A 67,004-nucleotide genomic window follows, 5' to 3' on the forward strand; every position below is an offset into this window, starting at 1 on the left:
TGCAGGCGGACCCGTGGATTCTTGTGCAACCGAGCGCCCAATGTAAAGCCCAGGTGCACTCTGGGTGCACTTCCGCATTTGGACACCAAAATTTGGTGTCCAAATGCGGAAGTGAAATGCTGAATCAGCGAAATAGACGGTACTTCCGGCAGCCTTCCGGGTGCTTCAAAACGCCACTGAGCAACTTCCACTGACATGAATAGCGGAGGGGGCGGAGCTTCGCGCTAGTTTAGTCTCTATCCTTTTAATACTCTATGGGGCAGACGGCCTGTTACAGCCAGATTTGGGAGAGCAGCGCAGCTTTGTTGTTGCAAGGAAAGCGGTAAAATTAGACTTTCGTGGTCTCAGATTTTGTCCGACGGAGCGTCACAGTATAACTCCATAGGGGCACAAAAGCGACACAAAAGTAGGACCCGGAAGTATCTCAGGAGGGGGCGCACACGTCACAGCTAAAATACTGAATAGGGGGAATTGGTTATGAACCTCAATGCAGCATGAAACAGGGGGTCGAGTCCTATAGGGGGAATTGAAACATGAAACAGGGGGTCGAGTTTGCTCAGAGTTGAGGAACTAGCAAAGCGGTAGACAGTATTGCCATAATCAAGCTGCGACAGGAAGAGGCCTACCAGCTTTTTGCTATAAGCATTAGAAAAGCAGGACTTAATTCTGTAGATGAGGATGAGTGTGTGTGTGTGTGTGTGTGTGTGTGTGTGTGTGTGTGTTTGTGTGTGTGTGTGTGTGTGTGTGTGTGTGTGTGTGTGTGTGTGTGTGTGCGTGCGTGCGAATGTGCGGTCGGTCTGTGACAGCGCTGTGCTCGCCACAAAGCTCGAGAAGCACACACCACACACACACACACACACACACACAACCATACAATACATGCTTCCAATCTTCTGACCAAACACAGGGTGTGTGTGTGTGTGTGTGTGTGTGTATGCAATGTCACAATATGACCTTTAGGAGTGCATTGACGCATGCAGAGCATACACAGCCAACATTATAGACATTTTGTCATGAACAGGTATCCACCAACACCTTTAGGACCTGGTCCTGTCTAGTGTTGTCGAAAATATCGATATATCGATAAATATCGATTCTGAAAAATTTAAACGGTTCGATATGACTTTTCCATAGTATCGATACTATCGATACTGTCCCGCTCCGTGCTCTCGTTGGTTGAGATCATGCTCCCCAGCGCACACAAATATTACAGCCCCCTCCAAACTGAGCCTTGAGGGAGCGGAGGGGCCATCACCGACGAGTCACCGTCACGGCCAAGCTACACCAGGCTTTTCTCGCTCGTTTACACTAAACGCGCGGACCGTGCGTGCGTAAGCCAAATGCCCTGGCTACATCAATCTGTCAGACGTGCGGCAGGTTTGTGCGGGACCTTCCGGGAGGATATATAGATATGCGCGCATGGGGGCATACGTAGCCCAACATTTTTGATTCTCGTAGAGGTTTTTTTTCGATTCTAACGAATCTCTCTACGAGAGTCTAAACGTTAACCCCGCCCCTAACGTCGAGAAAGCAACCTTGGTGCCTTTAAATAACTCTTACCTTGTACAAATACAAAATCTAAGCTGCTTTTATTTTTGCCCCACTTGTTTGTGACGTCTGCGGAACCATATTAAACCCTGCTTATGCTTATTTTTCCAATAAAAAAGGTATTTTAATCAACTCTGTCTCGGAATCTGGCGGCCATCTTGCTTTTCTCTCCATTGTAAATGCGCAAGAGAACCCTGGCCGCTAGGGGCGCGGGCAATATTCTGTTGCGCCGTTTACCGCATTTACAATACCCTTTTTATTGAAAAATAAGCATTGACAGGGTTTAATATGGTTCCGTAGACGTCACAAACAAGTGGGGCAAAATTTAAAGCAGCTTAGATTTTGCATTTGTACAAGGTAAGAGTGATTTAAAGGCACCAAGGTTGCTTTCTCGACGTTAGGGGCAGGGTTAACTTTTAGACTCTCGTAGAGAGATTCGTCAGAATTGAAAAAAACCTCTACGAGAATAAAACATTTTGGGCTAGGGGCATACGCACGTAAAAAAATAGAACCGATCCTATTTTTAGAGAACGCGTAGGATGGCCCGCGGTATCCGTGCGTCTGGTGTAGCATATCATTGACATATATTGGTCCTATCCAAATGCACTGTACGCGCGAAATTGCCTGGTGTAGCTTGGCCGTGAGTCCTGAATCCTCCTCCTCAGACAGAGCACAGCGCAAATGAGCGCAGCAGCACTCACAGACACTACTACACTGTGTCGTTCTCTCTCCACGCTGTGTTAACTTCTTTAACGCTCGTATTTCTTTATGTAAGATAAAGAATCCGATGTACACGGAGAGCTAAAGAGGACAGTTACTTGTTGCTGTCATAGCGATAAGCTAACTAGCTAAAGCTATCAACAGTCAACACAATATAGCTACTAGCTAGCAAGCTAACGTTGCAATCGGTTGCTGTGTGTGTGTGTGTGTGTGTGTGTGTGTGTGTGTGTGTGTGTGTGTGTGTGTGTGCGTGCGTGCGTGCGTGCGTGCGTGCGAGATTCTGGATATTAATAATTCTACTAATAAAAAAAATAATAGTTTGAGTAGGCTGGCCTTAGACAGGATGCATTGAATAATATCTGAATAGATTATCAAACTTTATTTATTTTGATTTATTTTTTATAATTATAAATTATAAAGATTATAAATAAGTATAGTTATAAATAAGGAATAGAAACCAAGATGATGTGGTTGACTGGTCAGAAATAAATTAAATGCTGTTGTGCTTCACAACTTTACTTTTATGTGTAGGCCTATACTGGTTTATAATCCATAGTTATTTATAATAATATTAATAATAATTATTATTATAGGCCTAATAATACAATTAAAAAAAAATATGAAAGTGCATAAGACTGCACAGCTTTTATTTGTAATAAATGTTAAACCCTCAGAAATCGCCGTGGTTGCGTGGTATCGAAAATGGTATCGAAATATCAATACTTTTCCAAATATCGTATCGAAGTTGAAAATCCAGTATCGTGACAACACTATAGTCCTGTCTGCTAACTGTCTGTCCATGTGGACACATAGTGGACTTAATGGCTTTACAATGACAAACGCTACATAACAGATCTGTCTGTCCCTGTGGACACTAGTGGACTTAACCCTGCAAGACCTGGATATATTTCTACTTGCAAAAAAGAGATTTCAACCTTACTACTACTTTCTACTACTAGGACTTTGCAGAGGACATTATGTAAAAAAGGAAAAAAAAGTTTAGTGCAAATGTTATGCACATTTATAATGACAAACGCTACATGGCAGATTCACTAAGTCTGTCCATGTGGACACATACTGTAGATAGATACTTTACAATGACAAACGCTACTGTACATGGCAGATTCAAACTCCTAGAACTTCAACCCCTGTAGCAACCAGACACCTCTCTTTGTCTCATTGTCAAATGCAGACTTACGATCACAATAAAGCTGGATGTAATACTAATCAGTTTGTTGATTATCCTTCTTGCAGATTTGGACCTGACTAAACAGAGAGACCAGTGGAAGACCAGTTTTGATGAGTTCCAGACCAGACATGACAACCTGTCTGAACAGAGAGGCCAGTTACTGACCAGACTTAACGCCAGGACTGACCAGAGAGACAAGTTGCAGACCAGTTTTGATGAGTTACAGAGCAGAGATGACAACCTGACCGAACTGAAGAGGATTATTTGTGGTCAGTGAGACGTCACTGTGTTTATACTGTACATTATTATATCATGTTGTTCATCATTTTGTCATTAATCACATAAAAAACAGTGTCTAACATTATATTTTGTTGTTAGAATCACATGGATTTACATTTGGTGATGGTGTGTGTTACTACACCTCTACTGAGATGAAGACATGGGAGGACAGCAAAGCATTCTGTACAGCCAGACAATCTGACCTGATGACCATAAAGAGCAGCAGAGCATTCTGTACAGCCAGACAATCTGACCTGATGACCATAAAGAGCAGCAGAGCATTCTGTACAGCCAGACAATCTGACCTGATGACCATAAAGAGCAGAGAGAAGCAGGTGCAGTGTGTGTGTGTGTGTGTGTGTGTGTGTGTGTGTGCGCGCGCGCACGTGCTTGCATTAGTTCATGCTGTAACCTACTCCATCTAGTTGAGACACACATCTAGGCCCTCATTTATCAACCGTGCATACGCCAAAATATGGGTGCACGCCGAAATCACCGTCATTTTCCACCAAAGCTTGAAATTGAACTTGAGTAGGACAAAAAGTCACGTCTGGTCGGGAGCTGTCGTACGCTTTGTCCTCGGCTGTTTTTCTGTCGTACACAAGCGGAGCAGCATTGTCTGTACTGCTGACACGCTGTCACAGGCATCTAAGCATATGTTTTCACCCCTAAAATGTTAATATAAAGCTATGTATATACATGTCAAAAAAAAGAAAAAGAAAAAGAGAGTAATTAAATTTGCGCAATTAAAAACAATATAACATGTTTACGATGTATTAGTTTGTGCTTAATCTAACAGTGCTTTACTGGCCTTGTTATGCGAGCGCACTTGTGCACGCCTTTATTTCCAAGTGACAATGACAAGCATACATGCTTGCCTATTTGCAATTGTAGCAGGCTATAGGCAATCATTCACCATTTAAATAAGTGCTTTGACAGTTCAGATAAAAGCGAGATCATTTTAGGGGGTCGGGAGGACGGGACCGCGGCGTGCGTCGGCGTCGCCAACACATACCAGCACACATGCAAGCGGCAAGCCTTCATCCATATGTTTATGATTCGTTCATCAATGATCAAATCAGTACAACGTTGATTATGACTGCCTTGACGACATGATAGCCTATCTCTCATGCAAGCTTCACTCACCCACAGGACTTATCACAGCAGTGCGCAGTCTCACGCCTTCGCCGTGCACTGCGCACGAATGGGTCAAATTTATATTAGGACAGCCTACAAACGTATTCCATAAACATTCAGATCAAATCCTTGTTGTGAAGGTATTGTAATGTATTAATGTTTCTACTTTTACAGGTACTGGTCGCCTGGTCAGCCTGACGGTGGTGAAGGATCAGACTGTGTTGTGTTTTATAATAGAGGTAGAGATAGAGGAGGTAGCAGATGGTACGACCGACCATGTGGGTCAAGACGCTATTGCATTTGTGAAATAGTTTTCTAGAGTTATGCATTAACTAGTAACAGTTATGTGTATGTGCAGCACCTGATTAACCCTTTGTGGTGCCTGGGGGGGGGGTCTTTTTTCTGAGTACACCAAATAGACAATGAGCTTGTAGATCTGCTATTTTGAGAAATATTCCCCCCATACGAGTAAGACGCGCGAACGCGGGAAGCGAACGCAGATCATATGTCACCATGACTCACAAATCACTCAGCTCCATATATGGGCACAAAAGGGGCCAGGTCCACAACAAACAAATCACTGGCCCCTTTTGTGCCCATATATGGAGCTGAGTGATTGCTGATGCAACACACTCCATATTTGGATAGCGGGACAGACAGACAGACAGACACACAGACACACACACAGACAGACATGATCTGCTAGGTCTCATAGTAAGTGTTCACTGCATTCGCAAATAGTCATGCTGGGGTTCAAGAGGATAATTCATATTTCCATTATTCATATGTAATGCAACATGTAATCAATGAATAACAGCCATCTGTTTCATTTTAACACCACAGACAGATAGATCAATAAAGTGTTTGTGAGGAAACTGGGTTTGGTCCAAATCAGTTTGTTTAAAGGACCACTTCACCACTTTGCAACCTATCTTCATATAATATGTCCTCACTAATAATTCTCAAAGATTCTCAAAGATATGTTTGCCTTGTTTATTGGTTTCGTTAAATTTACAATAAAATATAGTATGTTTACTTTATTGTGCTTCTGTTTTCCTGTTTGTTTTAACTTGTTGATTGTTCTGTGCTCAGCACCTCGTAACTTTATTTTGAAAGGTGCTTACTTACATACTTATACCGTATACTTACTTAGTCATTTAAAGTGGCCAGAAATGTGTTTCCGTCAGTGTTGTTTTTTACAGAAAATTTTGATTTTAGTTTTAGTCATAGTCTCTTGAATAGTTTTCATTTAGTTTTAGTCACATTTTAGTCACCCGGAATGTTTTATTGTTAGTCTAGGATTATTCGACTAAATATCATAAGATTTTAGTCGACTAAATCTACAGTTGATTTAGTCGAACAAAATGTATTTTGGTGGGCGTTGATGCCGTCGTAATGACAGTTTTTTTTCACTTATAGCTGATCTACAAGCCAACAAGTAAGCTTGTAGATCGTCTATTTTCAGCATGCAACTAATTGTAAAATGACTTATACTGGATCTTTAGTCCGCTAGTCCCTTCCTAACATTTTATTCTAGTTTTTATTTGTTGACAAAATTGTCAGTATATTTAGTCTTAGTTTTAGTCATCATAGCTTAGTTTTTATTTAGTTTTCGTCGGTGGATAAATGTAGTCGATGAAATTTTTTTGTCTTATTTTTAGTCGACGAAAATCAACACTGGTTTGCGTGTGGATTTAATTTAATAATGGTGACGTGTATTAGTTAAGTACAGCACCTGATTAACCCTTTGTGGTGCCTGGTGTTACGACCTGGGGGGGTTGGGGGGGGGGTGCTGTTGCTTCGCCATATGCGGGTGCTCACCGATTCAAAATTGATTCGCTTTTTGTTGTTGCTTGTAGATCTGCTATTATTGGCAAATGCCCCCGCCTGCATGACTGATAGGCATGCTGGGGTTAAAGAGGATATTTTATGTTGACATTTTTATTATAGAGGGTCATTATGTGCATGACATCATCATACCCAGAAGTTATGCGGGAACGCCTACTGAGTGGCAAAAGGACTACTGTTAATGTTAAACTCACTTTATGAATGCGCATACCCTTTATTCATGTAACTAGAATTTCGCAGCCTTCGGCCCGCTCATCCTAGCGCCATGCGATGCGTCGCAAATGGGAAGAAGGCAATAGCGGGAGGACGATGCAAGATATTTTGTCATAGGCACTTTTATTTTAGGAATTAAGAGGTATAATAGTAGTGATTTACATGAAATGACAGCAATGACAGTATTGAGTAACAGTGAGGTAGTATAAAAATGTCTTCAAGAGTGAATGAATATCTTCAAGAATGAAGGGGAAGTAGTCCTTACGTATACAGGCAGTATAGGTAGGCAACACTTACAAACAATGAGACACAGTTTCAAGTGTTTGTATAGCAGTCTACCAAAACCAATAGTGAAAACCAATATGTAAGCAAGAGGGCAGTGTGTTTCTGCAGGCAAATACGGCAACACAATAAATGTATAATATTGGTTTATGTAAACACAGGGCAAAGTGACATACTATACACGTAGAAATGTGTGCAACATCAACAATAATAAAATAATTATATGAAGTGTAAAGTGTTTGTATAGCAGCAGTGAAAGTGTGTGGAACATGTTCTGTTATTGTCAAAAGAAGAATAGGCAGTCTGAAGTGTGATTTATAGATAATTAAAGGAGTTCAGTGTAAACAATGTTGTCAGTTTTGCCCTCATCATTATTGTCTATTAAAACTTTGACAGCACTGGCTAGAGAAGGCTGTGTACAGTTGGCCATGTGCGAACACAGGCTGAGGCAAGTAGATGCCAACTCTGTCATTTTCCTGGCCCTGACCTTTATTTATGGTAACGGCGAAAGCTAACCTGACAGGGAATTGTCATCTGATGAAGGTGAAGGGAAACTCCTCACCTCTGTCATAGTGCGGGATCCTTGGGAGGAAGATTCTTTCACCTCTGTTTGTCCCTAGTGCAATTTCACACTCAAGTACTTTGTCCATCATCTGCACCAGCACCATTCTGGTGCCGTTCTTGAGAGTGCGGTCGCGACCTGATTGCAAGTTTCTTAGCAGCATGACAGGAGCTCCTAGTTTGAGCTTCAGGTTATTGTCAGGGATTCCAGAGGGTGTTAGTGAGTTGAGGAATTCTATAGGCAGAGAATCCTTGTAGTTGTCCTCTTTAACTGAGTCAGCTGAAAAGTAGATTTTCTCTTCTCCAGGGAACTCAGCTAAGCACCTGTTGTTGATTTCGCGTATGTCCTTGTTTAATGGAGTGTATACAATGCCTTTAAGAAGGTTGTCTTTGTGGACACAGCCATTGTGCAGGTCAGGAAAGGTGTATGAAATGAGAGTATCCATATCCTTTACCAAGTGCTGTGGTGGAATGTGGACCTGAATGGCAGTATCTCCATGTGTTATTTTGTCTTCCCCCAAGTCCAGGAGGTAGTTGGCGAACTCCCTCTCAGCTATGTCAGTCCTCATGTTGAAGTGTAGTTTGTGTGCTTTCATGAGAGGATAGATTGGAGACATTTGGATGCAAGCTCTAACAATTTGGGCTCTGCTTGCTCTCTTGATAACGGGGAGTGTCTGCCTAAGGTCTCCACCTAACAGGACAATTTTGCCACCCCAAGGTTGGTCAGAATGCATCAGGTCCCTCAGTGTTCTTTCCACGGGACCGTACCTATGTTCCCTCAGCCCTATGTTCCCTCGGGTCCGCGTCAATATGCCGACAGTCCGATCGACAACCTACCTCAAACCCTCACCCTAACCCTAACATCCCCCGGGGCAGACACCTAAACCTAACCACCCACCCTCTCCCGACCCCCAGCGCACCTCAGACCAATGCTCCTTCTGAGGGAACATATATAGGGCTGAGGGAACATAGGGCTGAGGGAACATAGGTATGACCCCCTTTCGACGCACTCTACATTGAAGCGGTTAACACTGAAGATCTCGTCCCAAATGATTATGCTGCTTTCTTTGATTAGCTTAGCCAGGGAGGACTCAGCTTTTATGGCACAGACGTCACAGACAGAGTCTTCAAAGATAGGGATTGGTATTTTAAATCTTGAATGAGCTGTCCTGCCACCCTCAAGGTTCTGAGCAGCTAAGCCTGTGCTGCCAACACACAGCACAATGCCATTCTGTGCTCTAATGTTGGCTGCAATGACCTTAAATTTAAAGGTTTTGCCATAGCCTGCTGGGGAGTTGAGAATGAATTGTCTTGTGATGGTGTCCTCTTTTGGTGCATTCACTGCTTGATAAACCGCCTGGCAGAGTGCCATCTGTTCCACATTCAGTAGAGGACTAAGCAGCTGTACAATTTCTTCTTGTTCTGTGTTGTTGAATCTTTCTGATCTGAAAATTTGTGTCAGCTTTTCCTGCTCAGTTAGTGGTGTTGGCTGTGGCATGTCCGTGTAGTTGGATAGACGACTTCCCATTTGTGAGAGCTCATCATCCATTGCAAGAAGTACCTGATTGTGGATAAATGCCTTGTCTACTGCATCTGTAGGGCACTTCTGTGCAGTGGCTTCTGCATGGAGAAAGTCATCACTGAGCTTTTCAAAGAATTCTTCAAAGAGGTGTTTGGGCTGTGATGGGTGACAGTATTGGAGGATGATAGCAAAGGTTTCTCTGAGTTTTCTTGAGGATGCATAACTTGAGACTTCATGCATGGCAGTGATCCATTCTCCATCGTCCTCCAGCAAGCCCATGGCTCGTGCTGTGTCTTTGAAAGTTGTGTAGTGGTTGCCCTCATACACTTTAAGGTCGTCATAGCTTGTTGGTCCCCTGATATGAGCCAGGAGCATTTTTAAGTAGAATCTCTCTCCCTGGAGTACTGTTACATTGGACATCCTTCCTATTGTCGTTGGAATGTGCGTGTGCTTGGATGTTGGAGATCTTTCCTTCCACATGTGGCTGTCTGAATTCCAAGTGTAGTGTTCTGGGATGTCCATGTACAGATATTGCCTTGCGTGATGGTCACTGACATTTAGCTGGAAGAAGGCCAGTAATGTAGTGGGTTTGGCTGCTGTCAGGGCCTCCTGTGCATGGCCTTCTGTGAAGATGACATTTTGCTGGCCTTCTGTGTGGATAGCGAGACTGAAGACAGCAGGGACTCTGTCCTGGATTTTGTACTCCATTGTTCTCCAGTGTGCGTCATGAGCATTAATTGTCCTGGCATTGATGAATCTGGAAATCTCATCCTTATCTTCAATGGTGACAGTGCCAACATCAACTCCCTTATGGATGTACTTGTAGAGGTACTTGATGGTGTGAAAGGAGCCGACAAATTCAACATTAATGTGGCACTTCGGAAGGACCCAGGGGTTGTAAGGCACGACCCATCTGCTGTCGAAGGTAAAGCCGTGCTTGCTAACAGTGTGACCGTTGATGGGTCTTCTGTACTACCATGGCCATTGTGAGGTAGGCGAGTTTCGTCACAGTATGCTTTAGGGAATTTCTTGGTACAGATGCCATTGACCATGCAGGGGCTGTTGGGGTTGACTGTTCCACAGGGTCCATGCAGCATTGTTTGAGACACCAGCTCATACAGCTGTGGCTCTGTCTGTGGGTTGGGTATGTCTGCCCTAATGATGTGATCGATGTCATCAACACTCAAGGTCTCATGTAGGAGTAGGAGGATGTGAGCGTGTTTCAGTCCTCTCAACTGTCCCTCAATGGTGTGTACTCTAGCCTTCATGTTCCCAAAGACACCCAACTCAATGTCTTTGAGGAGGTTATCCAAGAACCATTTGAAAACTTTGTTAGCAATGTCTGGTCTGTCATTGGGCTGCTGTCCTGGAAAGAGGTTTTGCAGAACACCGTCACTCCGTGGGTTTGCAGTCATGGTGATGAATAAGTCAAAGTTCTTGTATCTGGCTGATATTGCAAGGGCATCAAGATAGTGCTTGTACAGGTATCTGGGGCTCCCAGTGTGGCTAGCTGGAAGAATGATGCGTTGACCAATGTGGGCAGCCTCAGTCTGTCCTGGCTGGGTTTGCTGAGTAGCCAGGATGTCAGACAGACCTGAATACTGATGTACCCTGTATTTGTCTTGCAGTTCCTTCCTCCTGTAGAAGATCATCCGGCAGCTTTCTATCTTGCTGTACTGATCGCAAAAGTACTCTTGGCCAAGTCTCCCCGACCTCAGTAGAGTGTTGAAGGAGGTAGTTCTGGGATGTATGTGGAATCGGAAGAATTCTTGAAGGCTAACTTTTTGTGTGGTTGAAGTTGCATGAACTTTCATAATGTGATTATCAATGCTGTAGCCGGCATCTCCATGTGGCAAGATTATGGGATAGGCGGTTGGATCATACATAGGATGGAGTGCATTGATTTGTGTCGTTTGTCTCTGATGAGGTGCATTAGCTGCAGTTCTGTAGAGTACAACATCCCTCGGCTGTGTTTGTTCCCCCGGTGCCAGAATAACCACATTAGTCACATCTGGATTAAGATGACGTTTGTGTGCTCCCTGTGAGCTTTTGGCCTTGAACACAATGGTGAAGTCCTCACTTGGGTTGAGGTTGAACATTTCCGCTCTGCTCTTAAAGGACCTGACTAAAGGATTAACTGTTTTCAGGGCATCCTGAATCAAGGTCAAAGTGTCTTCCCTAACTCCATCTCCCCTTGCGTGATGAAGGCGATTCTTAATTTCATTGTCTTGGTCATAGACACAGATTTGTGAGTATTTGGGTTTGTGTGTGTTGTCAGGAAAGACTGCTGAGGGAATGAGGTGGTACATCTGGCCACTCATCTTGAATGGTTGTGGGCCACGTCCTCTGGAGTTCATTTTTGTGCCAGACACAGACTTAAAAGCCATAGAAACCAAGCCATTGTACTGTCTGATGTTGTCAAAGAACAACGTGGTGACGTTCTGGCAAACAGAGATATTAGTGCAGGAGGTGGGTCCATGAATGGTTTGAGTTGAATTTGGCCATAACGGCAACAGGCACTGAAGGTTTTTTTTCCAACAGGACCTTTTGACGTCTCCCAGGGGAACATGATAGCATGGCATGAAATGCAGACCGAGTCCATCCTATAGGCGTAATGGATTGCTGTGTGTAAGTTGTTGAGGAAGTGTCCAGGCTTTTCTGAAGTGTGTTGTCTTTTGTCTGGTCATGTGTGATTGTGGTTCTGTGAAGGTAGATAGGAGAGCATTAATGAGTTATTAGAAGTGATGGGAGTTGTGAAATGTGTGCATGTTAGTGTTAATGTGTGTGGTCAGCAAAAGTGCAGTACAGGGGTAATGGGAGAAGGTGAGTAGTTAGTTACCTGTGGCCGGGGGCGTTTCCAATGAGCGGGTGTGTGTCCTTGTGTGTGTCACGGTAGCAGAATGTCTGAACCCAGAATGCAGAGCCACAAGCAAAGTATAGTTTCAAGAACTGTTTTATTAAGGCCGAAAAGGCAGATTAGTTTACAATCAAAAAATAGGACAGCAATAATCTACTCAGGAAAGCCCAAAGTCCAAACATTTCCAAAGTACAAACAAAAATCCAAAAAGGCAAAACTAAACAAGGCACAAGGCAAAAAACATAGGAAGTCCAGAAATGCAAAAACCTTACTGAAGGAGAACAAGGAATTCCAGGGACCGAGGAACACCAAGAGGAGCACCGGACAATGGTTTTATGTACTGACAGTTTGTGTGTGCAAAGAGTCCAGTATTTATAGGCAGCAGGATAATGGCAAAGGGTTCACAGGTGTGTAATGGGAAGCACTGCAGGGCTGATGAGAGTTGGGGACAGGTGTGCAGTGTGAGGGAATGGAATGAGGGAGTGGCCAGGGAGGAGACATGGTCTGTGGAGTGACAGACCATGACAGTGTGGTGGCTGGCCTCATGGTGCTGAGCTGTGAAGGTAGTGGTGAAATGTGAATATTGTGTTGTTAGAAGTAATGCTAAACTTAGTGTTATTTAATGATGGTGTTGTTTCATTAAAGTGCAAGTGACACACACACACACACACACACACACACACACACACACACACACACACACACACACACACACACACACACACAGGCGTGAAAACTATTAAACACAGACAGAAGTTGTCAGAAGCACACACATGCAACATGTTATGAACTTATGATTACCTGTTTCTGGTTCTGTTGCGCGAGTGGAACGCTTCCGTGTGGCGTCGCGTGTATCTGCTGAAAGTGATGTGCGTTTTCTTCGTGGTCTGATGTGTGTTTCTGGGGGTGATGTGGTAGTTGTCCTGTCCTCATGGCTGGAAGCTGAGATGGTAGTGGAGAAATGTAAATTGTATGTTGTTATGAGGGCTAATGTTAACATCTGTGGTGCAATAGTTATGTAATAATGCTGCTGTTGCATTAATGCAGTCAATTTAAATATTTGTGAAGTTGGTACTACCATGTGGGTAATGATATTAGTGTGTAGTTACCTGTGGCCAGAGGCGTTTCCAATGAACAGGTATGTGTCCGTGTTTGGTGCCTGTCATCATGGTGCTGTGCTGAGATGGTAGAGGAAAAATGTAGATATTGGGTTATGAGAATGATAATAATTAATGATAAACTGTATGTCAGTAATGCATCCAGTTGTTGCATATGTGGGCCAAAGTTAATGTGTTATTGCTATTGGTACAGAAATTATGTGCAATTACATGTAAATGTAGTAGATACAATATGACTGGTAGAAGAAGAGTATAGTTACATGTGGCTAGAGAAGTGAGAATTGACCGGGTTATTCTCATTCTGTGCCGCATGTCCTCCAGGCGCGCAGCTGAGAAGTGGAGATTGGTGTGATTTAGGTTTATGGTAGGCGTTGTATTCTGTGCAGATAGTGGTGTACAATGTGTATGCAGTGTGGGTAGTTGTTTGTGTGGCAAAGTGATATTTGTATTGAGGCATGGAAGTACAGTCTGTGTCATGGACACAATGCTGTAGGGGTGATGATCAGATAACATGCATACTGTAGGTACCTGTGGCCAGAGGCTGCTCCATGGACCTGGTGTGACTGTGTCTGTGGCGATCTTGGGCATGGCGGCTCTGCACAGCTGAGAAGTGAGAAGGCTGTGTTAGTGGTCTGGGTTGTGTGGTTGGTGTGTGTGTGTATGTATTGTTTTGCTGTGTGTGTTACTATGACAGCAGAATATCAGTAGTGCATACATAATGTAACATAGATGTGTGTTTGCGCATGCATGCACACACACACACACACACACACACACACACACACACACACACACACACGCACGCACACACACACACACACACACACACACACACACACACTGTGAGCAGGGGGGAGGTGTTACTCTCTGTGTGTCACACGCACACACCGAGCAATGCAATGGGCTGTATAGGAATGAGAAAGCATACATTGACAAAGCTGAAGGTGCAACAATGGCATCCTCATCAAATGTCTGTTCTGTAGAAATTCTGAATGTCCATGTAATCTGTGTTTATGTGGTAAGGCTGCTCCAATTAAATTTGGAGTTGCCGAGTGATTGGCAACTAATGTAGTGATAGAGTAATTTAATGTGCCTGAATAGATCTGTGTAGGCTGCAACAATTATTTCATAGATGATAGAGCGTAGTTGAGGTGAATGTTTAAATAGTTTTGAACAGGCAACTAATGTAGTGATAGATTAATTATTATTATTATTATTATTAATTGAATGGGCCTGAATAGATCTGTGTAGGCTGCAACAATTGGCGTGCTTTGTGTAAATGGCCGTCGTGAGGTTCAAAGACTCAGTAACTCCATAACCACACTGAGTCAACTCACTGGTGAAACCCACAGATGAGACCTTATCTTGGGCAGGCAGATCGAGCGTGGCCCACTGGAACAGCCTGCTCGTGAGTCAAGAAAAACACGCCCCCAAGCCAAGCATTGTACAAAAGCTTATTAAAAAGCTTATTTACAAAAATCACACCCGTGTGAACTGAGTGTTGCAACTCCCCCCCCCACTTTCCCTCTCTCTCTCTCTCTCTCTCTCTCATTAGCAGGCAACAGTGCAGCACTCTCTCTCTCTCTCTGTTTCTGGCACAACAGCGCCCCTACTGGTACTAATAGTCATACTCGTGCTCATTAACACAGGTGGACACAGTTATTTAAGCTATTTACTTTCTGTATTATAAACAAAATTTATGAAATTCCAAAGGGCTTTTACAATGTGTTCCTGGGATAACGCAGTGTAGAATAGCTGTTTTGGGTCTGCCCTCTCCGGTGCGGTGGGAGGGAATTTTCTTAGTGTCCAGTCTGCTCCAACTCTTTTCTGAAATGGGACTCTGAACCCTACCACACCCGGTCAAGTAGGGAACAGAGCGGCATTCCCCAAATTCAAGGTACCAAAAGTTAACTCTGAACTTGGTAGATCTGCTTTTAGCTTCTGTGGCCCTAATACATGGAATAACCTGCAAACGACATTAAAATGGACCACATTGGTACCCCAATTGAGTCGTTTTAAGACCTTGGTGAGCATACCCCACAATATGTAATTGTTTTTTAGATCGTTTTGAAATGTGTCTTAGCTTTTTATTTCTCTAGGTCGTCCTCAGACGAGCCCTCCATCGTCGTTTCCAGTCATCCCGGTTCTCCATACATCTGACCAGTTCGTTGGTACTTTGCGCTCCTGCGTCGTTCTTGAGTACATCCACGTATGTTAGCGTTGGACGTCCTCGTGACCGGTGCCCGTGCGTTGGTTCCCACAGCACTAGTTTACTGGCTGGCAGCTCTTGGTGTCTTTGGCAGTGTCCTGCTAGTCTCATTCTCCTGGCTGCTATTTTCTGGGTCACCCTTGGCATTCCATCATACAGAGTAGTGTTTGTAACATGTGTGCTCTTATTGATGTTGAGTACTGCCCGCAACATTCTGGTGTAGCACCCATCGAGAGACTTCTGCAGGGTTGGCTTCAAGGTCCAGCATTCACTGCCATATAGGAGAACGGACTCTACCGTTGCGTAGAAGAAGCTTAGTTTGGTTTGACGGGAGAGGTTGGAGTTCCATACGCTGGCCATGCCGTTTAGGGCCCTCCATGCAAGGGCCTTCCTCACTTTCAGGTCTTGTTCGGTGGAGTTGACCCATGAGCCCAGGTACTTGAAGTCATTGACTTCCTTCAAAGCAGTGCCTTCTGTTGTTGTTAGAGGTGGATGCTCTGATGGGATGTTATAAGTGATAACTTGAGTTTTCTTGGCATTCAGCCGGAGGCCAACCTTGGCACATTCTGACTCCACTCTGGTCAGGAGCTCCTGCGCTTGTTCCACGTGGTCAGAGAGCAGGCTGATGTCGTCCGCGTAGTCCAAGTCTGTCAGGACTACTGTTGGGTGTCGCCTCGACCTCCTTGGTGTTATGGTGAGGCCAAGGTCCTGCTCTCGTCCATTGATGGCCTTCCTCAACGCGTAGTCCAGGACTATGACGAAGAGGAAGGGGGCTAGGGTGTCTCCTTGCAGTACTCCAGCCACGATGTTGAACTCCTCACTGTTGCCATCTGGAGTCAACACCTTGGCCCTTGTTCCTGCGTACATGGTTTCTATTGCCCGGAGTAAGTTGGGAGGGACACCGTAGGCCTTAAGGATCTTCATCATCGTTCCTCTGTGTATTGAGTCAAATGCTTTTTTGAAGTCGATAAAACACAACACGGCAGTCAGGTTGTTCCTTTTGACCTCCTCAATTATTCTCCTTAGGGCCAAGATCTGGGCCACGGTAGTTCTCCCTTCTCGAAAACCGTTTTGGTTCTCCCTCAGATGAGGGTCGATGGCATGCCTTATCCGGTTCAGGATCATACGGTTGTAGACCTTTGCGGTGATGCATGTCAGGCTGATGCCTCGGTAGTTGTCTGGCTTCGAGAGGTCCCCGGCCTTAGGCACAGGGATGATGTTGGACAGAGACCAAATGTCAGGCTGCTTGCCGTTTAGCAAGGCAAGGTTACAGAACTGTAGGATGACGTTGTCAAACCCGCAGTTCTTTACCACTTCTGGCGGTATGCCGTCCGGCCCAGCACTTTTGCCCACTCTCAGTGTGGCTTTCGCCCTGGCTAATTCACTGACCGTGAAGGGGCCATCGTTGATGTCGAGGTTCTGGAGTAATGGTGGTATGTCTTCCTCCTCTCCCTCAACTGTTGTTCCCAGCAACCTTTGGAAATGGTTGAACCAGGTGTTCACCCTTTCCTCAGGGCTGAGCCCCTCCACCTGTCCCTCCTTGGTCCTCTTCCGTCCAGTCATTTCGTTAATGACCTTCCAGGCCTCACCGTACTGCCTCTCACCTTGCGCTTCCTGGACTCTATGCACCCTCTCCATGAGTTCCTCCCCTTTGATGTTATCGTAGGTTCTGAATAGAAGCTGTTTGGCTTCATTCAGTCGCCCACGTCTCTCCGCAGTTGGCTCTCGCGCAAAGCCAAGCCGTGCTTCCTCCACCCTTCCTCGTGCCACCACAACCTCCGGGTGCCTGGACTGCAGGGTGGTTCTGGATTTATCCAGAACGGGCACACACAGCCTGGTTGCCTCCTCATTTGCTACAACGAAGCGCCTGTATTCATTGTTGGGCTCCTCACCCTCATCCAGCAGCTGAAAGCGCCTTGTGACCTCCTCTGTGTACCTGGCTTGCAGGCCAGGGTCTGTTGAGAATGCCTTCCAGTCATATCGGATTTTAGGGCATGGCTTGGGGACCCTGAGGCTCAGTCGCACCCTCATGGAGACCACGCGGTGGTCAGAGCCCACAGAGCTGAACGTGCTGTATGACTCAGCATTCAGGATGGAATTCCTCCACTTTTGCCTCACAAGTATATAGTCCAGTTGGCGTAGCATACCTGAGGCTCGGTCTTGGAACGTCCATCTCTTGCCTGTTCTCTTCCTGAATATGGTGTTCGCTGCCAGTAGCTGGTGTTCCATGAGGAGGGAGGCAAGGTGTGCACCATTGCGGTTGGTAGAGTCATGATATGGGAAGGGCGCGTCCTCTGGTCCGAGCCTTGCGTTGAAGTCCCCCAGGATTGCCAGAAAGTTGTGCGCTGGGACGTCTTGAACCGCTGTTGAAAGGTCCTCGTAGAACTTCTCCACCTCCTCAGGTGGTGCCACGTTGGTGGGCGAGTACACAACTATGACTGTTGTTACTGGGTTGCCTGAGAACTCTGCGATAAGGATCCTGTCGGTGTGATGGTAAGCCCGACGGAGAGCCTTACGTGCCCGAGAACCCAGCAGTAGCCCTACACCCCCTGTTGCAGCCTGGGCCTCGTTTCGCCACGCGGATGAAGTGATGAACGTGCATCTCTCCACTCTGCGGTACACGATCCGGTCTTCAGTGTGCACTCTCCTGTGTTCCTGGATCCCCAGGATCTCCACTCCCCTTTCCTCAGCACAGTGTGCTAGCTCCACCAGTCTAGCATCTTCTCTTACTGTACATGCGTTGAAGGTTCCCATAAGAAATGGTCTCCGACAACGCAAGAGTGCATTGGACGAAGTGCTGTGATCGGACAGGGCCCTCCCTCGCGGGTTTAAGGTCCTATCGTCATGATGTCCTCCGGGAGGAGGACCAACACCACCGTCCGCTGCGATGTTCCTGCAGACTCCCGCTGCTGGAAGTATAGGATTTGGGATGACTTTGTACTCCATGGTTGGCTTTACAATGCTAATTAAGGACTGTGGGGCGCAACTCCTCGCAGTCCTGGTTTTACTTCAGAGTGTCCTTCTCCTAGATGGGTTGCCTTGCCTTCCACGGCTATGAGCCCCACTAGCTAGCCGGCGGCAGTAGCTGAAAGCAGAGTAGCAAGCAGAAGCAACATGCACAACATGCACTAACTACAAGCACTACTGCAGTCCTACTGCACTACGCATCACACAGCCCTGCATGCATGCACGCACACACACGAAATTTGCAAACAATTTGCAATTTGCAAACAATTTGCAAACAATTCACACGTACCTTTCTGATTTGCTGATGCATTGTGATGTTTTTCTATATGATTTTGTATTAGCCTACTCGACGACACTGTAAATTAATTGAATTACTACGTTTGAGAATAAATAAAACATGCATGAATTCACACAGCATTGAACAGGATGTATAGAGCCTTATAGTTGCATTTGCAAATATTATCACAGCTTTGTCATAATTAAACTGCAACAAAGTGGATGCCAGCGATACTCTTTAAGCTGATATTTAACAGTGCCCTGCTGGAAGCTTATTCCTACAGTCACCACTAGAGTGCAGCATTACCACATGGATAGGATATGGATAGATGGAGGGCGGCGGGTTGAAACATTTTCTCTTTGACGCAATTGGTCAGAGCTACTGTCAGTCAAAGGTCTCAAGCATTGAAAGTCACTGTACCAAAGCCCGCCCATATTGCATACAGTGTCGCGATTGGCCGCCCCATTTATCTGGTGTAGGAAATGGGCGTACAATTGAGCCTCTCCAGACCGTAATCCGCCGGCAGGCTTTTTTTTTTTTTTGCCAACGGCTGATTCGGTCTGGTTTATTAACCAGGCTACCACTCTCCCACATAATTAAGGACACTTTCTTGTGCCGGTATATCCTTGGGTGCTTGGAATTACACATGCATGCAGCACTGCTGGTCATTATGATTGGTAATTGGTGGTTTTGTTAAGTATTCGTTCACGAAATACTTCACTCTATTACTCTATGGGAGGCTTTTCCATGGCAAGCTGAGGTAAGCCTCCCATAAAGTGAAGTATTTCGCTCACTTACTTACAAAACCGTGGTTTCTAAAGAAACCTTTTCGTTTTTTTTTATTATTATTTTTATATCCCACGATTTTGTAACCCATTTTTCACCCCTGTACGTGTCAATCATCTAATGTGATCCTGGGCTCTACACACCCTCCGAGTGTCCAAGTTGCTCCTTTACACCTGACAGGGATTGTTTCCCTGGTTGGACGGAGCGCGTGGAAGGAACACGTTATTCCAACCAGTTCCTTTCCCCTCCATCAGGCACCCCGGCTGGCCAGGGGGAGGCAGTTTAGTGCAAAACCTTTTCGTTTTGTTAAGTAGGCTATTCGTTCACAAAATACGTCACTCTATGGGATGGCTTTCCTTCCATAGAGTGATAGAGTGAAGTATTTAGCTCACTTTACTTACAAAATTGTGGTTTCTAAAGAAACCTTTTCGTTACTGGTGTTTGCAAAATTTGATTTCAGGCCTCCAAAGCAGACGTTTGCAAAGACCTAGAAACATGTCTTCAGAAAATGGTAATACAGTCGATCAATCCATCCATGACAAGGTGTCATGAGTCTTTTGAAAAATGCCTCGATGAAGGAGTTTCACAGTCAGTAAAGAAGTGTGATGAAGTCTTGAAGCGTGCCACAGAAAACAAGGCTGCGGACGTCATACGGAGTCTTTAGTTCTGAACAACGGCAACAAATGTGGTCTTCAGACCGCAGGGATGGGTAACTTTGAATTATGGAGAGGGCCACTATAGTTCCACACTCACTCCAGAGGGCCACATTGCATATACTGTCATAGCAAACATAGCTGATCTACAAGCTCAAAACGTGTGGCAGTGTTTTGAGCTTGTAGCTATTTTTAATTGAATTTGAATTGAATTGAAGTCCAGATTTATTTTTTGTATTTTTTATATATTTTTTTTTATAACTTTAAATTTTTATCCCACGATTTTGTAACCCAGTTTTCTTTTCACCCAGTGCCAATTATCTAATGTAATCCTGGGCGCTACACTTCCTCTGCCAACCTGGGGGGGCAGCGGACTGACCTCATGCCTCCTTCTATGCATGAGGAGTCCAAGCTGCTTCTTTTCACCTGACAGAGGGGAATTTCCCCGGCCGGACGTAGCGCATGGAAGGGACACGTTATTCCGACCAGTTCCTTTCCCCTCCATCAGGCGCCCCGGCTGGCCAGGGGGAGGTAGTTTTAGAGACCAGGATTACTGCATGTTTTTGTGAGGGTATCTACCCTAGGGGACACAGGGAGAACATGCAAACTCCACACAGAAAGGCCCTTTCGCCAACCCCCGCCTCGAACCCAGGACCTTCTAGCTGTGAGGCGACAGCACTACCAACTGTGCCACCGTGCCCCCTATTTTTTATATATTTAATATTGGAATCCTGAAAAGTTATAACATTTTTATTTAATTTCCAGTTGCCCATGCATGATGATCTCGTTCAGTCCAATCCAGGTACCAGCTGCTCATCGTTCTGGATCAGGGCCAGAACACCCACGCACGCACGCACGCACGCACGCACGCACGCACGCACACACACACACACACACACACACACATTTGAATTATTTTATTTGGATCTGCACAAGAGGCGTATACAGAATAGACCCAAACACTGGTCAGAATAAGGTTATACATTACATGGTCCAACCAAGCTGCTGCACATGCGCTTAACACACAGAGGGAAAAGAAGAGAAAGTATATATTAAAAAAAATATATATATATATATATATATATACACATTGTTGACATACTATATACTTGATACTACTAGACAGGATGTTTGTTTTGGGTTTTTTAAGCCACCTAGGGATAAATGAAACAACGCCTTCTCCAGACAGACAGACTGCCCATAGTAGCTGAGACAGAACAGTATTTAGCCAGCTTTTTTGCATTTGTTTTTAGCAATCCACCCAATTGCAAACCCCTGAGCACAAGTTTATGGACATGGCCCAGACTTCCAAATACAAGGACAATAAGTTGACAGTTATATCCCAAGGCCATAATACGTTCCACCAGAAGCTGATATTTCATAAGTTTGGATGTAAAACAAGTGTCCATATACAAATCAAATGGGCAGCCTATTTCAAATATAGTGACAGTTTTTCTAATTTCATTGATGAACACAATATCTGGGGTATTTGGAATATTTTGTAGTGAATTGACATGCGTGTCATTGTGATCAAACCAGTCTATTTTTACAGTGCTGTGTTTATACATTCTTGTTGTCCTGTCCTGTACTCCTCTGATCTTGTCTGAGACCAGGTCCACCAGACGGTCATGTCTGGCAATGTACAGTCCTTTATAGTGGCTGCAACCATTTAAGATGTGTGCGACTGTTTCTTTGTCATGTGGTACTGGATGTAGGATGCAGTGTGGGTCGTGTGCTGATGGGTACCAGGTTGCCAAGTTGAACTTGGTCGGCAACACCTGTAAACGGGCTTTAATAGTGAAAATGAGAATGTCCTCACCTATGGTGTTATTTGACAGTATAGAGTGTGATAATGAGTGGTTTGCAAAGGGAAGAAGAGCCAGTTTTCCCTGCAGCCTCAGACTGGTCCAGTGTTGTGCACTTTCTGATCGCTTCATTCCTAGAATGGTGGCTCTTGCGGTCGCGGATTTGATTGACAGTTCATGGTGCGCACCGTCTTGCTCGTAGGTCGCACATGCACGGACACGCGGATCTATGATGATGCTGTTGTTGAGCGCAGCAATTGTTGTATCAGGCGCCACCCACTTTAACTGTAATCCTGATCGCTGGCATAGATCATTAAGATCCATCCAGTCGGACCGCACACCGAATCCAGCGGCTTTAATGTCCAATTTACCATTCGCCTTAGTCTTGAATCCAAGGAACTGCGTCTCATTCTCCAGCGCGGGTGGTACTTCTGTAAGGGTGTTCTGTGGCAAATGGATGTTCGAGAATAGATGTTGAATTTTGGCGAGTGCCAATTCTCTGATTGCCTCAAATTTCATTCGGATAGGGAGGAGTCGATCAAATCCAGTCTGACAGAGTAGTCATCATACAGTTCTCTGACTTGCTCTTCCCAGTCGCCTGCAACATTAAATTAAACACACACACACACACACACACACACACACACACACACACACACACACACACACACACATTCATTTAGATAATTTGTTAATATGTTAATATAAACTGTTATAGGCTACATGCTAATAGAAATACAAAGAAAAATAATTTGCGTTACATATTTTCGTTTAAATACTTAAATGTGCAAATTAATCGTTTCTGTTTGCTTTAGCGGGTACTTTTATTCTGAAGAGCTCGGCCACCGGAAGTCTTATCCTAGCTAGCTTATCGTAGGTAGCATGATAGCTACGGTGTTGTTGTTGAACAAGGAGGCTGGACGCTGGAGCTTGTCGTGCCTCTCGGGGATTGTTGATGTTCGTGCCTTTACACATTCTTTACTCCAGTAGGAACAGCAAGCTTGGTGGAAATGTCTCATAAAGGAGATCAAAAGCGTCAAATGGAGTCTGTTCGGCGGAAGATACATGAATAGCTGAACGCGGTGGGAGAGAAGATATTGTGTGTTTTGGAGAAACAGCAGCAGAGTGGTGGTGCTGGTGTTTGTTGTGTGAAGCTTAATTTCAGAATGTTTGTGTTGGAGCGCCTCAGTGCGGCCTCTTCCAGAGAGCAACCCGGCCGCACCCAAAGAGGTTGATATAACACGGATTGGCACATATGCCACTCCGTGTATAGTGTACTATTCCTCCCGTGAAACCGTGGATACGATACTGATTTCCCCCCCATCCACTTCCATACGTTGTACATTGCGTGGATACCATACTAAATCTCCCCCCATCCACTTCTACGTCAGTGACGCCACGGTGCTAATAAAATACAATAAAAACATAATTTGACTGTGTACGTTTGTGAGAACGCCTACACAAATGTTCAGATTACAAAAATAAAGTACCCATGTGTGTATTCATAAATTATAACATTATAATGCGTTTTTATCTTCCTTCAGTGCATGCATTTATATGATTTGTTTATGTAGGCTATATTTTTATTTATTTTGTGCCTACCGAAATGTCATGACCATCGTGTTTAATTATTATTATTATTAGTAGTAGTAGTAGTAGTAGTAGTAGTAGTATTAATAATAATAATAATAATTATTATTATTATATTGATAGGGTTTACGTTGGCTTACGGAAGTGACGTTGCTAGGTGTACTAAAACAGTGCAAAGCAGCTACAGCTAACAGCTCGTCATTTAGTGCAGTGGAACTGGAACATTTCAGGTAAGAGGGATTAATACCTTTCTTTGCTATGTGTTGTGCGTGAATTAATGAATTGGTGTAGGCTAGCCTGGCTATTTGGCTCGTCGTGAGGTGATGAAGTGATTTACTATGACAGAAACTTTGTGTTGGATCTACTATTCTACTTATAGGCGAGCAGGTAGTGAGGTAGACCAGCATGGCTGTGTTGTGTTATGGTAAAGTTATTGACCTGCCAAAATATGTGACCATCTTGTGGACTTAACGTAACTTAATTGGAGGTCTTTAAATATACATTGCCTAAATACCGCTAGATTGAACTCTAAAACATAATAATGAACAAACCGGGAATGATTTTCGTTGGGACGTAGTCAAGTCACATATTTCAGCAGGTCACCAATTTCACTGTAACACCACCACCATGCTGGAGTGACCGTGTGCGAGTGGTCGAGATTGGGGCAAGTAAACGAGGGTCACACGGGCATATGTAAAAGATGCAATCTAGTAGTAGGCCTACTATTCATTGTCAATAGAAGCCAGCGACACGACGTTGCAAAGACGGAGCGATGCATGTAGCTGCTCCATGTGTGAGCGCACCATTAGGTTAGATAGAGTCTGATAGGCAGATACCTAAGTAGGTAGGTTCTTGGTTTACCTATATGGTATGAATCTAGATTATTATTTCTATGTATGTGGTGTATTACTGTATTTTTGTATAAGTAAATAATAATAAAGATGACAATACTAACTTGAAGAGTATTTAGGAATACTGTATAATATGGTGTAGTTGTGAATGTTAATTATCTCTCTCTCTCATCCACAGACTACATTCAAATTTCTATCTGATTTTAGTGCACAGTAGGTTATATTAACACATACTTTACTATACAGATTGGAGACATTTACATTTTATTCATTAAAAAGGCTACATAGTACGCTTTAAATAATTGTTTCCCCCCTTTCCCCTAAAAAAATGTAGAAATGCCATCCAACAGCCGAACGTGCCACCGCTGCAAGGCCAAAATGCCATGTGGTCTCCAGACGTGCAAAAAGGTAGGTAATATATACAGTACAGTAGGCCTTTAGCATACTGCCATGATTAACAGTCAATGGCCAGAGTCATTAAGTTCAAGTTAAAAAGAACTTGATTGACATTAAATAAGCAACACAGTGATGAGAGTTTAGTTTTGTTACACTAGGCAGTGTGTATGTATTTTCGAAACATTTCTGAACTGATGGATTGACCTGTTGAAATAGAATTTGACTAAGTTTTTATAAATCACATCCTATTATAGCTAAAAGTGGATATTGAGTCCGTTAAACTCTGGTCAGTCAAGCAGGTGTTTAGGAACTCAAGAAGATGGCAACACTATAGCATTGCAATAATGACAGCTTATGGCATTGTGTGATAATGGACATTGACATTTTCCTTGTGGTGTATTAACTCAACAGCATACCTTTTTCCCTATTAAACAGGATAACCGCTAAGAGAACCCATTTGTATCTTAATTATTCTCTCTCTCTCTCTCTCTCTCTCTCTCTCTCTCTCTCTCTCTCTCTCTCTCTCTCTCTCTCTCTCTCACTCACACACACACACACACACACACAGTGTGGGGTTCTGTTGGCCCGTAAGGAGAGGCACAACCAATGCCTTAAGAAATTTCGAGCCATTTTGAGCCAATGGGCAAAGAAAACAAAGAAGACAGGAAATGGTTCCAAAACTGTGGACCGTACTGTGGTGATGGTAATACATATTTGTGTCTTTCTATTTTTGTATTTTATTCTAGTATTTTTGTACTATTGTATTTATTTTGTAGTTACTATGGACGTTTTTGTATTATTTACAGACTTGGGTGCATTGACTTGTGTTGTTATTCATCATCAGAATGCTTGTTCCATTCAAAATAATTTCTGAGAAATGAAACCATGTATAATCTGTACAGTCTAGGGTTCAGATATAGCTCACTGTGCAATAGACCAATTATCTGTTTACAAACATTGAGACTGGTCTCATGGGTGAGTGTTTCATGTAATCAATTCCCAAACGTGTGGTTTTTGGGGCCGCTGGTTTCAGTTCATTCAACCTCCTCTTGTGTGTTGGCAGTGAGGTGCACCCTATAGGAGACATTTATACTTAATTGCGCAACAGGGAACCTCTGATATACAACTGTTGTGACCTTAGAGGTCTGCTAGTCTGGGCTGTTCTCTGCGCGCGTGACATCTTCGCGGGCCAGAGCATAAACATATGCATAATGGTACCAGAGACTGTTTGGATGGGTTGTAAAGATCACCAAGTATGCTTTTTATTTTAATTATTGTGCAAATTCGGGCCTGTCTATCGTTGGACGATGCAAAACCTCTGATCCACGCCTTTGTTTTCTCTTGGCTTGGTTACTGCAATGCACTTTTTTCAACTGACAGATTACAACTAGTTAAACATGTGGGAGCCAGAGACTAAAACTACCTGTAAGATGAGAGAACAAATTACTCTTGTTTTAGTTGACTATATTGGCTCCTGGTTGTTTTTAGGATAGTTTTCAAAATTAGTTTACAGTTGTTTATAAAGCTCTCATTGGCCAGGCACCTTACTACCTCTATGACTTCCTGGCTAGATGTCTCAAACATGTCTCTGCTTGACTGCTTCTCTTTAAAGCACTTTGAGCTACATGTCATGAAATGTGCTATAATAATAAAGTTTTATTGTTATATTAGTCTGGCCATGCCTAGGCTAATGCATACAGGGCATGTTGATCAGCTTTTTTCAGTGAACGGCACCAGCTGAAATAGATGTTCATTGGGCTTTGTAACCCTGCCATTTACAATGTCTCTTAAGTTTGCTTTTAACTGCCTAAGAGGGGAAAGGCTGGTGGCTGGAAGGCCGATGTACTGTTCCCCTTTGAACTCCCTGCAGAGGGAGAAGTTTTGCTCGGTAGGCTCCTTGGCCTGTTTGACGGCTTACTGCAAGGTGAGTTAGAGCACAATATCTATATCCATGACAATGGTCCTGTATTATGTCCAGATGGAGCCAATTTAAATGTCTTAACTATACCTTTTTTGTTTTTGTTCTTTCAAAGCATGCAATTTTTCAGAGGGGAAAGACACCCAGGACATGGGAGAAGGAGAGGAGAGGGAGATGGGGGAACAGTTTGCAGAGGAGGTGGGGGGTGAGGATGGAGTCGATGGACAAGGCCTGGAGGAAGAGTATATCCTCTTGCAGAGGGTGGATGTAGAGGGTGGTGCAGAGGTGGAAGAAGATGTGGGGGGTGAGGATGGACAAGGCCTGGAGAAAGAGGATATATCCTCTTCCTCTAGGCCTTGTCCTTCCTCAGAGGGAGGGTGGTGCCGAGGTGGATGAGGATGGACAACAGGAGGGCAGAGAGATGCTAAAGGAGCAGGAAGAGATGGTGGAGGAGCCCAAAAAGAAGAGGAAGAAGGGACCTACTAAAAGGTAAGTGACAATAGAGCGTCGCAGTCCCTCCCCCTTTCAGAACGAGTGGCCCAGGAAATGAATCGCAATGCATTTTGACCATAGGCAGCCAAGCCAACTCTTGTCATGACAAATCATGACAACACACACAATATTTTGGACCAAACAAATAATTACAAAGAAGAAAAACAACAAAAGAGGTGTTGTAACCTGCCGTTTTTTTCTACTTTCTAATTCTTTGTTTGGTCCAAAATATTGTGTGTGTTGTCATGATTTGTCACGACAAGAGTTGGCTTCGTACGACGCTTAAAAAGTCTTTAAATAAATAATTTAAGAAATGCCTATGGTCAAAATGCATTGCGATTCATTTCCTGGGCCACTTGTTGTTCTGAAAGGGGGAGGGACTGCGACGCTAGACGCTGAGCAATTGAGTATATGCAGACTGCAGCCATCTTGCCATTAAGTTAATGGCAGGGTGCTACAGTATGTAACTAGCTGCAATTTCCCATTGACAGCCCATACATCCAATCAGAAAAGTCCTATCTGATTGTATTAAATTAAACAATGTCAAACTCACCAGCATATATTAAAAGGGATATCCTTGAAAAACAAAAAAGGTCCCACACAAGTGCCTGACATTTTATTATAATTATGCTCTATTGCCCTATGCACCATGCATCAGCCTTTTGCTTAAAAACTCACCAGCATTGCAGGTGTATAAAAATCCACCGTAGACATGTTATGAGCCACTTCATGTCTAGACATTCCTTGCGCAGCTGATGTTTTGGCGTTTGGAAGCGCTCGTTCAATATCACTCAACGGCCGTGCCCTGCAGGACTCCCCCAGGAATCCCAAGATGCCCAAAGTTTGCATAAAGTCAATCTTTGGGCACAAGAATATTTGGCTGTTTTCACAGGCATCTATCTACCAGTGCAATTCTGTAACAGTTAAAATATTCCTGTTACCAAATATACTGTATATCTATATATATATATGACCACATAGTCTTTGCAAAGAAGAATTTCGCACATCCACTTTGTTCAGAAAATCGCACACTCTGCTCTTGCTCAGCAGCATAATTTAAATTGAAATGATGGCGTGGTGTTTGAGAACCTGGCTTGCGAGGCAAAGACCACAGGCCTTAATTCCCATTTCAAATGTTTTCTTTTCCTCCATGCAGCACGCCTGTGGTGACTGGGAAGAGGACAATGACAGAAGGAAAGAAAGGGGATGATGGTATGAATTACTATTGTTATAACCCCGGATTACTGTGCATATGTTGCCATTTTTATGATTGCACTAATAAAGCCTGCCTGCTTGCTCAGGGGATACATTGAATCTTGACCTTCTGGTCAAACTCATAACATAAACTTCACTGATGCAGAAAGGGTAATATGTGTCTCTTCACTTACGGGCTAAGGCAGTGCATGTCAGCGGCAGAGCGATGTGTTGAATGTGAAGAGTAGGCAGGCACTACGTCCTCCGGGTGGAGGCTAAACAGTATGGGCCTGATTCACAACGGCGTTTACGGTGATAACATGACGTGAAGCTAGCGGAAAGGCATTTACTTTGATTTCCCACATTAATTTGGAATTCATGGAAATGGCCGTGAACTTGACGCTCACGTACGTTGGTCGGAAACTCCGTCAATTCCCACGGGACGTCTTTAGGTGGCGGAGACGGCCCAGACGGGAGACATTTGCGGAAGCATACACGTGAGATTTATTCAGAAGGCTTTAGTCTTCATGCTGAATCAATAAATTGTTCCCAAATCTCAGATAAAATATGTAGGCATGTGTCCCCATGACATATTGGTCGATCAGCACAAAATAAATGATAGCCTATATAATAAAAGCTGAGTGCACTTGTATGCCTAAATGCATGCATTTCCCCATACAGAAACTGCCCCTGCAAGCCCGACACCTTTTTATTTATTCATTAGGATATTAGGCTACTATAGCATGCGCGATTGCGCTTCTCACTTGACAGCTTTCTACTCGCAGTGCAACGCGTTGTGAGCTTGTAGATCGGCTCTCGCGCATGTTAAAAAACAAACTCACAATTATATTAAGAACACATAGGCTTATCTGCATTCTGCACTACGAATCCAACATGCAGGCCTATTGAAATTGTTTTGTTACGGAGCTCCTTGAGTCAGTTGACTGTCGGTCGGTGTGTGTGTGTGTGTGTGTGTGTGTGTGTGTGCAGTGTGTGTGTGTGTGTGTGTGTGTGTGTGTGTGTGTGTGTGGGGTGGGGGGGGGGGCAGACAGCAGCGTGCTGCCGATCCGATTCACATTGGAAAATGAATGGGCTATATAGCCCTGTATAAAAAATAGAAGACCACATTAGCCTGGGAGGCGGCCTTTTTTCCGACAGCATTCTAGCCGACGGGGCAACGGTCCGCTCCGCAGCTCCACATGCGCTGCTCCCGTGCTTGCAAATATGAAGGACAGACTTTATAATCATGTATTGATATTGATCACATGCATGGATGCCACACACAGAATAGTTTAACTCACTGGCTAAACTCACTGGATTATAATTTCTTAAATTCTTCAGACAAGAGGATCCCAATTATTCACTTATGAATGTATAGGCTTGTACTGTTCTTTATCGCGCAAGCCATGCCCCCCTCCCTCTCTCCTCTCTCTCTCTCTCTCTCTCTCTCTCTCTCTCTCTCTCTCTCAAAAGACGACTTTTGCATTGACATATATCCGATATTTTAAATATCGGATAGGATAGCCTATGTTTTACCTCTGACTGCAAAGTGCAAAGGTATGAGTGCAGCACCCGCCTTGGTCCCGAACTTAATTAAATAAATTATAATTATATTGTTTCAGCAGCGGAGCACGCACCGTTGTGGACATATTAATAGAGTGCGGGCTATATTCATGCATTGACCGCGGCTGTGAAGCCGCATAGTCTGCGGCTGCAAAGCCTTTTTTCTTTTTTTGACAGACCAAACTGCTGTCTGCTGAGTCATGCTTGAAGCCTTTTATGGTGCGATATGGGGCGTGGATCAATGCAAATGAGGTTGTCGGGTGCTTTTCCGATCACTTTGCACCCACTGCATTCAGTATGACATACACCTGCGATACGCCAGCGCACCTGTGGTACACACCGCTCTCTGAATAGCACGTCATCTCAACGTAGCTTGATCGGACGGATAAATACGATATCTGTTTCCGCCACAGTGTAACGGTGGCGGATTTCTTTTTAATGAATCAGGCCCTATGTGAGCGAGTAGGGTACAAGAGCAGTGTAATACAGAAATGTATGGGGAGGAATGAATTGGTGTTTGTGTTGTGGTTTGTGTTTACAGATTGTGACTTTCACAACAATATAAATAACCAATATGAGATCGTGGCTGTGGACAAAAAGAAACGTACCAGAAAGGTTAGTTTCTACTGTACCGGTATATTAACTTGTTTTTTGTTTTGTTTTTTGAAGTATATTTATTGGTTTTTTAGACATTTAAAGACAACAACAAGACATTACACAACAAGAACATAATAACAAACAGCAAAAGAAAAGAAAGAAAAGAAAGGAAAAACAGCTCAGACACAACACCATTATAAATAAAAAGATTGAGTATACAAGGACATGGCAGGAACATGAACTTGTTACAATGTTGCATTTTGCAGTATTTTGGAACATGTAGAATTCTTTTCAGTTTGAGCTCTGATATTAAACAAAATAATTACATTTTGGTTATATGCTGACAGCATTCTAGAAGCTGGGAGTAATTCTTTTATTTTCCTGTTTTCCTTCTTCCCAAGGGCAAGAAAGAGTCCCTGGTGCATTGGGCCCCATGCCCCAAATGGTAACTTTAACTTTGTTTCTCTGATGTAGCCTATTTGTTATACCGGTGTATATATATTCTGTAAAAGCATCTTACAAACTGATAATTTTGATCTTTGAGCTTAAAAGCTTTCTTTAGCTGCTTAACAGGATTTCAAAGTCAGGAAATGTGTTATTGGCTTGCACATTTGTATTGTTATTACAAATTCAGTGGCAGCAGCAGACCTGCTGTTTGTTCCAGATATGTGGTGCATAATAAATAATGAATGCTTCACCACGTTCAAGCAGACCTTTCCTAGCCTGGTAAACCATCCTGGTCACGTGAATTCAGACAGCGTCTGTCAATCACAGGGGCCTGGGCGATTGGTTCTCTTCCGCTTTTTCGCACCGGAAGAAGAATTAATTCACGGGAGCAGGATGATTTAACATGCAGGCTGACCTGAGGGGTCTGGGTGATTCATGTACAAGATCAGAAATGTATTTTGGATTTTGTTTTATAGACCCAGCAGTATTTTGAAATCAATTCTTTGACACAGGGTGCCAGTTTAAGGATGAAAGATGTGTCGTGATATACTCCACTTTCTTGGTATTTAATAGGACTTCATCTGTTTTCATTTCAGCAAAAAAAACCTTCCCGCCCTCGTGGATCCTGTCCAAGAATGTTGTTGAGAAAGAGAGTTTTTTTTTATGTATATATTTGATTTTGTACAAATAAAATATTTGTTTATAAATCACTGTTTCATCATTTGCTCAGTAGATCTGTGTTGGCAAGGAACTCACTGTACAATTAGCTGCAGGGGTCAAAGTATTTCACTTAACATTTATAGTACAACTTTATAGTTCTACTTCTCAGATTGTTAGATGTTGAATTGTCATTGGTAGGCCTATAGGTGTTTTGAAAATTGATAATGATTAGTGAAACGTAGCCTATTACAATTTACAATTTAGGCATTTAGCAGATTACATCAACATAGTACAGCAAACACTTTCTGATCTCCATAAATATCCCATTCTCATAATATTGCTGTTTTGAAGCACTGAAACAATGCCTGTGTACAGTTTGGTGCATATATCTTCTAAAGTATTTAGGGAAAAACATGTCATAACTATTTAGTTAATCTGGTCCACATGCCATACATCTGCCCAAAAGGTAGATCGCAAACTATCTACCAGTAGATCACAATGGCTTTGCAGGTAGACCACGTGACATGCCCCTAAAAATATATATTTTATATTAAAAAACAATTTTGGCATTTGCCACTTGAATTAAGGTGACTTGATTGGTTGACATCAAAAAGGGCCTGTCAGCTCAAACACAATGCAATCACTCGCACACTGCCATAAGAGTGAGACAGATTATTTTTTCTTTTCAAATTAAATATTTCAAAAAAGGTTTAGTCAGTTCAAATAAGTCCACTGACACTCACATGTACTAATTACATCATGCACATAATTGTACATTCATTCAAACTTCTAACTCATGACTGGGGAGGAATTCTGGGATATACTGTAGGTGGGCTACTGCTCTGAGTTTAATAATCATTACATCCTGATATTTCTAAGCTTGTTATGTGTATCCTACTGTATATGACTTACTTGACTTAATCCTCTTTACCCCGTCGAGGGGCATAGGGCGTCCACCAGAGCTCTCCATCTCACTCTCTTCTGGGCCTGCGCTTTTGCTTCCTGCCAGCTCATTCCAATGTCCTTAAGGTCCTGGATAGTGGAACGTCTCCAGGTGTTTCTTGGCCTACCCTGTTTCCTCTTCCCCTGTGGATTGTAGTCCAGGGCCTGCCTTGTGATGTTTTCTGTGTCCTTTCTAAGGGTGTGGCCTATCCAGTTCCACTTTCTGCGTTTGATGGTATTATCTATACTGTCCTGTTTTGAGATCCTCCATAACTCCTCATTTGTGGTTTTGATGGGCCACCATAGTTTGAGGATGTAACGCAGGCATTTATTTACAAACACCTGTAGCTTGTTTATTAGGCCCTCGTTAGTCTTCCATGTTTCAGAGCCATAGAGCAGGACGGTCTTCACATTGGTGTTGAAGATCCGTAGCTTGGTGTTATTAGAGAGCTGTTTGGATATCCAGATTGGTCGCAAGATCCTAAATGCCATCTGTGCTTTGCTGATTCTTTGCTCTATGTCCCTGTCTGCTCCTCCATCCCTGCTGATGTTGCTCCCTAGATATGTAAAGTGTTCCAGATCTTCTATGGCCTCTCCTCCAAGTGTGATGGGGTCGTGTACCCGCGGATTTATCTTCATAGTCTTCGTTTTACCGGTGTTGATCTTGAGCCCAAGCTGTTCGCTGTTTGCCTGCAGTCTGTCTGTCTTCTGTTGTCTTCTGTGTGTGTGGTTTTCAGAGAGTATTGCGAGGTCATCTGCAAAGTCCAGGTCCTCGAGCTGTGTAAACAAGGTCCACTGGATTCCTGTCCGATGATCTTTGGTTGTTTTTCTCATTATCCAATCAATGGCAATGAGGAAGATCAGAGGAGAGAGGAGACAACCCTGCCGTACTCCTGTTGTGATTGCAAAGGTGTCTGAAAGTTTGCCCTTGCTGATCACACGGCCACTGAAATCCTGGTACATGTTTTTTATTAGGTTGGTGATTTTTGAGGGTAGGCCATAGTGCCCTAGCAGTTTCCACAGCACTTCCCTGTCTAGGCTATCAAAAGCTTTTTCAAAGTCTACAAAGTTTACATAGAGGGGGGATTGCCACTCTACGCACTGCTCGATGATGATTCTCAGGGTTGCAATATGGTCTGTGCATGATTTGTCTTTCCTGAACCCAGCTTGCTCTTTTCTTAGCTGTTTGTCCAGGGCTGATTGTATCCTATCTAAAATAATCCTGCAGAAGACTTTGCTAGGGATAGACAATAGCATTATGCCTCTCCAGTTGCTGCATTCACTAAGGTTTCCTTTTTTAGGAAGGGTGACCATTAGGCCGGTTTTCCACTCTGTTGGGATGACTTCCGTATCCCAGATGTTGTTGAGAAGGAGGTATAAAACCTCAGTGGTTGCCTTGGGGTCAGCTTTCAGGATATCAGGGCTGATGTTGTCAACTCCTGGTGCTTTTCCAGCCTTCAGCTTCTTGATGGCTCTTGTTATTTCGTCCTTTGAGATCCTCCCGCAGTTGATCTTCAGGGTTTTGTTTGGAACCATGGGGATCTCTGGTGTTATTTCTGGAGGAGGTCTGTTTAGGAGTTCGTGGAAGTGTTCCCTCCAGCGTTCCAGCTGTTGGGTTTCCATTGTGAGGAGTTGTCCCTCTTTGTTTTTAACTGGTCGGCTGATAGTCCTGTTCTTCCCCGCCAGTTGCCTTGTGATCCTGTAAAGGTCTTTCATGTTCCGCTGCCCAGCTGCTACCTCTGCCTCGCATGCCAGGTCGTTGACATATCTCCTCTTGTCCCTTTTTGTCTTCTTCTTCACTGTCCTGCTTTGCTGCTGGTATATGGACACTCAAAATCAGTTGGGAATATTTAATTTTGATGTGTCATAATTATATATGGCATATATATCACGAAAATGAAAATGGGACCCCTGCAATACACAACTCTATGCAGCATTGACAGGGGGGGGTGGGGGGGGGGGGGGATAACGTCTGCGCTTCAGCCAGTCAATCAGTGAGAATAACACGCAGCTGAGTGATCAGGCCTCATGCACAATTGCACATCAATTGTGTGTGCGTGTGTGTGCGTGTGCGATCTGGAGGAGCAGCATACCTGCTAGACAGAGAGAGAGTTTCCCATGAGAAAACCCCAGGCATTTACACACACACACACACACACACACACACACACACACACACGGGCAGGCGTGCGTGCACCATGTTCCCCCACGCGTGTCCTATAAACGCTGATGATGTCATAGAGGTGTTGGTTCAACTCCCTGTTCTGTCTTTGTCCTCTGAGCCTCTGAGCAAGGCAGCACCTCTTCGCACGCACGCACAAACGCACGCACGCACATACTGTACACGCACGCACACACGCACGCACGCACATACACGCACATACACGCACATACTACGCACACACGCACGCACATACACATACACACACGCATGCAGGCCTGTTATGGAGCAGAGTTTATGTTCATGTTTAAACAATCAAGATGATTTTCCGTCTGTTAGAAAAGTTCTGTATTTGAGGCTCTAGTAAAAGATACTGGTTCTGTTACCAGGTGAAGGCCTTAGTAAAAGATACTGGTTCTGTTACCAGGTGAAGGCCTTAGTAAAAGATACTGGTTCTGTTACCAGGTGAAGGTCTTAGTAAAAGATACTGGTTCTGTTACCAGGTGAAGCTCTTAGTAAAAGATACTGGTTCTGTTACCAGGTGAAGGCCTTAGTAAAATATACTGGTTCTGTTACCAGGTGAAGGCCTTAGTAAAATATACTGGTTCTGTTACCAGGTGAAGGCCTTAGTAAAAGATGCTGGTTCTGTTACCAGGTGACGCGTTGTGAGCTTGTAGATTGGCTATTTCCAGCAACCATAAAATCAGTCATTACGACGGCATCAAGGCACGCCAAGGTGTTTTAGTTTTAGTCGACTAAATCAGCTGTACATTTAGTCGACTAAAATCCCATGACATTTAGTGGACTAAAACACTCCAGGTGACTAAAATGTGACTCAAACTAAATTAAAACTATATTCAAGAGACTATATGACTAAAAGTCAAATCAAAACAACAGCTTTCTAAACGCGTCAGTAATTATTCGTCGACGATGAGAGGAGAAATATGACGTAAATGTATCCAACCAAACATGATAGAAGCGTATAGAGCGCCCCTCACTTCACACAGGTGTGATTTTTTACCGATAATAATGCCCTGCGTATAGTAGCAGCACACACGCACACACACACGCACACACACACACACACACACACACGCACACGCACACAAACACACACACACACACACACACACACACACACACACACACAGAGAGAGAGGTGAGTTTATTTATTTTTTCTGTCTTTTCTTTCATAACTCGTAGTAATTCTTTGCATATACTCATTTGCATACTCATTTGCTTGGCCATGTGCTCCCCTGCCCGTCTTATCCAATCGGGAGCAGTGTGCTGATTTGCATACGCCTTGAGGGTGTGTGTGTGTGTGTGTGTGTGTGTGTGTGTGTGTGTGTGTGCGTCATTCAGGACGGCGACCCCTTATAGCAGATCTACAAGCTCGTAGCGGCACAGAGTGTTGGGGGGGGTGGCTCGGGCTGTTAAACCCTCATGTTTCTATATCTGTGGTTCTCAAACTATTTCATGTCAACGCCTGAGTTATCTGAATTTGGCCGCCGACCCCCATCTGAAAATATGTTGTTCCAGCCCCCCCCCCTGAGCAAGTACTGGTTCAGGAAGATATACTGTGAGAATAAATACCAGCACCCACGTTGACGTTGTGTCTTTTTTTTAGGATTCTTGTTTTATTTTTATTTTTCCCCAGCAGGCAACAAACAAACAATAGATGGACGTTTCGGCCGTGTGGGGCCTTAATCTTCAACTCTACATTTAGAGTTGAAGATTAAGGCCCCACACGGGCCCCACACGGCCCCCCACGGCCCCCCACGGCCACACACGCCCCCACGGCCCCACACGGCCCCACACGGCCCCCCACACATAATAGTTTTATTAGGTTAATATTGCTATATGTTTGTAACCGTTTTAGAAAAGCAATAAGCCACGAGAGGTCTCAGGTTACCGGGTATTTTACAATGTCTGGGGGGGTACCCCAGACATTGTAAAATACCTGGTAAGCTGGGGCCTCGAGTATTTAAATATATATTATTTCAGAACGTTTTTTTAACTAAAATATTTGCTTCTGTGGGGGTCCCTGGAACAACATATTTTCAGATGGGGGTCATTATATTTTTGGGTTAGGGTCCTTATTGACATGAGGTGAAATAATGTTTTTAATTGACGTGTTGTTGCAGTTATATTATATATTATATTATATTATATTACATTATATTATTACGTACCCAGGCTTTTATCAGCAACAGTGTGTGTGTGTGTGTGTGTGTGGCAGAATAATTTCCTGTTCTTCTAGCATGCACGCACGCACGCACGCACACACACACACACACACACACACACACACACACACACACACACACACACACACACACACACACACTTATTGTTGTTTTGTTTTTGGGTTTTTTTGGGGGGCTGGGGGGATATCTGCTACAGGCACATGGCCTGTGTGTGTGTGTGTGTGTGTGTGTGTGTGTGTGTGTGTGTGTGTGTGTGTGTGTGCGTGCTAAACGAGCAGCGTGCTAAACGAGCAGCGAACTAGAGGGGCGGGTAGCCTGGCCCAGCCAGCGTGCTTTCTGGTCTAGAGGGGCGGGTAGCCTGCAGATCTACAAGCTCATAGCGCGGCACCAAGTGCCACGCTATGAGCTTGTAGATCTGCTATTTTTTTGTAAAGCAGCCAGCGTGCTTTCTGGTCTAGAGGGGCGGGTAGCCTGGCCCAGCCAGCATGCTTTCTGGTCTAGAGGGGCAGGTAGCCTGCAGATCTACAAGCTCATAGCGCGGCACCAAGTGCCACGCTATGAGCTTGTAGATCTGCTATTTTTTTGTAAAGCAGCCAGCGTGCTTTCTGGTCTAGAGGGGCGGGTAGCCTGGCCCAGCCAGCGTGCTTTCTGGTCTGGAGGGACGGGTAGCCTGGCCCAGCCAGCGTGCTTTCTGGTCTAGAGGGGCGGGTAGCCTGGCCCAGCCAGCGTGCTTTCTGGTCTAGAGGGGCAGGTAGCCTGGCCCAGCCAGCGTGCTTTCTGGTCTAGAGGGGCGGGTAGCCTGGCCCAGCCAGCGTGCTTTCTGGTCTAGAGGGGCGGGTAGCCTGGCCCAGCCAGAGTGCTTTCTGGTCTAGAGGGGCGGGTAGCCTGGCCCAGCCAGCATGCTTTCTGGTCTAGAGGGGCAGGTATAGCCTGGCCCAGCCAGCATGCTTTCTGGTCTAGAGGGGCAGGTAGCCTGGCCCAGCCAGCGTGCTTTCTGGTCTAGAGGGGCAGGTAGCCTGGCCCAGCCAACGTGCTTTCTGGTCTAGAGGGGCGGGTAGCCTGGCCCAGCCAACGTGCTTTCTGGTCTAGAGGGGCGGGTAGCCTGGCCCAGCCAGCGTGCTTTCTGGTCTAGAGGGGCGGGTAGCCTGGCCCAGCCAGCGTGCTTTCTGGTCTAGAGGGGCAGGTAGCCTGGCCCAGCCAGCGTGCTTTCTGGTCTAGAGGGGCAGGTAGCCTGGCCCATCCAGCGTGCGTGCGTGTGCGTGTGTGAATGTAATGCACAATCTATGTAAAGTGCACTCAGCGATAGCAGGTGTTTTGGGGGTCTCGTGGGAATTGGGGGGGGGGGTTTTGGTGCAGAAGAATCGAGACATTCCTCTGTCTTCTTTAAACCACAACACACACACACCTGCGTGCGTGCGTGCGTGCACACAGTAGTGAGTTTCAGTAGTGAAACTCAGCAGTGTGAGAATCGTTTTTTGTGAAGTGACACGTTCTTCCGGTCTATGGGATGATGCCCGGTGGCGGGAAGTATAACTATAAGAACTATAAGAACAAGAGTACAATGTTGAAGTTCCACAAATGTTCTACAAATGTCTTCTAAATCCTGACAGTTTTCTGAAAACCCTCATGTTTCTGTCAGTCGTTGACTCGTTCTCAAACTATTTCATGTCAAGGATCTCCACAATTATCTGTAATTGGTTGTAAATATGTTGTTCCAGGACCCCCCCAGAAGCAAAGATTTGAGTTAAAAACGTTCGCTCTGAAAGAATATATATTCAAAGATTTGAGCCACATGTTTTTCAAAAATAGCAGATCTACAAGCTCATAGCGCGGCACCAAGTGCCACGCTATGAGCTTGTAGATCTGCAATTTTTTGTAGATGTTATGCTTCAGCATTATGTTATGCTGAAGCATAACATAATGTTCCCGCCCAGAATGGGTTAAATGAAAATTAAAAAAACAAAACATAAATGAGTTCAATATGAATCAAAAGTGTCTAATAATACCTCTAGTCTATAGAACAGAAGACATATCACATTATGATGTAAAATCTTCATTAGAAAATTTACTTTACATTTTTCTACATTTAATGTGTGTATTCAGTATTCATTTAGTAAGCCGTCAGAACAGGTCAGCTCCATATAAGGAGATCTACGTGTGGCACAGAGTTTTTCGCACGGATTTCATCTAAATCTCACGCAAATCATCGGTACACACGATATCTGTGGTCAGTCATGTGATCACGACGAGTCTGTTGGATTTCTCAGATTCTCTACACTGATTGGATGAGATTATTGCCTTGAATCCAGAGTTTTCAGGTAGCGAGCAATGCTAAAATGTAAAGACCCCCAGTGGTGCCTCTCCAGCTGATCCAAAATGCCGCAGCTCGCTTGGTCTTCAACCAGCCAAAATTCTCACATGTCTCCCCCCTGCTCCGCTCCCTCCACTGGCTCCCGGTCGCTGCCCGCACGGAATACAAAACTCTGATGCTGGCATTCAAAGCAACCAAAGGTATGGCTCCCCCATATCTTGCAAGTATGATTGAACCCTACAAACCCTCCCGCGCACTCAGATCAGCTAACGCAGGGAAGCTGGAAGTACCCTCACTAAAAACGCCGGGACAACGCTCCCCACGTCCCAAACTCTTCTCCCTTCTGGCTCCAAAACTGTGGAATGCACTTCCCATGGCAGTCAGAACTGCAGCATCACTCCCAATCTTCCGCCGTAGTCTGAAAACCCACCTTTTCAGACTCCATCATGGCCCATAGCACTTACTCTACCCTAGATAGCACTTCTGTAGACTTAGATAGCATTTGAAACAGACTTATAGCATGTTATGTAGACAGCACTAGAATTGCATTGTATATAGTCATAGCACGCCATAGTACATATGTATAGCATAGTAGTATATATGTAAAGTTTATACGTATAAATTTCATTATATAGATATTCCACTGTTACTTTCTTAGCTTACGCATGTTTCATGATGAATGTTTTTATATGATGTATTCCCATGCTTTTGTTCTTGCTTAATGTAAGTCGCTCTGGATTAAGAGCGTCTGCTAAATGCCTAAATTGTAAATTGTAAATTGTGGTTGAGGGGGTTCCGAGTGGTCCCCAGCTAAATGATGGAGAGTTGCTAACCATATGGACCCTTTTAGATCTGCCACGCTCACAAGAGATACATTATTTGTTAAACATCTGCAGTACTTGATTGTTTTGAAGAAGTCTTCATCTCTCCATTATGGTACCAACATCAATACAACCTGTTATCTCTCCATTATGGTACCAACATCAATACAGCCTGTTATCTCTCCATTATGGTACCAACATCAATACAGCCTGTTATCTCTCCATTAAGGTACCAACATCAATACAGCCTGTTATCTCTCCATTATGGTACCAACATCAATACAGCCTGTTATCTCTCCATTATGGTACCAACATCAATACAGCCTGTTATCTCTCCATTATGGTACCAACATCAATACAGCCTTTTATCTCTCCATTATGGTACCAACATCAATACAGCCTGTTATCTCTCCATTATGGTACCAACATCAATACAGCCTGTTATCTATCCATTATGGTACCAACATCAATACAGCCTGTTATCTCTCCATTATGGTACCAACATCAATACAGCCTGTTATCTCTCCATTATGGTACCAACATCAATACAGCCTGTTATCTCTCCATTATGGTACCAACATCAATACAGCCTGTTATCTCTCCATTATGGTACCAACATCAATACAGCCTGTTATCTCTCCATTATGGTACCAACATCAATACAGCCTGTTATCTCTCCATTATGGTACCAACATCAATACAGCATGCATGGAATTGTGGACAAAATCTTATCCAAAAGAATATTCTTGTGTTTTAGCGTATTTGATGCTAAATGTCACCATGGTGGTTCCGTGGCTCAAATGCCGAATACATAATGGACCTTGACATGAAAAGGGTTGAAAACCATGTATTGCTAAAGACCAGAAAATACTCAGACTGGGCCAGGCTAGCCAGGCTGACAGGATTCCAAAAGAATATTAGAGTTCTCAAAAGTAAGCATCAGCGCTGAATGCCATCGATGCACGTGCGTGCATGCGTGCGTGTGTGTGTGTGTGTGTGTTATTGAAACTGAAATTCGGCTACCCGTCTAATTCTGGAGTCGTGTGGAACTTCATATTTGGTCAAGACTGACGTCATGTTTGATGAGGTCAGGTTTCAGTCAGCTTGACTTAAAAGCTGATTCCACAGAGTGTGAGGAGCATTAGTCAAAGAGAAGAGAGAGAGACAGACCATTAGATCACACATAGAAAGTTAAACCCTTACAACTTCATATTCTGCTGTAATCACATCATAAACATTCCTGGATTGTATAAAACAGACATCACTGGTTGAAGACACCCCATGACCACTAGTTCAGAAACCTATAAGAGACCAAACGTATCTATCAATAGTTTTGTTTCTGAAATGGTTCGTCCGTTCAGGTATCATGAGTGGAAAGAAGAATATGAAGCAAAGACAGAGGCTGAAATCCAGACGATGATCCAGGAGAGACGAGTGAATATTCAGGAGGTCAAACGCTCAGTAGAGCTCAGCAGGAAGGATGCAGACATATTGAGAGCAGGCAGTGTGCAGGTCTTCACTGATCTGATCAGCTGTATTGAGAGAAGCCAGGCTGAGCTAATTTGTGTGATTGAAGAGAAGCAGAAAACAACAGAGAAACAGGCTGAAGGCTTCATCAAAGATCTGCAACAGGAAATCACTCAGTTGGAGAAGAGAGTCGCTGGGCTGAAGCAGCTCTCACAATCTGAACACCACCTCCTCCAGAACTTCACCTCCATCAACACCCCTCCACCCACAAAGGACTGGACAAAGGTCAATGTCCATCAGTCTTCATGTGTGGACACTGTGAGGACAGCTGTGGCTCAGCTGGAGAAGACACTCAGTCAAGAGATGATGAAGCTTTGTGATGTTGAGCTGAGGCTGATCAAGAGATATGCAGTGGATGTGACTCTGGATCCTGATACAGCACATCCTTACCTCATCCTGTCTGACGATGGAAAACAAGTGTATACTGGAAACATAAGGAAGAATCTCCCAAAGAACAAAGAGAGATTTGACATTTGTGTATGTGTCTTAGGAAAACAAAGATTCTCCTCAGGAAGGTTTTACTTTGAGGTTCAGGTTAAAAGGAAGACTAAGTGGACTCTAGGAGTGGCCAGAGAGTCCATCAACAGGAAGGGAAACATCACACTGACCCCCAACAATGGTTACTGGACTATATGGTTGAGGAATGGAAATGAGTACGAGGCTCTTGCTGACCCTGATGTCCTCCTCCCTGTTGGAGAGAAGCTCCAGACAGTGGGAGTGTTTGTGGATTATGAGGAGGGTCTTGTATCCTTTTATGACGTGGAGACCAGTGATCACCTCTACTCCTTCACTGGCTGCTCCTTCACTGAGAGACTGTATCCATTCTTTGGTCCCTTTCTTAATAATGGTGGTACAAACTCTGCTCCTCTGATCATCTCATCCTGTCAACATGGACGCTGATCTCAATCCTGGTCTCTATACTGCCTCCCCCTGGCCAGCCAGGGCGCCTGATGGAGGGGAAAGGAACTGGTTGGAATAACGTGTTCCTTCCACGCGCTACGTCCAACCAGGGAAACTCCCCCCTGTCAGGTGTAAAGGAGCAACTTGGACACTCAGGCATGAAGGAAGCATGAGTTCAAGTCCGTTGCTCTCCCCTTGTCCCCCATATATGGGGACTAGGTTGGTCTCCCCATATATGGGGACTAGGTTGGTCTCCCCATGTCCCCCATATATGGGGACTAGGTTGGTCTCCCCTTGTCCCCCATATATGGGGACTAGGTTGGTGGAGGGTGTGTAGAGCCCAGGATCACATTAGGTGATTGACACAGGGGTGAAAAATGGGTTACAAAATCATGGGATAAAGAAATATATATTTTAAAAAAAGTAGTGAAAACAGACACTTGGAAAAGCCTATTTATTGATTGATTGAATACTTTGGGCCAATAAGCTTTACCCCCCCCCCCCCCCCCCCTCCTTGGGATGAGATATGGGTCATAGTTTCATAATGGAGCAGCCCTACCATATCCTCTACATCTCATAATGGAGCAGCCCTACCATATCCTCTACAGCCCTACCATATCCTCTACATCTCATAATGGAGCAGCCCTACCATATCCTCTACAGCCCTACCATATCCTCTACAGCCCTACCATATCCTCTACATCTCATAATGGAGCAGCCCTACCATATCCTCTACATCTCATAATGGAGCAGCCCTACCATATCCTCTACAGCCCTACCATATCCTCTACATCTCATAATGGAGCAGCCCTACCATATCCTCTACATCTCATAATGGAGCAGCCCTACCATATCCTCTACATCTCATAATGGTGCAGCCCTACCATATCCTCTACAGCCCTACCATATCCTCTACATCCTCTACAGCCCTACCATATCCTCTACATCTCATAATGGTGCAGCCCTACCATATCCTCTACATCCTCTACAGCCCTACCATATCCTCTACATCTCATAATGGTGCAGCCCTACCATATCCTCTACATCTCATAATGGTGCAGCCCTACCATATCCTCTACATCCTCTACAGCCCTACCATATCCTCTACATCTCATAATGGTGCAGCCCTACCATATCCTCTACATCTCATAATGGTGCAGCCCTACCATATCCTCTACATCTCATAATGGTGCAGCCCTACCATATCCTCTACATCTCATAATGGAGCAGCCCTACCATATCCTCTACATCTCATAATGGTGCAGCCCTACCATATCCTCTACATCTCATAATGGTGCAGCCCTACCATATCCTCTACATCTCATAATGGAGCAGCCCTACCATATCCTCTACAGCCCTACCATATCCTCTACATCCTCTACAGCCCTACCATATCCTCTACATCTCATAATGGTGCAGCCCTACCATATCCTCTACATCCTCTACAGCCCTACCATATCCTCTACGTCTCATAATGGTGCAGCCATTTGTGTGTGTGTGTGTGTGTGTGTGTGTGGGGGGGGGGGGGGGGGGGGGGGGGGGAGCCTACCATATCCTCGACATCTCAGATCCACTTATTTGGAAACTTTAGTTACCCAATTGTAGATCTGCATTATTATTACAAAGAAAAAGAAAAATCAGTAATCACTTCAACATTTCTGCCATTTGAAAATAGCAGATCTACAAGCCACAACATTGTGTGTGTGTGTGTGTGTGTGTGTGTGTGTGTGTGTGTGTGTGTGTGTGTGTGTGTGCCACAACATTGTGTGTGTGTGTGTGTGTGTGTGTGTGTGTGTGTGTGTGTGTGTGTGTGTGTGTGTGTGTGTGTGTGTGTGCGTGCGTGCGTGCGTGCGTGTGTGTGTGCGTGCGTGTGTGCGCACGCGTGATTTGAATACTACAAAGATAAGTGTTGGAGTGATAATCTTCACACAACCGTGCGTGCGTGCGTGCGTGCATGTGCGGCTGTGCGTGTGTCTCTGCATGTGTGTGTGTACGTGCACAGTGCTGCAGGCTGTGTGATCTATACAGAGTATATTGACACAGTTGGGCTGAAATGGGGAAAGGGTTAATTCTGGAACGGTTTGGTTTAGAGGAAACAAACCCAACAGGAATGAGTTGTTCTTCTTCTTCATCTGCATGAGGGTCAATATTAGGACGTCTGAACCTTAGAGTATATATACAATAGAGAAGGCACCCAAGTTCTCCTCCCGTCCACTTGCATTGAGTTGCTCAGAAGCGCATGAGGCGAATCCACTCCTCCTTCCGGTTTAGGAGCCCTGTGCATTCTGGATTTTTGCCCTCAAACACATGAACGCGCGACGACCGACACATGAACTAGCATCGTGCGTGTGTGCGTGTGCGTGCTACTCGTGGTGAACGCGCATCGCTATGTTGGCAGCAGACTCGTCTTAACCTGACACTGCCAGCTGGGGGCGGTATTGAGTAGAAAGCTTTTTGGATCGGGTCAGCGTCAGATATAGGCCTTTTTACAGTCTATGCCAGGCATAGATGGTATAGGATCGTCTGCCCCCCCCAGTGTTTTCGGAAAGGAAATATAAAACCATAGCTGTTTTTATCATATTAGCATTTTGAATAGATTAAGAACATGGATGTATCTGATTCTTTAAATTCGTTATTTTTATACACCTCTATGAACTGTTTACACACCATATAATATAATATTAATGCAATAAACTGAAGTTCATTCCAACTTGTGTTATTGTGTGGTGCAGTGCTGCAGTTGAATATTTGCTTTTAAAGGGACTTTATACTTTTGCTAATTCACATTTAGAAGAAAGTGAAAATATAGGCTACATACATTTTACAAATACACTTTACTTTTCTTTTAAATATGTATCAGACAACCAACAAATGTAATACAAACTATATATTTATATAACAAAATAATATTTAAAGTGTGACAATATTGTCACAATTGTAAAATTGTAATTGAAAAAGAATGTCAATATAGTTTAAAAAAGAGCACTTTGACACTTGTCATGCCAATTTGCGCACCACTATGAGCAATGACTTTTTAGACATATTACTAACAAAAATACCAAATCGTACATGATCTACTGCTTGACCAGACAGATATTGTTTTTGGTTCTTTAGACAATATGAACATATTCCAATATCTGATATGCAGAATAAATGCTGCGTAGGCTATTCTATGCCATTCAGGTTCATATATGTGCATAGGAAATATGTCTCAAAACTCAAATATAGCTTATATAATGTAGACATAATGTAGGGCATCATCCAATAAACAGACAATAGACCCCACACAAACATTCAATACTTTATTATATGTTGCAAAAGGAGGAACAGGTACAGATTAAAATCAAAAGAAAATAATTATAAGACAAATTCTTTTAAAATATTTGTTTTGCATACATCTATCAAACCATTCATAATAAATAAGTAGAAGCAGTCACATCCGACGTGAGGCTTGGAGAGAACAAAGAGACCATGGGTTGGTATGGCTGGGGTAGAAGAGAAGAACAATAATTAACAAGGCCAGAATATGAATGAACAGTGGGATGAGTACAGTTTATTTGTATTTATTAATTTAATCCTCACACAAAGAAATATTCCCTGACCACTTTCTGGGCTTGTTTTATTCAAAAACAAACAAAAAAACCTCTAGTCTTCAAAGCTATGATGTAGTGTAGGTAAAGCTGCCAATTATGCTTGGAGCCCAGGACAAGTAGTCAAAAATCAACTAGCAAGTTTAAGAGGCAACTTCACCTAATCTAGATTGTAGCTTTAAGGGACTGAACAATACTGTTTAAAAATATATCATTTCCCAAAAGGGAAAAATGAACTCCATCACGCAGAAAGAGGCCAGGGCGGTCAAACTTTATGTCAGGGTGAGCCACAAAGCTCCCTCCCAAACCTCTAACAAAAGCACTGATCTCATAGTTCACCCATTTTCTGGCCTTGTTAATTGCCCCCGGATTTGCAGCACCCCACTGGTGTCTCTGGGTGATCTGTGAGAAAACAATTCCCATGTTTGGGAACTGCTGGTGGAGGTGCTGCAGGTCCCTCTTCATCATTGTGGCCAGTTCGATGCTCTTCACCTTTCCCAGGTCGTTGCTGCCACAATGAATCAGAAGGACATCCGGGGGTGTTCTTCTACTCTGAAGGGATTGCTGGAAGTAGGGGAGGAATTTGATCCATCTCAATCCACCCCAGCCATACCACTGGACCTGGGCATCCAGTCCCAGATTGGTACCCATGGTCTGCTGGGCTCTCTCCTTGCCACGCCGGATGTAACTGCTCCCCATGATCCACAGTGTCTTCTCTGTGGATTACAAAATAACAATTTCAATTATTTTACATTGATTATTATTATTATAACAACACAGTAAGTAATAATACCATTTTGTGCCAAGAGGTGGCAGTATGCCAAGATATCAATGAAGTTGTTTATAGAGCAGTGGTTCTCAAATGATTATTTTTGCTCAGGTCACATACTGAAAATATAATTTTCAGCTAAGACACACCTACATTACATTCTTCCTTTATAGAACCTTACATTTATGTCATCTTTCCCCCTAAGATACAGTATGTCACTAGCATAAATGAGAATATAGGCTTATTATGTTTGAGGGGCGCTAGCTATGTCCAGTTTTTTAGTGTGTGTCCACAAACATTGTCCTACACAAACATTAAATTCACATTGACAATGAACGGACAATCTTACGTCATAGTGTACATTTTACGCCACCTAGTGTAGGTGAGGATGCAAATGCTGATTGGCCGGTATGAGATGATGTATGATGACGTATGATGATAAGAGTGCCCTTCACTTCCCACGGGTGTGTGTTAAAATAAATACAAATTATCTACATTCTGCATTGTGTTCGGGTAGGACAAGCTCTCACCGTTGGCCATCATTGGGGACTGAAGCATCTGGCGGGGGGGCCCTGGCTGACTGTCGGGTCTGAGTGGGGTGGCGTTGGGACCCAGTCGGCCCTGCATGGCACCCTGCTGCCCGGGGCCAGAAGCCCCAGGAGGAGCAGACCCAACCCAGCTCTCCTGCTGCTGCTGCATCCCTGGCCCATGACCCATGAGTCCTACATGGAAGAAACACAAAGCCACGGCTGACAGTAAGGAACACAGCAGATGCCAGAAGAACTACAGATGCAGTATTGGTCTGAGACATCCACAATATAGATCTAGATGTGACATAGTTCTGCTCCAATGTGGTTGCCCCTACATTTCCTGATCAAGGAAGTGAGTCACTCTCTGCCAGCTGTGACCAGAGAGAGAGAGATAGATATAAGCCACAGAATTAAATCACACATAGGCTACTGTAAAAGAGGCTTTACACTATATGTCTGTGACATAAAGTGGTTTGGCGGCCTGTGGTCGCCCTTAAACCATCTCGCTGCTCGTTTTTCTGGGGAAATACGCATATAACATGTCTGCCGACCTCAAGCCGACCACTCGGTCCCATGGTTCTTCTATTCTATATTTTGTGTTAATGAGAATAAGGTTAGAAATAAGTTAAGGTTGTAATATGCCTTGTGTATTCTGTATTCTGTATATCAGTTCTTTCTATATATCAGCAAAGTGCAGATTTTATGTTAAGACATTGAGAGTTGTTTCTAAAATAAGTTGGAATTGATAGAGCTAGACAGCAATAAATATAACTAACTTTGCTGTAACATAAAATGATATAAAGATCCACCCGTCTTTAAATGATCATTTGTCTTAATGCAGCCAGTTGCATTTGTAACTATGCTCTCAGAGAGTTATGGAGGTCCTTGACATTTAAACATTTGAGAATCACTGATTTCTAGACGATGTGACTATGTGGCAAGAACAACGTACACGCGGGCCATCTCCACCCACCTGAAAATAACTATAGAGTTGACATTTAACATTAACACCAGTGTCCACTGTCCATATTCGGGGACGGGGGATATTTGTCCCAAATAGCTGAACTACAATGAGCTTGTAGATCAGCTATCTTTTTATTATTCTGCGGCACCCCTGGACTTGTGTCACAGTACCTTTGAGAAATCCTGAATTAAAGACTTACTTTCTCGAGGTCTTTCCTCTTCCTGTCTAGCAGTGGCTGACGCCTGCAACTCCTGCATCATTGGATTTCTAGAATGGAGAATTCCAGAAGGAAAAGCATTTGTTTAAAATACGTTCTGCTATTTTCAGCACCCAGAACACAACACACTATTATTTAAAAATAACAGATCACCTGTAGTAAACCTGTCCAAATAGCCTCCTCCTAACTGCAATTTATGGAGCTCTCTACATGCAACATCAGGTCAGGTCCATATCAGCCTAAATCAGCCTAAAGAGATTGTGGTTTTGGAGATCATGGTCTCAAAAATGTCAGAAACTTCAGTACCATTGGGTTCTGCTTGTGGGGCTAACTTTGAATCTAGCAGTAGACTAAAGCTGAGTCCTTATAGTTTGTCTGTCTTGTACTGTCCAAATCGAACTTTGTAATTCTTACTCTTACAATCTGCAAAGTTAGCATTCCTGGCCAAATGCATATTATAATACAACGTCTTCAATTAATCAATGGCTGTCAAATAGCCTTGTTTGTTAACCATGCATGGATGCATGGAGATGGTGAATGTCTCGACTACCCTGAAACTAAGTTGTGATTGTTTGTTTTTGTGCATTTTTTAATGTAGCCTTGGTACGTGAAACATAATTTACCGTTCAAATAATAAAATCAGATTTTACAAACCTTGTGTAGAAATCGCGGACATGGACAACCAAAAGGGCAGTAGCCTGCAGCCGTTCAAACTGCGTTCAAATAAAAACAGGCTCAGAGCTAGCCTGTCAGTGAAGATAATATCTTCACTGACAGGCTAGCTCTGAGCCTGTTTTTATTTGGCTGAAGGAAATGGAATACGGATCTTCACTATACTCTAATATTATTAGAGTATAGTGAAGATCCGTATTCCATTTCCTTCAGCCAAATTGCCAATCCCGACCAAAGTTGACGCATCTTTACGTGCATTACACATGTGGTCACTGTGGGGGAAGGGCGATCCATACGTTTGGCCGGGCGTGGCAGTTTTGTAGTTGAGCGGCGCGGACTTAGAGCGGGGACTGGGAGACATTTTAAATTCTGTTGTTATAGTTTTGTACACTTGCTTTAACAAAAGATGCCTAATATCTGTACTTTGCCCAATTGTTCCAGGACTCGCAGACGAGGTGCCCTCGGTCCGCCAGGAAAACCGAGGGTTTCTTACCACAGGTATGTTATTTTTTGCATATTTTAAAGCGTATAATGACGATATTAAATTGTATTAAGACAAATAATTCGTGGCTGCTCTCTCGTTCCATTTGACACAAACGATTTCACAGTAGTGTGATAATGACATAGCTAATGATGCAATGCATTTAGCCATTTAAGTTATTTATAACTCTGCTTCTGCTGTGATTTCTTATCGTAATATGATCAATATCACTACTTCTTCTTCCCTACGATTCTCTAATAATCTTCCATTCTTGCAAGTTGCTGCATGTTGCAATGCTAGGATTAATAGGCTACATGAGGAACTGTATGGGAATCCGTTTAGGCCAGAAATGCAGTCAGTTTGCACCATAGAGTTATTATACATATATACTCTAAGGTTTGCACATGTACTTCAATTGCACATACATATCGACACTTGCACATACATGCATTTTAGCTTTTACCTTATGTTGACTCAAATGATGGCTATAATATCACAATTGACTCACTTGGCCACTTTTCTGCACTTGAAATTGTGCAGTACAATCTTAGCATATAGCTTATCCCTATTGATATAGTAGGCCTAGGCTATTTATATTTATACTCTAAGCCCTAAGGCTACAATTAATAGCCTAGGCCAAACATTGGATGCATATTGTTTTTGATGTATTAATCAACAGGAGCCTACCAGTACCTTTTGGTGTACTTTTATCAACCAATTTATGAAGCTAAATTGATTTGACATAAAAAATAAATGAATTAAAGGGGATTTTGTGTGTGAATTCAGCACTGGTGTAGGCTACATTAACTCCTCCTTCTGCACAATGTACTTTAGTTTCAAATTTTAGTACTTTAACTATCTTATAGCTAGTTTTATTTAAAGGACAACTTTAGTTTTTTCAACCACGGTTCATGTTTTAGGTTGTTATTAGAGAAACTAAAAGGTGAGTTTTAATTTTCTTTCATTTGCTGCTTTCTTTTGTTTTGGGGATTTTAGCAGTTTCGAGCATGGGGCTAAATATGTATTTTTTTTACAAAATATTATGGCGATTTATTTTATTATTATTTACTATAGTCCTAATAAACCCCAAGAAATTACATCTAGCCACAAAAGATCACAGGATCTGCTGAATGTGTCAAACATATTGAGCCTATGACACAGTGTGGCTTCCCCCAAGACCCCCAGTAGGCTACCTTCACATTCAGTAGATCCTGCATGTGATCTTCTGTGGCCAGATGTAATTTATTGGAGTCTAGTAGGACTACGGTAAATAAATCACCATAACATTTTGTAAAAAGAAATACATATTTAGCCCCATGCTCGAATGCCCCCCTGTCAAAAAGAGCTAAAATCCCTAAAACGAAAGAAAGCATCAAATGAAAAAAATAATAACACTCATCTTTTACTTTCTCTAATGACAACCTAAAACATGAACCTTGGTTGGAAAAAACTAAAGTTGTCCTTTAAGTAAATATTGTGAGTAGCAGTGATTTTAAGGCAGTAAATATATAACATATTTGTATTATCTGTCTTCACAGCTTTCCACGTGATGAAGACAGACTCCATCGTTGGATCAAGTATGTTGGGCGCCAGGGATGGACACCAACTCCTAACACCAGGCTGTGTTCCCTACACTTCGAAGAGTGTTGTTTTGAGTCCAATCCATTCAGCGATCGGAGGCGCCTCAACGATGATGCTGTTCCCACCTTAGAGATTTTGGTAGGTGAGAGGTTTGTATGTGCTGTTGATGATGGGGTAGGCTTACATCATGTAGATGTCTCCGATAATCCTGAGAGTGACATGGAAAGCCATGTTAACACACATGACGGCATTTTCCTGCCTCAAAATGACGAGGAGGTTTTTGAGCACATAGAGCACAATTACTGTTCTTCATGTGTAAAAGGCGCACATGCTGAGCACAAGTACTGTTCTTCATCCGTAAAAGGCACGCATGCTGAACACACTTACCAATTGTATGACTCTCCCAGAAAACTCAAGCGTAAATTGAAACAAGCAGGGGTAAAACTGGATGAGTACATAAAGAGGTTGAAATTGGAAAAACAGAAGAGCCATAGGCTTCAAAAACGATTACTCAGCTTGTCAGAGGTCATCACTGAGCTGAAGCAGAAAATGCTAATTTCTACAGGTTGTGCAGACATGTTGGAGACCCAGTACGGTGGAGTGACAAGGGAAATCCTTCAGAGAATGAAGCTAGGGAATAAATCTAAAGTGTCAGAGGAATTAAAATCATTTGCCATGACGCTCCAATTCTACTCTTGCAAAGCTTATGAGTATGTGCGTCAGAGCTTTGACCTTGCTTTGCCCTCCCCTGACACTATCCGGAGATGGTACTCCAACATCTCTGCAGAGCCTGGATTCACAACACCTGCCTTTAATGCTCTAGAGTCTCATGTGAAAGACAGGAAAGATGAAGGGAAAGAAACCTTGTGTGCGCTAATGATGGACGAAATGGCCATTAGAAAGCATGTGCAATATGTTGCTGGAAGGTTTCATGGCTATGTGGACCTTGGCTGTGGCAATGTGGATGACTCATTGCCAGAAGCCAAAGATGCCTTGGTCTTCATGGTTGTTGCCATCGATGCATCTTGGAAAATTCCAGTGGCATATTTCCTTGTCAATGGATTGACTGGTGCAGAGCGTGCCAGCCTCGTCACCGAATGCCTTATCAGACTCCGTAAAATTGGAGTCCGCACAGTCTCCTTGACATGTGATGGTCCATCATGCCATTTTGCCATGCTGAGAGCCCTTGGTGCTGATCTTAATGTTCAAACCATGCGTCCATCATTTCCACATCCTGAGGAACAACAACAGGTAGACGAAGAGAAAAGGCAGGTGCATGTGATTTTGGATGTGTGTCACATGTTGAAGCTGCTCAGGAATGCACTGGCAGATATGGGTGAATTGCAAAGTCCAGCAGGTAAGATCAAATGGCAATACATTGCACAGTTAGTCAAAATGCAAGATGAGGAAGGGCTGCGCCTTGGAACCCAGGTGAAACAGGCGCACGTGCAGTGGGAAAGGCAAAAGATGAAGGTAAAACTAGCAGCTCAGGTTTTCAGTAAGAGTGTGGCTGATGCTCTGGAGTGCTGCAACGTACACCTCAAGCTACCAGAGTTTAGAGGATGTGAGGCAACTGTCGACTTCCTGAGAACCATTGATTCCGCTTTTGATGTTCTCAACAGTAGGAACCCCCTGGGAAAGGGACACAAAGCACCAATGAGGACATCCAACAAGGAGAGTGCAGTAGGAATCCTGCAAAAAGTGGAAAAAATGCTCCTGGAACTCAAAGACAACAAAGGCAAATTGTTGCATTCTGGGAGGAGAAAGACTTGTGTAATTGGCTTCGTGGCTAGTTCCATAAGCATAAGAAACATCTTCCATGAGCTGGTGGAGAAGCCCAATGCCCAATGCCGTTACCTCCTCACATACAAGCTCAGTCAAGATCACCTTGAGCTTTTCTTCTCTGCGGTCAGAGCACGTGGTGGATTTAACAACAATCCAACTGCACAACAGTTCACAGCTGCATACAAACGTCTTCTGGTTAAGCAACAGGTGAAGGCAACAGGTAATTGTCTCCTACTCGACGATACCAGCATCTTGGCAGTGACAGCTGCATCGGCACCTGTTGAGGAGGAGGAGCTTGACCACGATTACATGGAGGCGACACCTGCGTCAGTTAACATCGCACGTAGGTTTGACCTGGAACCAGCTGTTGAGTCTGAGGAGCTTGAACACGCTTACATTGCAAATGTCGATAATCTCTCAACGTTCAAGAACGCAGCAATTGCCTACATTGCTGGATATGTGGTAAAGAAAATCAAGGAGAAGCATAAGTGTTTTACTTGCAATGATGCTCTGACATCTACTACCACTGTACATCCCTTGGTCATGTTGAAGGATCGCGGAGGTTTGCAGAAACCATCAGCGGGAATAGTTACTGTGTGCAAGGAAGCAGAGCGTTGTTTTCAACGGATTTTGTTTACAACATCTGGTGAGCTTCCCAAGGGACCAGGCACAACAGCAGAGATTGTCCATCAAGTACTGAAACGCAGTGCTGGTGAGACATGGTTCCCGGGGCTGCTAGATCACATGTTCGAAACAACCGTTGAAGACAACCATGTGCATAGCTTGGTGAAAATGGCAGCCTCCTTGTACTGCAAAATTAGGATGCACCATTTGGCAAAACGGGAAACAGAAAAGATAGCAAAAGCACCCATTAGACAGAAACTCACCAACATTATTCAACAAAGTGGCCAGTAGCTATATAGTACCCGTATTGAGAGGTTTGCTCAAGTAGAAAAGTAATTCCCTGAGTTATATTTGTTGTGTATGACCTATTGTATTCCCCCTACAATATTTATGTACCTAAGTGTTTTGTATGTATGATTTTATGTTTGTTTACATTATATGTTATATATTATTTATTTATGTTTGCTCTTTGATTTCTTTTGACCTGTACAGCACTTTGGTTGACCTGGTCATGTTAAACATGCTATATCAATAAGATTGATTTGGTTTCAGTTGAGTTTTATATATTATTTATTTATGTTTGCTCTTTGATTTCTTTTGACCTGTACAGCACTTTGGTTGACCTGGTCATGTTAAACATACTATATCAATAAATTTGATTTGATTTCAGTTGAGTTTTGTATTCATTTATGTATCCTGTGTATGTATTTATGTATTTGTATATACAATCTACAATGACAAATACAGTATCTGTGTCATTTATCTGTTTGTGTCCCGTATCATTTATTACCTATCACTTGAGCAACCGTACACTCAATGTCAAACCTCCCTCCTGATATGCCAAAATCATTCACCAAATATTGCCTGCCTGTAAAATGACATTAAGACAATGTTCATTGTAAACCTTGGAGCAATCTTGGCGGTGCACAAGTGTTTAATGAACATCTGACTAATGTCCAATACCAAACAACTGCATTCACGTTTAATGAACACTCCAAAATCTGCCTGTAAAATGACATTAAGACGATGTTCATTGTAAACCTTGGAGCAATCTTGGCGGTGCACAAGTGTTTAATGAACATCTGACTAATGTCCAATACCAAACAACTGCATTCACTATTAATGAACACTCCAAAATCTGTCTAAATTCTAAAACATGTAGGCTACATTGGTTTATCGGAGACATCTGCATCCATTTTTTATGGGAACTTTGCACATAGTTGTCTATTGTATTGTTTTTCATGCTGTCTCGACCACTCCTCCCCCCCCTCATTGTTCTCTCCCCCCCCCCCTGCTGTCAGATTATATTGCTGCTGCCCCACCAGTAGAGGTATTCTGTGCCTACTGGCGTGCGTTGCCCAGCTTTAGATAGCTATGCACAGCCACCCCACCCCCCCCTGCTGTCAGGTTATATTGCTGCTGCCCCACCAGTAGAGGTATTCTGTGCCTACTGGCGTGCGTTGCCCAGCTTTAGATAGCTATGCACAGCCACCCCCCCTCCCCCCCCCTGCTGTCAGGTTATTGCTGCTGCCCCACCAGTAGAGGTATTCTGTGCCTACTGGCGTGCGTTGCCCAGCTTTAGATAGCTATGCACAGCCACCCCACCCCTGCTGTCAGGTTATTGCTGCTGCCCCACCAGTAGAGCACAGTAGAGGTATCCTGTGCCTACTGGCGTGCGTTGCCCAGCTTTAGATAGCTATGCACAGCCACCCCCCCCCCCCCCCTGCTGTCAGGTTATATTGCTGCTGCCCCACCAGTAGAGGTATCCTGTGCCTACTGGCGTGCGTTGCCCAGCTTTAGATAGCTATGCACAGCCACCCCACCCCCCCCCCTGCTGTCAGGTTATATTGCTGCTGCCCCACCAGTAGAGGTATTCTGTGCCTACTGGCGTGCGTTGCCCAGCTTTAGATAGCTATGCACAGCCACCCCACCCCTGCTGTCAGGTTATATTGCTGCTGCCCCACCAGTAGAGGTATTCTGTGCCTACTGGCGTGCGTTGCCCAGCTTTAGATAGCTATGCACAGCCACCCCACCCCTGCTGTCAGGTTATTGCTGCTGCCCCACCAGTAGAGCACAGTAGAGGTATCCTGTGCCTACTGGCGTGCGTTGCCCAGCTTTAGATAGCTATGCACAGCCACCCCCCCCCCCCCCCCTGCTGTCAGGTTATATTGCTGCTGCCCCACCAGTAGAGGTATTCTGTGCCTACTGGCGTGCGTTGCCCAGCTTTAGATAGCTATGCACAGCCAACCCACCCCTGCTGTCAGGTTATATTGCTGCTGCCCCACCAGTAGAGGTATTCTGTGCCTACTGGCGTGCGTTGCCCAGCTTTAGATAGCTATGCACAGCCACCCCACCCCTGCTGTCAGGTTATTGCTGCTGCCCCACCAGTAGAGCACAGTAGAGGTATCCTGTGCCTACTGGCGTGCGTTGCCCAGCTTTATCCACCTCCCCTACCTACCCCCTTTGTGTCTGTCTTGTCCCCACTCTCGGCCTGCACCTTGTCGTGGTGAGTGGGCTTCAAACTAAGCCAGGCCATTTAAGCAATTTAAACAATATTGTGTCATCAGAAAACCACTATACCAATGTCATGGTATTGCATGACTTTTTTTTGTGATAAATAATTTGTATGATTTTATTTGTGAAATATTTAGTATAACTAGAACTGCACTGTCGAGTACCTACTTGCATGTTGAATGCCTATATATGTATATGTAATTTGTAAGTTGATGAGTAGTACACTGTGGTTACTTGGGTTGTTTTATGCATATGCCGTAGCTGCATGATTTGCTTTATAGAGCAATGGAGAAAGAAAAGAAAGAAAGCAAAGAAAAGCAAGGCATAAACACATGTATGTAATCTGATTACATACATGTACATGTTACGTCACCATCGAGAGCCAGTTATACCCTAGCATTGGTACATATCTTCATTATGTCACTCTCAAAACATGCATTGGAGGGGCTATAGCACCCCTCAAAAACACACTTAAACTTGCTTCAAGAGATTAAGCCAAAATACTGTGTCTGTGTTTTGTTGGTATTTTCAAGGGGTGCCAGCCCCTCCTATGCCCAGCTTTGTGTTTGTGTGTACCACATAGTGATGATTTCATTGACTGAGCACGGAATGTGATGTATGATGATGTATGATGATAAGAGTGCCCCTCACTTCAATGTATATTCTATCCAATGGATAATTGGATAATTCTATCCAGAATAGAGCCATACTGTGTTGATGTTTGTATGATTGTATGATGATGATTGTATGATTACTTCATCTTCTGGTTTAAGCTGGGACACCTGTGACCTTCAAGCTAAAATTTAAATTACAGGGAGACAATCTTACCACAACATGCAGCCTACTCAATCGGTTAAGACATACATTTATTGTTTCATTCTCATTCTGTTCTCATTGGATATCAGAACTGGATATCATCATGTCAAACCTATGCGTCTTCATGATCATTTTTGTGGAATCACATGGACTATAAAAAAATAATGTGTTTTGTCTTTTAGGTATTTTAATTCTAATAGAAATATTCTAAAATATATAACATAATCTAATCTGGTGAACATATAGTACAAGTGCCTAATGAAATATATCGATTATCTAAACAAACGAGTACAAGCTCACAGCATGTGAGCTTTCCATTTTCTTTAGCTATTTAATGTAAAACAAAGTGGTTAATGAAATATATCCAGCATATGGTGTCATGTTCCTGAACCAGGTTTTAACAATTCACCTCTGAATGTTAAATGGGGATTGGAAAAAAAAACAGATTCCATGTGACCTGTCCATTTAGACTTATTTAAACAAATCAGATTCCAATCTGGATGTGGCACAGATAGATCTGATTCAGGCTAGATTTGGCTGTCAGTGTAAATGGTGCCTAAGGGAAATGTGTTCTCCACTGACCTTAGAGTATATATACTCTAAGGCACTGACCCCCCCTAGTGTCCAAGTTCACTTATTCTGTTAATAGGACCCAAGGAAGATATTTAGTTAAAAATGTTTAAAAGAAAACGTTAAATATTCTGATAGTAAGCATTGCCATAGCATCCCATCAGGAAGGAGTACCTTGGATGTACAGTATTCCAGTCCCACTGTTGTTTATCCAGTGTGAATAATAGATTATTTTAAAAATCATTGCAATTTGATCTGTGACTTTTGCAGAACCCAATGTTTTAATTCAGAGGTTGGTTTAAAATGAAAGCATTTTGATTATCTCGGTAAGCACATCAATACGAATCTGGGTTATTATTGTGGTTATCTTAGCACTTCATCATGGATTCCTTGGGTGAAATTCCCAGTTTTACACTTCACATGTGACATAGAGAAATTCTTCCTTGATCTCCACCTTTTCTTAACTGCACTTTGTCCAAACAGAATAAATGTAATTTACACACTTAACCATAATTTGATTTTAATTGGAAAATTGATCATTTTCAGTGTTATGGAATAATTTAACCATTGATTTTAGACTGTAAAGAGACGGCACTGCACAGAGCTCCACGACCACCAGTCAATCATTCAACCTCTGCCCAGGGATGGAGGCTTGAAGACGGGGTAGATGGAGAGACATACGCCTGGCAGAAAATGACTTTCGCCTACTTGTAGGTTATCAAACCATGTATTTATATCGGTAAATAATCATGTTGATGCTAAATCAACATTAACATTTCATGTACAGCTGCTATTTAAAAAAAAAAAAAAAAGAATTCGGACTCGGGAGTTCTACAGCAGAAGCCTATGGTAAGTGAATGGGAAGTCCCTGGCCGTCAAAATGACATAAGCGATCTTTATAATCTTAATACTTGGTCACAAACCAACTATTTTACAAGAACAATATTGATGTAACTAGAGATTAGACAAATTATCTATATTTTATATACACAGAATAATAAGTAATGAGCAAAAGTCCTGATGCGACATTTCCTGGTTTTAATGCGGTCAGTCTCTCAGCGCTCCGCTCTGGGGCAGAGCTCAGAGAGCTGGCTGAAACTTGCTGGAGTGGGCGGAGCCTAGTGCGCGTTCATGTGTTTGAGGGCAAAACCTTACCAAACTGCAATACCTTCTTCGGCCACTATGTCCATTGCGCTTCAGGATTTCCTCTGGGTGTCTTCTCTATTGTATATATACTCTAAGGTCTGAACACAATGGAGCTGTTTATAATGGAATGGACTACAGACTCACTCCCAATCTAAACTATGGAATGGACTTCCCATTGCAGTCAGAACTACAGACTCACTCCCAATCTAAACTATGGAATAAACTTCCCATTGCAGTCAGAACTACAGACTCACTCCCAATCTAAACCATGGAATGAACTTCCCATTGCAGTCAGAACTACAGACTCACTCCCAATCTAAACTATGGAATGAACTTCCCATTGCAGTCAGAACTACAGACTCACTCCCAATCAATGAAAAATGGGACAAAGCCAACTCGGATCATGACAAATCATGACAATGAACAAAATATTTTGTGCCATCATTAGAAAGAAGAAAATAAAGGCAGGAGACAACACTATTTGTTTTGTTTTTCTTCTTATAAATTATTTGATCTGCCCAAAACAGTGTTCATTGTCATGATTTGTCATGATCCGAGTTGGCTTTGTCCACGCGTCACCGTCTTTAAATAAATACTTTTTGAAAAGCCTATGGAGAAAATGAATGGAGAATCATTTCCTGGTGGCACACACATATTTAATTTAAAAAAGACACACTTTATTTAGTATATAGGCAGGACATATATAAAATGTGTTAAGTTTTTGTTTTTGCCTGGAAGCTAGTAGAGTAGAAAAGAACAGATAGAAATCAAAAAGGCATAAAATATATATATTTATATAAAAAAAAACCAATGTGGTTGTTTGATGTTCTACAGCAGTTTAGTTCTGGAGAAAAGACAGCTGTAAAATATTAATATTATTATTATTATTCATAGAAATGTTTACAAAGACAACAGGTTTATAAAACGTTGCATAACTTTACAGGCTTTTCGTCAATATATCAGTGTTTTAGTACTCAAGCTTTTTGTAGAGTAGAGAGACTTTTAACATTCAAGTGCAGCTTAAGGTACTTGTACTCATACTTAGTAGTACTAGTAGTACTATCGTAGTACTGGGTGGAGCTCTCTCACTCGTTATAGTAAACTCACTTACACTAAAGCCAGTTAAAGGGATATATTTCACCACAACAATTGTAGTAAATTAATGTTGATAATGGTGGATTATTCAAGCAGGTTCAAATGAACAAAGTGAAGTCCAGGCATCCCTTTGTTTCCAATATATACTGTATATAGTTTATTCAGATCAGCCGAATCATGACATATAAGGTGGGGTGCTCCCTTACAAGTGAAGCCCCGACCACGATGCACATTTCATATATATCTAATCCTTTGTCCTGTCTCAACTCCGTGCATGTGCGTGCATGTGCGTGCATGCGAATAGACTTGTACGATTGTCAGTGTGTGTGTGTCAGAGTGTGTGTGTGTGTGTGTGTTCAGATGTATGTGTGTGTGTGTGTGTTCTTAGAAATGTGTGTGTGTTCTTAGAAATGTGTGTGTGTCTCAAACCTTAACGCTAACCAGATGATGGTCGTCAGTGCAAGCCTTGTCCTGGAATCTCTCGGCTGTCTGACCTATCTGACCCCGGCCAAGACAGGATACCAGTAGACCCTCTAGTATCGGGCTTCTTATGCCATGGTCTATTTAATGTAACATGCATAATCCTTCACCTAACCAACAACTTCTACTAAATGTGAAATACATGTCATTGCATATAACATTGTGTTTGTGGATGTAAGTACAGGTATATACTATATAATAATAATAATAATAAACTTTATTTGTATAGCACCTTTCATACATAAATGTAGCGCAAAGTGCTTCACAGGGCAAAAATAGAATACAATAAAACATAAGTAGTAAAAATGATAAAACAATGGCAAAGAACAACATTGAATATAAGAACATAAAATAAATAAAAACAAATAAAAACAAATAAAAACAAATAAAAACAAATAAAATAATAATAAAAACACCACATGCAGCAAATTAAAACTCAATTAAAAGCAATGTTGTAGAAGTGGGTCTTGAGCTGAGCTTTAAAAATGTCTACAGAGGCTGCCTGACGAAGGTACAGTGGGAGTTTGTTCCATGCAGACGGCCCATAGAAGCAAAAAGCTGCTTTCCCGTATTTTTTAGTTGCCATTTTTTTTGGCAACGCGAGCAGGCCAGCAGTGGAAGACCTTAGGGGGCGGTTTGGGACATATTTAGGGAGGCAGTCATTTAGGTAGGAAGGTGCGAGGCCATTGAGAGCTTTATAGACAAGTAAAATAATTTTAAAATCAATCCTAAAAACAACCGGAAGCCAGTGCAGTGATGCCAAAACTGGAGTAATATGTTCTCTCATCTTAGTTCTAGTTAAAATTCTGGCTGCTGCATTTTGGACGAGTTGTTATCTGTCAGTTGTTTTCTTAGGCAGTCCTGAATAAAGTGCATTGCAGTAGTCCAGCCGAGAGAAAACAAAGGCGTGGATTAGCGTTTTTGCATCGTCCAAGGACAGATGGGCTCTGATTCGTGCAATATTTCTAAGGTGAAAAAAGGCAATCTTGGTAACATGATTAATGTGAGAATTAAAGTTCAATTCAGAATCAATAATAACCCCCAGGTTCTTTACTGTACTTTTACTTTCTACAGTCAGGTTACCAAGTCTGCTTATTATTGATTGTTTCTGCTCACTAGAACCGATTATGAGAACTTCTGTCTTATCCTCATTTAGCTTGAGAAAGTTCTCACTCATCCAACATTTAATGCTAGACAAACAGGTCAACAGCGGGTCTAAAGCACAGGGATCAATCGTGTCAAATGCAGCCGTTAAATCTAGAAGTAAGAGAATAGATACATGTTTCTTGTCGGCAGACATCCTAAGATCATTCATTACTTTTACAAGTGCTGTTTCTGTGCTGTGGCCTTTCCTAAAGCCAGATTGGAATTTGTTGTGCACATTATTATTCTGTAGAAACATATCCAATTGAAGAAAAATGCATTTTTCTAAAACCTTGCCCAGAAAGGGTAGATTTGAAATTGGTCGATAGTTACCCAAAACGGAGGGATCAAGATTGTGTTTCTTGAGTAGGGGCCTAACTACAGCAGTCTTCAGTGAGTCTGGGAAGACACCTGATTGTAGAGAGCTGTTTACGATTTTTTATATATCTCCAATCACACTGTCCAAGACCTCTTTGAGAAAGGTTGTGGGAATTGTATCCAATGAACAGGAGGATGATGTCATCTGTGATATGGTTTTGCGGAGTTCGTCTTCATCAATTTCGCAGAACGTTAATAGGCTCCCCCTGGGGAGATCTACCCTGGGATCATTAACTGCTGTTTGAAGGTTTGTGCTAGCAGCAGCACCATTCATAATATCAGCTCTAATGTTAAAAATGTTGTTATCAAAAAAGCATGCAAACTCATTACACTTAGCTTTAGAGGCCGGGAAAGACTGCTTGTAGGACTGGGGGGGGTTTATAAGCCGTTCAATGGTAGAGAAAAGGACTCTGGCATTTTTCTTGTTCTCATTTATAATGCCAGAGAAATATGCCTGTCTTGCTAGACGCAAGGCTTTGTTATAGGCGGCTGTTGATTTTTTAAGAATCTCTAGTTGGCTGGTGAGTTTGCTTTTTCTCCAGGCTCGCTCGGCTCTACGACACTCTTGCTTCAGTGAGCGGGTATGCTCACTTATCCAAGGTGTTATTCTGGTGTGAAGTTTTTTTTTTGTTTTAAAGGGAGCCACTATATCAAGAGCTGACTCTAGTTTAAGATTAAAAATTTGAACCATATCATTCACTGGGGGGGTATCGGGCAGGGGGGGGGGCCACATGACGAGAAAACTCGTCGGCTGCGGAAGGGCTAAAAAAACGCTTTTTTATGGTATATTCAGTGATGTTTTTCTCTAGCTCAGAGACAGTCATATTAAAACACAGCAAATAGTGGTCTGATAACTCAGGCCTTTCAGTAATCGTTTCCACAATGATGTTCAGCCCTTTAGAAATTATCAGGTCCAGAGTGTGCCCATGTTTATGAGTAGGCCCAACAACATGTTGGATAAACTCAAAGGAGTGCAATAACTCTAGGAAGCCCATAGCCACAGTATCTGTAACATCATCCAGATGAAGATTAAGATCGCCAGAGATAAGAGTTCTATCATAGTTAGTGGAGCAGATAGATAAAAGTTCTGATATTTCTGTTAGAAAAATTGCTTTACTGCATTTTGGCGGGTGATAAATGCTAATCATTGGCATCATTGACCAAGTAGTATAGTGGCCTGGTATTCAAAGGATGTATAGCTGCCAAGGGTCAGATCCTTGAATTTCAATGTGTCTGAAAAAAATATTGCCAATCCACCTCCTTTTTTAGCCTTGCGAACAGAGTGAATGAAACTGTAGTCTAATGGGCAAGCAGCTGCTAATAGTATAGCTCCGTCGGAGCCAAGCCATGTCTCTGTTAGAAAGATGATATCAAGTTTTTCTTTTATAATGATATCATTAACTGAGGAGAGCTTGTTAGATATTGATCTTATGTTAAATAGGGCAAGGTTTAGCTGGACTGGTGGTGACAGATTAACTGTGGTTGGGGCCATTGGGATGGATAGTAAATTTGAGTTTATAGCTGAACGTTTTTGTCTGGCATAGATTAAAATATGTTTGTTTTGCTGGAGAACTCTAGTTGTTATTAATACAGGCATATAACATTGTGGCCACAAGGGGGCAGGCATAGTACAGGTAACAATATGTGTATTCATGACTTGATTAAACCATAAGACATACTAAAGATATACTTAAGGCTATGTTCTCTCCTCCAAGGGGGAAGGGCGGTTGTGACCGAGGCCCAACAGGGTCTCCTTATCTGGTCTTGTGCGTATGGCGCCGAAGGGCTAGAGACAGGGCCTATCTCCTTTGAGCGCGAGCTCGAACTGGGGGTCACTGGAGGCCTTGATATGGTATCACGGTATTTATAGTTCCGGGACGTCGGGGGTGACGTCACCCCTGGCGTCATCCCTGACGTCCTGGTTGTGGTGTCAGTTCCTTCGTAACACTCCCCCTTAGTGAAGCTGTCAGCTTCACTATCCGTTTCTTCTGGTCACTGCGGCTGTAGCCGGCAGCTTCCTGGAACTCGAGCGTCATGGGCCGTGTGTAGTTGCGGCTGCATGACTGCGTCTGGGGCTTCTTCGTGACAGGTGACTGGTTTCCGAATCAGGCATGGCTCGCGGGCCTGGAGTCCAGGATGGCTCCTCTTGATCTGCGCCGAACTCGCCGCTTCCTCTGGGGCGGCTTGCGTCGCTGGTATTGCAGATTGGATGCAACTCTGCTTTGGGGCCTTGGCACTACGGCTGTAGTGCAGATGGGGAGTCCTCCCTCGAGCTCCCCCCCTCACGCCCATGGCGGCCGTCGCCGCTCCGGGCTCTGGTCTTGTGTGCGAGAAGGCTTCCATCGGACCCTGCCCTGAGGTGTGTTGAGGTGCTCTCGCGGACTCTGTCAGAGTGCCAACGGGCTTGTCGTTCGGACTGCGAGGACCGGGGGGTCGTCGGCGCCGCTGGGTGGTGGCGGCGCATCAATGCTGGAGGTGAGCTGCGCAGCGATGCTGGAGGTGAGCTGCACAGCGATGCTTGGGCCGTTGTAGCGTATTCATCGTGTCGGCGTGCGCTGTCGCTGTGGTTTGTTCCGTTATTTCAACGCAGTGGCCTTGGTGCGTCCTTTATAGGACGAGGCTGGAGTGTCGGACAGCACTAGGCTGCATGAGGCGTGACCATGTATGGAGAGGTGATGTCACGAGGCATGACCATATATAGGCTACAGTATATGGCGTGGGTGACTGACGGATGGATGGGAGATGCAGGTTTTCATAGTAAATGCGACCGGAAGGTCGCAACAACGGCTTTAGTTACTAGTTATTTTGTACATTTCTGTGTACATTTGTGTTTCGTATTACAAAACACACTAATCACTTCAATTCAATTCAATTTCAATTCAAAGGGCTTTATTGGCATGAGAAAACATACGTTTACATTGCAAAAGCAGAAAGAACAATACAACAATACAGCAATACAATCAAAACGAAAATTATGTATACATTTGAAGGTCAGAATCTTCAATAGATCAAATTCTATGTACCAAGATCACTGGATGCAGTTATAGTGCAGGAATATACACAATGATTAGTCTTTAGGGTGGTTGTGTTCCATTTGATATCCTTCTCCTATCACAGCAACTCACAAATCGTGCTGCTGTGTTTGCACATTGTTGTACTTCGCCCAGCAGATATGGGAGTTTTTTGTCATTGGTCATGTTTTCAAAATCTCTGTGTGTTGGTTGTAATCTGTGGGAAGTATAACTAATCACTTGAGCCATTATGTACAGTAGGCCACATTTCATCCATTATGTACAGTAGCCCACATTTCATCCATTATGTACAGTAGGCCACATTTCATCCATTATGTACAGTAGGCCACATTTCATCCATTATGTACAGTAGGCCACATTTCATCCATTATGTACAGTATGTATCCATTATGTACAGTAGCCCACATTTCATCCATTATGTACAGTAGCCCACATTTCATCCATTATGTACAGTAGGCCACATTTCATCCATTATGTACAGTAGGCCACATTTCATCCATTATGTACAGTAGGCCACATTTCATCCATTATGTACAGTAACCCACATTCCATCCATTATGTACAGTAGGCCACATTTCATCCATTATGTACAGTAGGCCACATTCCATCCATTATGTACAGTAGGCCACATTTCATCCATTATGTACAGTAGGCCACATTTCATCCATTATGTACAGTAGGCCACATTCCATCCATTATGTACAGTAGGCCACATTTCATCCATTATGTACAGTAGGCCACATTTCATCCATTATGTACAGTAGGCCACATTTCATCCATTATGTACAGTAGGCCACATTTCATCCATTATGTACAGTAACCCACATTCCATCCATTATGTACAGTAGGCCACATTTCATCCATTATGTACAGTAGGCCACATTTCATCCATTATGTACAGTAACCCACATTCCATCCATTATGTACAGTAACCCACATTCCATCCATTATGTACAGTAGGCCACATTTCATCCATTATGTACAGTAGCCCACATTTCATCCATTATGTACAGTAGGCCACATTCCATCCATTATGTACAGTAGGCCACATTCCATCCATTATGTACAGTATGTATCCATTGTGTACAGTAGCCCACATTTCATCCATTATGTACAGTAGGCCACATTCCATCCATTATGTACAGTAGGCCACATTCCATCCATTATGTACAGTATGTATCCATTATGTACAGTAGCCCACATTTCATCCATTATGTACAGTAGCCCACATTTCATCCATTATGTACAGTAGCCCACATTTCATCCATTATGTACAGTAGCCCACATTTCATCCATTATGTACAGTAGCCCACATTTCATCCATTATGTACAGTAGGCCACATTTCATCCATTATGTACAGTAGGCCACATTCCATCCATTATGTACAGTAGGCCACATTCCATCCATTATGTACAGTAGCCCACATTTCATCCATTATGTACAGTAGGCCACATTCATCCATTATGTACAGTAGGCCACATTTCATCCATTATGTACAGTAGCCCACATTTCATCCATTATGTACAGTAGCCCACATTTCATCCATTATGTACAGTAGCCACATTTCATCCATTATGTACAGTAGGCCACATTTCATCCATTATGTACAGTAGGCCACATTCATCCATTATGTACAGTAGGCCACATTCCATCCATTATGTACAGTAGGCCACTTTCATCCATTATGTACAGTATGTATCCATTATGTACAGTAGCCCACATTTCATCCATTATGTACAGTAGCCCACATTTCATCCATTATGTACAGTAGCCCACATTTCATCCATTATGTACAGTAGCCCACATTTCATCCATTATGTACAGTAGGCCACATTTCATCCATTATGTACAGTAGCCCACATTTCATCCATTATGTACAGTAGCCCACATTTCATCCATTATGTACAGTAGGCCACATTTCATCCATTATGTACAGTAACCCACATTCCATCAGCTGATTAAATAATGGTTGTATAATCTGAAAACGTAGTAGTTTCAGCTTTTTGTACTTTTAAGTACATTTTGATACCAATACCTTTGTACTTTTACTCACTTGTATAGGCCTAAC

General features: G+C 43.3%; 1 protein-coding gene across 1 annotated transcript; it reads left to right on the top strand.

Annotated features, from left to right (window-relative positions):
• Nucleotides 1–41,465: 41,465 nt before the first annotated feature.
• LOC308312249 (pyrin-like) lies at nt 41,466–42,548 on the top strand (the record flags this gene model as incomplete). Its single annotated transcript, XM_080794628.1, has 1 exon — nt 41,466–42,548. One exon carries the CDS (start codon nt 41,466–41,468, stop codon nt 42,546–42,548), a length of 1,083 nt encoding a protein of 360 aa, XP_080650754.1.
• Between the last annotated feature and the right edge of the window lie 24,456 nt (nt 42,549–67,004).

This window comes from Protomyctophum bolini, assembly GCF_963924005.1.
Source record: "Protomyctophum bolini genome assembly, contig: SCAFFOLD_212, whole genome shotgun sequence".
Taxonomy (NCBI): Eukaryota; Metazoa; Chordata; class Actinopteri; order Myctophiformes; family Myctophidae; genus Protomyctophum; species Protomyctophum bolini.